Below are 72089 nucleotides of genomic sequence, written 5' to 3' on the forward strand. Positions count from 1 at the left end.
CTTCCTTGAACCTCATTAAGCCTAATTAAACAGCTTACAAAAGTATTTAGGAAAACAAATTTTAAAGTGGCAAAGGCACGCCAACACGGAAGAGATTTCTAATTCTGTCATGTCTTTTTGTGGATTTGGATTCGGTTCAGAAAGTGCACACTTGGAAGGTAATTGCTGACAGCATGCAGAATCCATCAAGCTGTAATTAACACTACTATTATTCTAATTGCCTCACTCAAGCTTCTGTGTTTTTTAATTGTAGAGCAATTTGCCAATAGAGAATTTAATTGCAATACATATTTTATACATTTTTGGGACAAAGTACCATTATTTCTACTTCAGTAGAATGCTCCTCAGTTTTTAATAGCTTTCCTTATTCTTCTCTACGACTTTTTTATTTATTAATTTTTTCCCCCTGATAAAGGAATTTGATTGCAACCTCTTGTGAAATTAGTAAGGATATAATATACAGGAGTGCCCGGAGGCTTCACTTTGGATCATGACTCTATTAAGCGAGGAACTGTACATACATGCAGCAAGACACAGCCCTAAGGAGCTTGAAATCCAAACAGAGAAGACAAACTGAGGTGAGAACAGAAGCACCATCCCTGTGGCACAGATGGGGAATGCAGCCACGGATCACTCACCTCGGGTGACCCTGTGCTGGTAATTAGGAACTTACATTCTCTTCCCCACATCCCACACATCACAGCAATTATTCAGTGCAGCCACATTGATACAGAGCTAACATAGGTCCTCAGCACCAGCTGATCCTATGGCTGATGGCTATGCCATGTCACCAGCTCCAAACAGCGTCCCAGAGCTGCACGGGTTACAACAGACCTGGAGGGATGAGGTGATGGCTGCTCACCACGCAGAGCTGCTCTCTCTCTGTGGTCCCAGTCCTGCTGCTCAGGGCTGATCTGGTTGGAGAACACAGCAGATATGTTTGTGACACACGAGCACCCAGCAACAACGGCTGATTTGTGACATCGCACCTCACTGCTTCTATGGGCAATGCTGGCTCAGCCTAGCAGAAGGCAGTACACGACAGGGAGAAGTAAAGGAAGAGATCATGAAGTTTAAGGTCAGTAAAGTTTAGAAGAAGTTTAGGAGTTTAAGGTCAGTAAAGTTGGGTTTGGGCTCAGGGTCCTAAGGGTTTACCTTTGGTGCCACAAGCTTTTTATCAAAAGCAGAGACTTGTGCTTGAACTTTAGTCCTCCAGGAACAGAATATCTTTGATCAAGACCAGATTGTCCTCCATTAACTTTAAAGTTCACCCAGGTATCTACCATAGTCTAACACAGGTAGCGAGTTGAATTGCTTCCCCAGCCTGGGACTGACACAGGCATTCAGCAGAAGACAGTGCAAAGGGTGAGATCCAATTAATCCTGCCCCTGTTCTATGCCACATCTGACTCTTCCCTCCTCCCCTCCTAAAGGGCTTGTTTGAACACATCTGCATAAAGAGAGCTTCTCACCTTTTTAAGATCAGCCTCAGAAAGGCACAGCAGCAATTTGCCGTTGAGACAGAAGGGGGAGAGAAAGGAGGCTGTGAGCAGCAGAACAGTGCCTGCCATTTGGATGGGTGAAAAGAATGAAGCAGAATGCAGCTGGTAGCTCACTTAGACTGTGCCTTCTAGCACAGCATCGTTGTTCTCTCATGCTCAAGATCCACATCCAGAAATTTCCTGAAGCCCAGAGATGAATTAGGTCCCATACTGGCAGTATCAGGGCTCACTCCTCAGCTCTGAGAAGCAGATCTGTGCCCAGTCTGACAGCAAGAGCAGGACTGGAGACACAGCACTTCCCAACAGCAACAGGTGCTGATGGTGTTTGTGCTATGAAGAGCTCTATTAGTTAGTATAATAACTATAATTACAAGGTGCAACTTCTCGTTGCTTTCACCTGCAGGCTGAGGTGGAAGCAGGAGGTTCTTGCAGCCCCAGAGGAATACATGAGATTAAATCATGAAAGTGGAGCAAAAGAGCTGGGATCCAGCTAACACTGGAGGCACCTGCCCCTGCCCAGAGAATAACAAAGAATTAGGGGTATCAGAAGGACCAGGGCTCAGCAGGTTGTTATTGATTAAAAGAAATGCCAGATGGAATAAATGCAGGATGCCCCTTCAGAAGCAAACAACATTATTTAATAGCCACACGATCCAGATGAAGGACACCATCAGCGCAGGTGGTCTCTGCCTGGCAATGTTTCCAAGGCAAGTTCAGCTGTAAGTTGCACGAAGTGCCTATTTGCAAAGGCTGAAATCCTGCTCAACAGCTGAAGGAAGGTGATGGCAGAATGACCACCACAGCCAGGCTGGGAAGGGCCCAGAGAGCAGCATTGCCTTGCAGGTCAAAGCTCATTTTCTTTCAGCTGTTGAGCTTTGCCTGCAGTAGAAGTGTGGCAAGATACCTTATGACAACTTCCACTGGTACTCAGATGCTGCCCCTGTGATTACCACAAGCTGTTACTACCAAACTACCTCTTGTTGCTTTATGGCTGGAAGATATTAGTGTTTGTCCATCACACTTTGATCCCTTGTTTAGAAAAGAATTCTGTTTCCTTGCTCTTGAGTGCCTCATTCTTGGCTAGGGACTGAACTGCAGGCTGATATTTCTGCTTGGCCCTTGAAGCCAACTGTTAACCACACTTCTTGTCCTGCTGGTACCACCCAAGAGCTCAGCAGTACTGCCATACAAATGGCACAGCATCATTATACGAAGAACAAAATATGTGGCAGGGCCCTGCTGTGGCTTAGAGGCTCTGAGAAGAATCTGTCAAAATATCTTAGACATCTGCCATGTGTAAAAATCTCATGATTGTTCTTCAAATTCTTCCACAGATACATCAGCTTCTTCCCCCATCTCCCTCTGCTCGTTACCAGCTGTGTGTGACACAAGAGCTCTTTTCCTTCCATTTATTCAATACCTGAGGTCATTATGCTCTGTTTTGAGACATCCTAAATCACTTCCATAGCACACAGTTGGGATGACATGAAGGATTATGACTTCATGTGGGAATAAGGAGGAGCAGATGAAGACTTAATAGACACAAACCCTGCTTTATGCCAGTGCCATAACTAATTAGAAACAGGGGGGAACAAGTAGATGGTAACTGTCTCAAACTTCTAACAGAAGAGTCCATAGTGCTCTCATGCCAGCATCGCAGCAGTTGGACAGCTTTGTCCTTGCATGCAGTGGTAGGTATTTGGGTATTGGCACATGGCGTAGCCCACAAGCATGAATGGCCATGGAAAGCTGCAGGGATGCACAATGACTGTGTCTGTTCTGTCCCAGGAGGATTATATTCCTTCTGCCTTTGAGATGCATTTTCCATCAGCTTTGCAGTGAGGCACACTGTAATGCAAGAGCTCATGCAGAAGTAACAAGGTTAAAGCAGTTACCAGGTTGTGATCTGGAGGCAACGCTGCGTGAAGAGGCAGAAGAGCTTCCAGTCCCTTCCCACACTTCACTAAGCTTTCAACAAAACGAGAACATATCTCAATATGCTACAGCTTGTCTTCTGAATTCAAGAAAACTGCTGAGAGCTTTCAGCCTCACAGCTGTGCTGCTCCAGAGAAGCACAACTCAATCACAATTCCTTGTTGCTCTTTGGCTTCTATGCTGTTCTGAGGGGTCTCATCTCAGTCACTCTCCTCCTGACCTGCATGGAAGGACTCTGTTCTGGTTACTGTGGGCAATAAACACATCATCCCCCACAACTTGGCAGACCTGTAACCAGCACCCAAAGATAAGAGCTTGCCAACCTCCTCATCCAGCTGGGGCAACATGTGCCAGAGCATTAACAGATTCTTTGTGAGGATAGCCTAGAAGAGATGCAGCATCCAAAGGAAACATTGAAGGAGGAGGCAGAGAAAGAAAGGAAAAACACCACCTTGCCTTGTACTTACTCTGCTGTCCATCAGACCCATTTGATGAAGCACAAAATCATTACCAAACTGCCTCTCTAAACAAAAGTTACTTAAGCATCTTCCTCTTCCAGCACTTATAGGGTTTATGGGATGCTGGCATGCCTCACACAGGGCCTTTCCCAATGGGCTACACCTGTGGGGAGAAAACTCAGCTGCAAGCTATCAATTACTGTGTGCTGGGCACTGTGCATACTGCTCCAAGATGTTATTCTTAACAGGATCTTTGAGGGAAGCTCTGCAGGTAACAAGTGTTTTTTTCGTGATGTTTTTTTGCTGTTCTTTTGCTAAATGAAATGTTAAGGCTGTGGATCAAAGGGTTTTCTGTTCCCTAGAGAAGGGAATAGCTTTGGGGCTGTGCTGGAGGTATGAGGGAACCTGGTGGCACTTGGCCTATTTGTGGTGATCCCAAGCTACATCTTGAGGAGTGGGTCAGTGAGAGCTGCCAGCCCCTCCTGGGTAGCAGGGATATGGCTTCTATTTTTGTTTGTTGCCTTGTTCACTTCTTTTAGTATTGATAACAGCTGGGTGACCTTATCTGAGCTACAACATTGCATGTCCTTGTGTTATTTTGCAAGATGTTCCTTGGGACTTCAGGTACACTTCTGTCTGGTCTTGGACATATTAAGGAGGGGTTGTGGTGTGTTTTTGAGAGGTTTGCATATGGACCAATGGTTTTCCTTATTGTTCTGGTATCATTGTTTTTCTAAACATCTCCCTCTGACTGCTGGGTAGAAGGTAATGTAAACAGGAGGTCCACATGTATAGGTAACATAAAGCTTAGGCTGGCTTGTTTCTGAGATAGCCAGGCTGTGCCAGTTTCAACAGCTTCTTTACATATGTGAGCCTGTAGGTGACCAGCATCCACTAACAGATCATCTATAATTTAATAAAAGTTAGCTCTCTCTATTAGTGTAAGGCAACACGTTGGAAAAAGCCATTAATCATAGCGAGTCTTGATGGCTGCTGAGTCTGCACCTGCGAAGCTGGAGCCTTGGGAAATAGTATTTTGAGCAATCTGCATGGCTTTGACAGAATGCCTGTAACTTTTTCCCATTACATCATTACTGGGGCCAACACAAAGGCTATCTGGGTTGCTCAAGGAAGTGTATTGTGGAAAACAATCCTACTTTGATGACTGATCCAGGCATTTATTTAGGCAAAGCAGAAGCAGTTGCACTGGCACATTTGATCTGTGCTGTTAATGGGAGACAGCTCAGTGCATGCTTTTGTTACACTTGCTCTTGCTTGCATAAGTTCTTGAGATTATTTTTTTTTGATGAACAAATCTGTCTGCTCCTTCTCATGGCAATCCTGCAGTGTCACAATCCTACTTATCACTCATACTTTCCAGATGGGATGTTTTCCAAAATCTGGCTCAGAAGAATTTGCCCAGGTTGATAAAAAAAAGCCACTCAGTATAACACTAAACAGATAAATGCGTGTATGTATGCACCAAGGAGGAGAAAAAAGCCACACAAGTGGGATGCAGTGTGTAGGAGTGGAGTAAAATAAAGTAGTGACTTGATTTCTTGTTGTGCTGATGTCTAATTGGCCAAAGAGATGTCAGTGTCCCTTTGTACTGTTTTGTAGCAAGCATGCAGAAGTCACTGCTTCCCTCAAAGGGAAGAAAATCTATTACAGGACTTGCATTGATGTGCTCTGGCTGTTGCTGGAGCACCTTGCAAACCATTTGTTTTTTCAGTGTTTGTTCTCTGTTAGCATTTCTCATGTGTTGTTGACTGTTATTAAAGACTTGCTAAATGCTTTGAAGGAAAGACTTGCAGAAATGGCCAACTCGCTTCTGTGCCTTTGGACTTCCAAAGTTTGAGTGCTCCTTATTTGGATGTTGTTTAAATAAGGATAAACAAACCTTCTGAAGGAATGAGTAGAGATTTCAACATTGTAATATCTGAAAGTGAAAGGGGAAACTTAGTTAGAAAGTGGCATATGGCAGCTGTGCCCTTCTCAGGTGTATGCTGTGTGGTAGAACAGTGTCAGTGCAGAAGGTTTCTGCACTGTAGCAATGTTTTTTCTGGTTTAGGTTGTTTCTAAGACTCTCAGAGAGGAGAGGATTCAGTTTTCAGCTGAGAAATGCACTGCTCATTGCTTCAGCCACCACTGATCAGAACTGCAAGAACTTATCTGTGAGGGGCAATCTGTTAAGGTAAAGCCATGAGCAATACATCTGTCCTCCTAAGTTGGTCTTTAGAAGACTCAGCCAGACCTGGCCATGGTCATTCCTTGCACCAAAAAGCAGCAAATGGGGTGTGCCGCTCCCCAGGCTTGTGGGCACACATTCAGCCTGCTGGATGCTGGCTCCATACTCTCCCACAGCTGCTGGGTCATTCAGCCTTAGGTTTAGCCAGCAGTAGCTTCTTGCCACCACTTCCTTGTTCTTGGATTTAATTCTCGACCATTTCAGGGTGTGCCTATTTATTTATTAATTTCTCACAAAAGAGGTCTTGCAATTCATTTGAAAGTGACCAAAAATCCTTGTTGAGAATGTAAGGCCAGAACCACACATGTGTGCCTGTGCACTGCCCTGCAGCTACCGATTCCTCCTTCCCCGGGCAGCTCCATGCAAGCAGCCCAGAGAATGACAAAAGCACTTGGCCGTCATCCTGCTTCCTCCCCCCTTCCACCTGAGCTCTGCCTTCCAGGTGTTACGTGCGTTTTGAAGTCAAAGTGCTTGCCAGCTCCAATTAAACTTGTGGTTTGCAGACAAATTGGGAGCCGGCCGGAGAGGAAGCGGGCGGGAGAGTTGTGTGGAGCCTGCAGCAACCTGCAAGCTGCTTGCTTGGTTGCTTGCCCTGTGGCTACTGCAGCATTTGGGTTTTTCCTCCCATTCTTTGCAGTGTCTTGGGCAGAAGTGTTAGGTGGGCACAGTGATGGCATTGCTCTTTGTCACTGTGTTAATCCAAAACGCTCTCCTTGCTCAGCTTGGCTGCTCTTTCAGGAGAAATTAGGCTTTTGTAGGGAGTTTCTGCTGGTTAACAGTAACCAAATTCAGCACTGCGGTGGATGTCTCCGTGCCAGCTCAAATTCCACAGGTTCCATGCAAGTAGCAGTAAATATTCCACTGTGAATATGTTAGAGGCATTTGAACAACACAATTCCCAGGCTGCACAGTGACCAAGTTAGAGTCACTGAATAGTTTGGGTTGGAATCCTGGAAATAAAGATCACTGTGTTCATGGCTAGAAACAGAATATCTCAAGTTGGAAGAGACCCATAAGGATCATTGAGTCCAATCCTCCCTGACATGAAGGGTCCAAAACCCAACTTCAAACACTGGGCTTTGTTTGGGAGTGGCAGTAGTGATTTTGATTGTTTTTCTACTTGCAACCTTGGACACAGATACATTTTCACTGGCACAGCTGCCCAGAGCTGTGGGTTCCCCATCCCTGGGGGTACACGTGGCCATGGATGGGGTCCTGGTCAGGTTGAACTGGTGGGGGGCAGCCAGCCCAAGGCAGACGGTTGGAACTAAATGATCTTTAAGGTCCCTCCCAACCCAAGCCATTCTATGATTTTTAACAGCTACAGGAGAAAGGACCTTCCATTTGGGGACTTGCCAGAAATGGGACTCCTCAACCGCATGAAAAGAATGGACCCAAATGGCTCCAAAATGAAACATTTCCTGCAAAAAGTTTGTTTTGACAAATTTCTTTCTTTCTCTAGGAAGTGCCGTACAGTGAGGAAATTGCTCACCACTTCTAGTGTTTGAAGCTATGGGAGACGTCTTTCTGAGCTTAAAAAGAAAACATATTGCTCTTTTTTTTTTTTTCCTGTTTGCATTCATACTGCTTGCCAAAAGGGGCTCTGAGAGCAAAGTCAGATGCAAAAGCATCAGGAATCAGTTTATTAGCTGGGAAGTGACTTTCAGCACATCTTGCTTTTGTTTCAGTGATCTTTCAAACCTGGCTGTTGGCACTGCAGACACATCTACAGTTAATGTGTTCCTGGGAATGTTTTTCTCCAGTATCAGGGGTGTTGCAATGATGTTTCTCCCCAGCATCCTGATGTTTGCTCCCAGGGGACTTCCAGCCCTCTGGTTGCTCTTACTTTCTGTTCTGTGCCTGAAGTTACTCCCCCCCCCCCCCCCCAACACCCCAAGATATCTGTGTGCCCTTGCCATGGTCTTCTGCCGTACCCTTTTAGGTTTCACTTGCTGCATCCTCTCTGGCATGCATTGTTTTCATTTACTTCCCCTTCTACACCCATAAAAGCTCCTTGTTGATGTCTCTGAAAGCCCCAAAATAAGCTGCATTAAAGCAGAAGAGGAGTACTTGATTGTGGACGTGAGGATAAAGAGGATTAGGGACGAGTGCCAAATCTACTGTTTAAAATCCTGCACTTGCTGCAGAAAGTATCTGGTCTGTCCTTTGCCAGAAGCGTCTTTGGCCCTGGAAATGAGCCCCATGTCTGTCGTTGTCCCAGCAGCAAGTCCTTTGCAGGAAGAGCAGTCCCTGAGCTGTTCACCGTAGGAAGGACTCATGGGTCTCCATGCAGCCCTCTTCTCCTACAGCCATCTCCCTGAGAGCGTTTCTGCTTTTCCTCTCGCCCGTTCCTCTGTCCTCCACCCCCCTCCGCCTCCATCTGGTTTCTATCTGGGCTGAACAGATGTTTTTCCACTTCTTAAATGTCCTGTGCTCTCACCTTGACGACGTCTAACAGCGGTTGTTCATTCTTCTTTCCCCAGGTGTAAAACTTGAAAAACTGGAGGGGCTGGAGGAGCACCAGCTTCTCACAGCCCCTTTGTGCACGTTGCTGCTTGGTGGAGGGATAGGAAAACCTCTGTGCTGGTTCACCTTGCAGCCTAGAACCCCATTTCTCTTTCCATCTCCCCTTTCCATTGTACACAGAGGATCAGACCTGTGATTTATGCTGGGGCAGTGTATATAATATTCTCACTTTCATGTTATAAATGTTTAACAAATCCGTAAGGTATCAAAAGAGCTCTCAGGGGAGATTTGCTAAGAAGGGTTGGTGGATAAACCTTGAGGGCTTGGCTGGAAAGCAGACATACACAGTTTATTGCTTCCCCCTGCTGTGGGGTGACAATAGGTTAATTGTAGATTTTTTTTTCCTTAAAATAAAAGTTCCTCACTTGGCAACTCAATCAAGTGGTATCTGTCACGTGGAGGTCTCCTGAAGGATTTATTCCCATTTTAAGTAATGTTTTGGAGGTGTGTGCTCCATCTGGAATACATTAGATAGAGAGCAGCAAGGTCTGCTGGCATGTGCCTGGGCTGGGGAAGGTGTGTGAGGTGGGGACTGGCTGCAGCATGGTACCTTCCTGGTACTGTCCTTCTCTCCTGTTCCCACTTTGTGGCTCTGAAGTACTGCAAAAGGGATTCCCTGAATCCTCCATCAAGGGACTGTGAGCATCACAGCAAGGGAGAGGGATGATCTGAACAGTTCTGGTCCCAGAGATGGTGGCAGCCACTGCTGTGCCCACTTCTGGCTGTGGCAGTGCCCAGCTCCAGGGCACTGAGGATGAGTCAGAAGTTACCAGCTGCTCCCTCCTCCAGTGAAACCACCTCCCTTCTCTGTGTTCTCTGTTCTCTCTCTCTTCTTCTTGGTACTGTACAATCAAGTGAAATCATGCCACTTGGAAGCTTCCCTCTGCTTAGCTTTGCACTTCTTTACTTTTTAGCTGGCTGGACCCTTTCTCCTATAAAAGAGCAGCAAATGATACAATAAGAGAGCGTAGCACTTTAGAGGTGAGCAACTGCTGGGTGCAAACCCAATGTCAGAGCCACCAGCTGCTGCCCTGTGGGAGGTGGGCGCTGAGCGGCCCCACCTGCTCTGGGTTTTGGAAACTGTCCTCCTTGGAGACCATATCTGTGAGCACTGGCATTTTCCATGCTGCCTGCCAAGGGGGCTGTGCAGCACGGAGCAGACAGCCTGCGTGTGTTTTTTGCTCGCTGGAGCACAGCCACCTTCCTGATGGAATGGGGCTTTCATCACGCACTGTCCCTGGCCACTGAGCACCCATGTCTGTGCCCTGCAGGTGCCTGAAAACCCATTTGAGGGGCAATGTTGGGACAATGAAATGAGATGGGTGAGCTGGCATGTCGTCTCTAAATCTGGGGAGAATGGGGTCTCCTCCAGCATCACAGCCCTATGAGGCCTTTTTGAAGATAGGACCTCTCTGTGGGTGAGGTCAGTACTGTGAGACGCTGCTGCCATTGAGAACAAAAAGAAGTTTGGTTTTCAAGAAACATATTTCCCTGAGCTTCCTGCCCTTGGAGATCTTGGCCAGAACTCTGGTATTTCGTGCTCCCCAACCCTCTGAAAGATGAAACTGGGCTCGGGGTGCAGCAGGAGCGTTACTAATGGGATGTGGAAGTGCCATATGGCCCCAAACGATCACTGTCAGCGAGACGGCTCCAGGAACCCCTCTTGCTGTATGGGCAATTAATCACCTTCACCTCCTGATGTGGGTGGAGCTCCCATCCCAAGGGGTGCTCTGGTTGGAGGGATGGAAGAGGTTTTCTTTCTCTTTTAATGCTGGAGGGGTCTGCACGGCAAGGAGGAATCCTTCCCTGTGTGTGAGCGAGCACTTGGCTGCATTGCCTTCACAGGCCTGAGTGCCTGCAGGATCATTGCAAAGCTTAACCAACACTTCCCTGAAGCCACCAGCTGTCATTTCACTGCTGGAAAATCAGCAGCGTTTTGTTCTTTTATCTCTTAGCTCCGTCTGGATTAAGTTGAAAGTGGTATTCAGGGCAAATTTGTTGATTCAGGCTTTTCTTACTGCAACAGACTTCCCTTTGTCCCCAGCACCTCTATTTCCCACATTTCCCTCTGTGGTGCAGTCTGCACTATCAGCTTCTGGCCACAGCCAGGCTCATGCCACATTTTAGCCTCTTATCACTGCAAACCTGGGGGTGTGCTGGAAAAAAATCTGAGCAAATTGTATTTCAGCTCATCCCTTCTTTTACTGCTCATGGATAAAGCATTTCTTCCCAATCTTGTGGCAGTTCATAAATATTGCTGCCTGGTTAGGGAGCGATAGTAGAAGTGGTACTGGGAGAGTTTGCTGTGAGGATGCATCCTTTGGAAGCCTCTGCTGAGGCTGTGTTGATGCAGCTCTGTGCTGCTGCAGTGGCTGTGGCAATGGTGTATTTGTGGGGAAAACCCATCTTTTTGATGAGAACAGTTGTCCTTGGTCACAGGGAGGGCCTAAGAGCAGCCTGACTGGGAGCACACAAGGCTTGGGATGGGTTGGAGTGGCAGTAGTTGTGTATCCGGTAATCCCTGGCAGTTCACCATATCCTAAAACACTGTTTCATTAGAGCTGCTTTCTGAAGCAGCTCTTGCCTCCCAGCGTGGGGAGGTAGGCCACTGAACCAGCTGTGGTTTTCTGTTAGTTTGCTATACTGGAGTTTGAAACTGTGCCGCTGGGTTTGCCAGTGCTGTTCTTTCTGATGCTACCCAGTTGTTTCGCACAGCCTTGAAGTGGTTTCCCAGCTATTTGAACTCCCTAAATGACAATGCTTCATTATTGTCTGATGGAGAAGTGGAATCTTCTGTTTATATGTAAAGGTTCCCCTCCTTCCCCCCCTACCTCCCTCAACATATGCAAAGGCACTGCAGAAACTGGAAACAGATAAAAAGAAGAAAACGGGCTTTTAAATCGAGTTCTGAAGTGTAAAGATGTGAAGGCCACTTAGAAATCATTGCCTTGCGCTTTCTCCCACACTGTGATTCATTTGGTCCAATCCATCATTGATTCAACATGCTCATCCGCCAGAGCCTTCAAAGACAACTGTGCATCTGCTTTCGCCATTCATCAAGGAGGAGCACAAAGGAGAAGGGCAAAGGAAAATGTATTGCCAGCTCCCTTTGGTGCTGTTTAATGGGTGTGAAAAAAGGACAGTGGAGAAGCTGGGTTAATGAAAGCCAGCACTGCTGGGGAAGTGCCCTCGGGACATATATTTCTCAGCCCAGGTATGGACCTTGCTAAATTTGATTCTGCAAAGGAACTTCAAAAGCAGAGCAGGAGAGCCAAGATGAGGTCAGTGTGCAGAAGGGTAATCCAGTGCAGGTGGGGGCTCCTCCCCAGATGTGGCCTCTCAGACATTGAGGGGAGAGGGCTGTAGACCCCTCATGTCTCCCATCTCCCAAATATGCACTGAAGTATTTTCAGGAAGATGATGCTTTGCTATCCGGAGAGTTTTGTAGGGAGCACCATGTAAAGAAATGGTTTTGTTTTGTTTTGCTTTTTAATGCCAACTCCTATGGAGAAACTCTACCTTTTCTGTCCATTGGATCCTAAGTGCTCTAATAAATACAGAAGATGTTATATGCCGGGGCACTGATTTGCCGATAGGAGTTGACAAGATATATCTTTTTTTCCTCCTTCAAGCCAGTTCTGCATGTGGAATTGTTAGGATGAATTGGATGAGCATTGACTGGGGCAGAAAATCTTGTGGCCATATGAAGGGTATGCGTGAGAGAGGAGACGATGCTTTTAACTCCCAGTTATGCCATAGGAGACCCTCCAGATGGGTCCTTCCATGGGCTTTCTCTGAAGCTTTCGGGCATTTAACACTCCTGCTTTTCCAGAAGTGAGGAAAAATATTTTGGGTACAGATACAAAATGAATAAAAATGTATTTCTGGGCTTCCTCAAAACCCACCTAAATTCCTGGGCCAACCCCGAGATTATTTGTCCTTCTTTAGCATGGGTTTATCTTGGTGAAGAAAGCTTGTTCTGAGATGTACAGCAGAAGGGTGCTTTGTGCAAAGCATGGGGAGGACTCTTGGGCAACTTAGTGGCTGCTATAGAGCAACAAGTGAAATGATACGCCTTGCAGTTAATTATCTCACTTTTGGATGAGGCCTAGACCTCCTCCAGGGTTCTCACGTGCAATTATTTATCACTAATACTATGTTCATTTCAATCAAAGATGCTTAGCTTGAAGTTTTGCAAAGACAGGCTTCCAAGTAGTTGAGCAACAATTTGTTCTCGGAATAAACCAATTTGCAGCTGGGGCCTGAAATGCTTTGAAGAAGATGAGTTTATACTTGCAGGCATTCTGCTTTGTGCTTATCTTGATTTGGCCTTGCAGATCTTAGTCCAGATTTTAGCTGAGTGCAGTCTTTTCTTCAACTTTGGGATGGGGAGGGGAAGCAACCCAACAACTTGTGGATGAGTGAGCTCATGTCCCAGATCCTTCCCCTGAGAACCAAATAGAGCTTCTGGACTTGTGTAATGTGCTGGCCAGTACATGCTGGCTCATTGGGGTCCTTTCCTTGTTGGAAAGAAGATATAGATGAAAGCTCATATGAATTATTTATCTTTGTGCTTTAACTCTATACATAGAGAGAGCTGGAGGATGGGCCTCCTTGGGAAAGGCTGGGAGATGTGGACAAGAAGTCTATAGAAGCTCTGGGAGTTATTAGCACACCCACCACAGAAGCCCTGCTAGTTCTGTGTTTGTGTGGTTCATCTTTCAGACTAACTGGACAGACTTTCCTTCTTTTGATTTGTGTGCTGCAGGTTGGGTTTTGCTTTTCCTGGCTTTCTTATTAGTACCCACGCTGCAGCTTTTTGCTCTCGAGTTCCCTTGATTTCACTCGGTTCTGCAGCTTTAAGGGGAATGGGAGAAGCTTGCTCGTGTGCCTACAGCTCAAATTAAGCGCAGCAACCCCCTCTTGGCAAATTCATAATTGTTATGGAAATATTATAAATCATTCCTGTGAGGTCCCAGTTCACTAACGAAGGAAGCAGGACAATGTATGCTGCTAAATGAGAGTCCTGATGCTAAAAGGCTCCTGATGGACATCTGGGACAGTGAAGTCACATAGCCTTAGTCTGGGTGTGGTCAAAATTGCAAACAGACATTGGTTTTAGATAAAACAGCATTATTGCACTTTTATAGAAAGTTAGTAGCGTGGCTGCTGACCTTATGTTTGGCAAAAGTAGCCAACCCAAAGCATGCATGCAAGGCAGATGGGGAATGCGATTTAATTAAAAAAGAAAATGTTATTATATTCTGAGAACAAAGTGGTAAAATCTTCTGACTGCGTAGGAATTTCTATTGAGAAATGGAAGGCACTGACAGGCTGGACTGGGAGGGGACGTGGGTCTGGGCCATCTTCCCCTGGTTAGGAGGAAGAAGGACAGTCTCAGGGTATCAGCCAAAAGCATGGCTGGTTGTTGCCTCTGGAGCAGCAATGACTGGAAAGTGGCCAAGCACTTTTCTTCCATCTGGAGCTGTGTGATAGCAGCGATGGCTCCCTGCCTGCTGGAGCTGCTACTGGCACCCCCAACCCCACCTGTGCCTGCCCTGGGGCCCCCAGCACTGCATACAGCAGCCAGACCTGCAGGGAGTGGCAGCTGAGCATGGGTGCTCACTGCCCACAGGAGATGCCTCTGGGGATCTGAGCAGATTGCTGACAGGGTGGGGGTTCTGGAAATGGGGTGATTTAATGGGTTTCTAGGGGGGGTTCAGGTTGAATATTAGGAAAACTGGTGAGTTACAGGGATGCATCAGCAGGAGCAGGAGCAGCTTCTCCATGAGGCTGCTTGCAGGAGGCCATCAGCATTAGCCATCAGATGTAAGGGTGACATCTGCCATGGGCTCTGCTCTTCAGGGCAGGACCCCCTGACCTTCGGAGACCTGGAGACCATCACCCACCCCTTGAATGGCCCCAGAGAGGGCAACGCAGCCCGTGACCCTGATCCACCAATCCATCATCCAGTCCTGTCCCCATGCAAAGCCTGCAAGTCTTCTGGGCCTGGCTTGGGGGGTTCTTCAGAGACCGGGGTGAGCAGTTCTGGCTGCAGGCACCAGGTCTTCATTTGTAAATAAGCACCTAGCTGCTATGGTAATGCTTATTTAATTTGGGCTAAGTATTTCTACAGCTGCTCTGGGGGAATCATGCTGGTTTATGCTGAATGTTAATTCTCAGCTGCTCACAGCTGCAGAAGCATATCGGTCAGACTCAGCCCTAAAAGCAGATTGTGTTGTGTGGTGAGGTGTGGCCACATTGACTTTCCCTGCCTTTGGGGTTCACTGAAAAGAGCAGTGACTTTCCAGGACTGCTTGCACTCACCTAACGCAATCCAGGGACCAATACCCATCTGTGCTAGCAAAGCAGGTCTATAGTTTGCCTAAGGCATTTTTTAAAGAAAAGAAATGCCACTCCACATCTCAGCTCCATCTGTCTTTACCTGCCTTCTCACCATGCCACAAGCCATGCTGTTTTGCCTTGCTTTGATTATGCAGGGCTAAATCTGGCTTTGCTTTGAACAAGCAGGGTGGGCCAAGGTATAGGATACAAGGGGCCATCCACAGATCGCGTGTCATGGTGTCCATGAACCCAGGGACTTTAAGCTGAGGGTGGAGTCAATGATCTGAAGATGGATGGTCCTTCCTCCAGGGTCCTCCAGGGGCCACCTGACCTTCTGCAAAGACCCCACAGATCCCCTCTCTGCACTGCACCTGAGTTATATTAGTGCTGAGAGCTCTCCCAGCAGTGGGATCGATGGGCTCTGGGGCTGAAATGCTGCCAAGCCATCCTGCTGCAGCAGGTGGGCCCCGCTCTTGGCCCTGGCTCCTCCAGCACTGTGAGCAGCTGGGGAGCTGCTATCCTCAGCCAAGTACAGATAAAAGCCTCCCTCCATCTTCCCCTGGGCTCAGGCAGGTTAGAAAGCCTGGTTTAGCTTGTACTACACAGGATGCTCTTTGCAAAAAGTGGATTTTGGAGTGTGCTGTTCTGCAGCAAACTCAAGAGCTGCTCTTTGTTCAGGGTGGTGTTTTGGAGCAGGTTTTGGGGAGCAGCATGTTGCATTGCAGCATCCCCAGAATCCTTTAGGCCCAGCATCATCTGCAAGCTTTGCACCACCTGAGATGATGCTGTGTCCATGATGTGCTAAGAGGAGCTCTGACAGGGCCCTTTGCGAGCTATCGTGCAATCTGTTTATAGCTTGGGATTGTCTTTGACTTTTAAACACTGCAGTGAGGAGTAAACGCAGCGATCCCAATGTGGGCTTTGTTATGACATTCTGTTGCAGGCAGGAGGCAAGCTCCGGCTCTAATAACAAACACCCAGTGTTATGACACTTTTACCTTCCCAACTATTTATGCAAGAGCAAATATTTTATTTTAAGGTTTGAAATGGGCGGATAACATAAAGCAGTCCCATTCCTTTAAATAAGGCCTGGTTTTTGCTTCAGGAGATGTTGTTTAATGGAAAGATTAATTGTGTTATATAGGGCTGTATTGCCTACCTACCAGTTTCTGTCTTGGAAGGAGCAAAGATGTGGCTCTTTGTGCTGGTACCAAGCTACCAGCCACGAAGACATGCAGTTCCAAGGAAGAAAACAAAATGTTCTACAAAAAGTTCATAGAAATCAAGGGTTTGGGTAGTGCAGTTCTTTTTTTGGGGCTGAAAATTGATTTTAGCTGCAATGGTTTGCAACAAGTTCACCCTATGCTAACACCCTATGCCAAGCAGTGTAAAACGAGAAGGGAGTTTCGAAGAACTTGAGCTGTTTTCTGCCTCGCAGTAAACATTCAGCATCTCCCTATCACTGCTACGCCGCGTTAGAGAAATCCTGCGTGCATTTTCATCTCCTGAGATTGAATTAATTAACTTGAATTTTCTTCTTAACGACACATAATGACTGGGGAGAGCAGGAGGAACTGAAAATTTAATCTTGACTTGTCAGCAAATTCCTGCTCCAGCAGCCGAAGGAGAAGCAGCCATGCACTTGCATAATGCCCTGGTGTGGCCGCCTGCCTGTTTTGATTAAATGGATTCTGGGGGTTTAGGAAAACTACAAAGTTTATAGCTATGGTGATCTTCAGAAAAGTGATGTCAAACACCATAAAGCTGCCAAACCGCCACTGTGGTGCTGGGATTTCATGCTGGCCTCCTCTGTAGCAGGGATTTTCAGTCCTGGAAAGTGCTGTTAAAATAGTGTGGATGGAGGAGGGGTAGCCTCGCGCCATGGAGACCTTCCTTCCCCCTCTCTGAACACTGCTCATTTTCCATCAGTGCTGCTTGGAAGCCGTGTCTGAAGCCAGCTTGCTGCTGGGAGCCAGGAGTTCCTCTGCAGTGGTATCACTCACTCCCCTTGCTGGGATGCCAGTGGGGCTGTGACACGGTGCCCTGCAATATTAGAAGCCCCTAGCACACAGCCAGGGCGATGTCTGACTGTGAGCTTTACTCAGCTCCTTCCATTACAAAAATGAGCAGGTTTTGGGCTGGAGCTGTTGGGAACGTCTGCCTCTAACAGCTTAAGGCATGCTCCCTCTTTTGGCAAATTTTGATATCTGTTCCTATTGACTATAGAGGCAAAATGCAGCCTAGGAATTCTGAATTCCTGAATCTAAACTGCACTGAGATTGCAGCCACCTCTTCTTGCAGTAGGTGCTGTAGGGCTGTGCTGTACAGCCAGGGGATTTACATGGCCATGAGCATTTCAACATCTTAGGCCCTAAGGAAGAACAGGGAGGGAAACTGCACCTAATCCCTGCTGAAAGGTAGCAGCAGGGATGGAAGTATTCAGAAAGCTATGCCTGATGAGATAAGGGCTGAAGGATGAAGATTGATGGCTTTTTTCCATCCTTCTGGTTGGAAAGGTCTGGCATAGATTACCCATGCAATTGGGGACCTTGTGTAAGCACATCATTGAGCCCAGCAGGCTGTTTGGGTGCACAAACCTCTTCAGGCACCCAGCTCCTGCACAAGGATACATGAGAGAGTCTGCAATGAGATAAGGCTCAGCTGAAGGACTTATGTGGAACTTGGAGCTCTGGGCTTGAGATGTGACTCACTGATGGGAAAGTACTTTCAATAAGGTTCTTCCTGGTGCCAGCGGAAAACACAAAGAATCAAAATACCTCCAACATATTAATGGAGGTTTTCTCAAACTGAAGGTTTAATTGATATTTTTCTTCAAATAGCAGACTAAAGTTGAGTAATTTAAGCCATTTTACAGCAAAGGCAATTGAATAATTGCTAATGGCTTTCAGCTGAATGTATTTAAAGTCAGGTCAGGAACCCGAGCTGATTTAAAGACCAAAGGGCATTCCTTTCTCTTGCAGAAGAATTAGATTACAATGATAATTACAAGGTGGGATTCAAAGTAGAACTGAGATTTGAGCATTGCCTTGGCAGATCAACAGCAAAAGAACCGATCTGGTGAAGAAAAACGTGAAGAAGTGGAAAAACTAGGCCTGAAAGTTGGTGTCATGTGAATGAGTGGGAGAACAGAGCAGGAAGGAGATGGAGGTCCTTCTGGCTGAGATCTGGTCCAGGCAGTGGCACAGCTTTGGGTGATGGTCACTTAGGATTGGGTGATGCACATATGGGAGGTGTTCATCTTGCAGATGATGCCCATCAAATGGCCAAGAAGTGTTCTGGGAGAAGCGTTGTGCCCAACTGATACATCAGGGGGGTGTTTTGAGATTTGTCCTGAAACGTGTGGCTTTTATGCATCTGATTCTTGAAACCATTTGTAAAACAAGGGAGGTTTGGGAAGGTGAGTCCCTATCCTGTGGAATGGTCAAGGGGAGTAAAGCAAGAAGAGAGACCTTCATGTTAGAAATCTGAATTTTAACATTTGTTTAAGGATAAAAATAGAAGTGTTTTAATGAAAAACCCTCCTGGCAGAATTTTCAGTGGCTCTGCTTCCTTTGGAAGAAAGTCCTTGTAACATAACACTGACAAGAAGGTGATGGAGCTGTGGCCTGCTGATTTATGTGTCCTGGCATCATGAGGCAAAGCTTAGGATGGCACAAAATTCCCTCAGCCATGGCTGCACCCTGCATCCATTCACAGGCTGGGCACTGGTCTGGGATGGTGGGCATCTTGGCTGGAGAGCCCATGGGGATATTATAGCCTGTAGAGCAGGATAAGTCACAGCCGCAGGCCATGCACTGAGAGCCAAGTCCTAAAAACCACCAAAGCCAAGGGGAAGCAGATGCTCGGAATATTTGCGTGGGTTCTTCTCAGACCAGAAAAACCTCATACAGTTCCAAAGCACAATGTATTGATACATCAGACAAGCTAAGACTCCTGCCCCCAGCTGCTGTTGGGGCAAGTCCTTGTTTTGTTTGTTTGTTTTCCTGTTGCTGGCTGAGGAATTTGCTGGCTGAGGGAGCTGGCAGGTGCCAGTCTTCCTGCACAGCTGCGGGACACTGGGGCACAGTTACACCATGCTGTGTTTGCTGGGCCTGCAGTGCTGGTGGCCTTTCTTTGTCCCTACAGTGGTGTCTCATCCTGCTATGGGGTGGTCAGGGGCTGGAGGGGTGAGAAGGGAATCTGGCAGCTTTTCTCTAGCACATTAGTCAATATCTAAAGGAGATGTAGTTTAGGTGCAGGTAATGGCTTCCACATCTCAGTGACAGGATTGCAAGAGATTGCTCTTTGCTATCCGCTGGAATGACCCTGCTTCGGTACTTCTTCAGTCATGGGAGAAGGAAAAGACAAACTCTTGATCGCTTTTCTTCAAATAATAGAAAACCCTTCATTTCCTCCTTTTTGTTTCCTTTTAAGGTCATTGGATCTTTGACTTGCCTCAATGTTTACTTGGTTTCCCTATCTCCTACTGTGCCCTCCAGTAGGGTGGTATGGTCCTGCTCATCTACGTGTTGCTCTCCATGATGGAGATCTATGAAAGGTCACCATGCCTATACATTCAGCTAAGGTTATCTAATGGCTTCCTTTCAGCCCCCTGCAATGATAGAAGCACTTTCCATCTTTTGACTGCTTGTGCAAGGCAAAGCTGTTTGGGAAATTTTCTGCATCACAGATTGCCTTTTGCTGTAATTCAGGTTATTTCCATTGCTAGCCACCACATGTGGATGTATGGTCTATTAACACTACACTGCACTGAACTTCATCAGAACTACCCAGAATACACTGTGGGTGGCTTTGCTATGGCATACATGCCTTTGATTACCTTTTGGCAGCCCAGTAGTATGAATGAATTGTACTTGCAGCCTTCCATGGCAGTTTCTGTGGGCTTTCTTCAGATTTCATCACTTCTGGCAGTTCCTCACTGGATCTTGTCTGTTCAGTGTCCTCAGCTGAGGAGTCCTCTATTAAGGTCTTGTTTCTTGCAGACTCCCTGTCCTCCAGTCTTTGTCCTGATGCCACCAGAGCGCTTCATAGTCTTTCTTTCCCTTCTCTTGCCTTTGTAACTTGCTCCTCAAGATCCTCACAATGAGATTTAGGGAGAAACCAAAGAGCCACCAGTGCATTTTTAACATCCCATTGCCTTGGGAAAAGCTGTAATCGTGCAATTCTCTTTTCTTTGCTATCACCCAGCTTTCCACCACACTCCAACATGGGAACAGTTAAAGAGCATAAATAGCAAACAGGTTCATGTGCCTAAGCACTTCCAGATGCCTGAGCAGGTAATGCTTTGAAATGTCTTTTAAATGAGCACTGAGTTTTGACCTGCAGGATAAATGCTGACTGGCATGACACAAATAATACTGATCTAGAAAATTATGCCAAATTATCCCCACCAGCCGTAATGGTGGTAACGGCTCAGAAACTCACACCTCAATGGAGCTATTTCCTGCCAGGACACTGCAGAGCCTTGCAGTTACTGTCACCAGCTTGTTCCGTGAATTACCACGTCTTTGCTAATTGTCTGTGATTCCCCATCTAGGTTTAAACACAAAACTTCTGCTGTTAATTTATTATCTGTGTGCTCACCCATGCTCCAGCCTGTCTGATCATCCGCTTACACCAGACCTAAGGAACTGAGTGTTGTATGCTCTGCATTGCTCACAAAAAGCTTCTTCCTATGGTGCAGTTTCCTCATGTGGGGATTTTGCACCTGGTCTCTGCAGCACAGAGGTTTTCATTTTCCCCTCTCTCCCTCCAATTGCAATACTTTTTTTCTGAGCAGGGTGGTCAGAAATATATTTAGCCAAGGAGCTGAGCTGTACGTTGTATTATTGCACAGCATGGTCAGATTGTATTCCTAGTGACTGTTAACAAACGTTTGCTTGGAAAATGTCTTCTATACTTGGGCAAGGAATTAAACTGCTGGTTTAAAATACATTTCTCTGTGTGAGAGGGATCACTTTACCTTGTGCTGAGTGATAGCAAACATCGAACGTAATTTCAGAGTCCTTCCTTCCTCTGATTGTTCAAATTTCAAGTTTAACAGTAAAATAAAATCTTAAAGGAATAATTCTCCCTTTACTGCCTTCAGTCTGCTCCCACTTTCTCCCTCAATAGCTGTAGGAGACCTTTCTTAATCTTTCCAATTAACTCAGTATTTCCTGTAAGGCTAACACAAGTGGGTAAGAAAGGAGTGTAAAGCGAGGAAAGACATCTGTCAACTATTGGAAATACTTTCCATGTTAGAAATTGAAGTGAGCCCACACTGAAGCCAGATGATCCAGAGAGAAGAACAATTGCAGCGTTGGCTTGAAAAGAATGCGGGTGATTTGTTATAGCTGTCCTCACAGTAGGCACCCAGTTGTCATGTTCATATGAGAATACCTTGGAGATATGCTAAACACATATCCCGTTCCCATCAGGAGTGCTGAAGAGCCAGAGCAGGCAAGGTTTGACTTGCATTTTCTGGAAGACATAAATTATCATTTGTTCCTAAATCTCCATCTTTTCAAATCTTTCTCATTCCTCCCTGCCGTCCCACGACTAATTTAAAGCAAGCTGTGAAGGGCTCGTGTGTAGGCAGTTGAAAGTGTGCATTTTACAAACTATTGAAACTCCCAGCAGATTGAGGCTGCACGCAGAATTCTGTAACGATCTGCTTCTGACTGTGAGCCTTATGTAATAGGTCAGTGGAGACCCATTTTGGTAATGGCACAGTAAGAATATGAAACACTTTTGGGGAGGAGAGACCCAGCATTTCAGCTGATCTGACACGGAAGCTCTTGTATTGTTGTTTATTTGTTTTACTTTTTAGTTTATTCTGAAGTTTTAAAGTCTCTCTGGCGCAGCCTGAAAACACACAGCCTTGTGAGCCAGGGCGTGTTTTAACAGGAGAAAGGGTCCACAGACTTCCAGGGCTGTCCCACTTCTCCACCCCTCCTTGCCCTGGCTAAGTTAATTCTAGTTGCAGAGAGAAGAACCAGATTCATCCTCCTAAAGGGTGGAAAATGTGATTTCAATCCAATAAGTTTCTGCACCACTTGGCATCCTTTTCTCATTCCTGACCAAAGACCAGCTTTTCAGTAGTCACTTGCCATCCCCACTTGCAAAAAGAATCCTATGAATCAGTCAAGTCACGGCATTGCCCTACCAGTTTGACATTACACTCTTGTATTCTCTTGCACTTGAGATCCCTTATTGTGCCAGGCTCCAGGAAATCATAAAAAACTGTGAATGACTGGATTACTCTAAAGGGCAGAGGGTATCACAAGATCAACAACTGGAACTTTACATTTCATGAATCACAGGATTTACCCAGCCTCCTGGGCAATGAGCCCAGCAACTCTTATTCCAAAATGGCCTACCAGTGAAGATGTCAAGAGATGAAGACTGCACTAACAACTCCTTTGTTACCTTCACGGTTAATCATGATGCTTGAATTTGTTTATATTCATTTCTAGCATGAATTCATACATGAATTCTTCCTCATGGAATACTACTGTGGGGTGAGGAAAGGAGGCTGCAAAGGTCATTGCTGCATGCTGAGGTTCCTCAGAGCAGCCTGAGCTCTGGATCTCATGGAAAAAAAGCAAGCTGGCCTAGGGAACCCATCAGCACTTTGCTGGCAGCCAGCCTGGGTTTGAACAGAGATAGGATTATCCCTGAGTGCACCACATCTTGCTCGCTTTGTCCTCCTCTGCTGTCTCTAACACAGAAGGAGCTATTTTAAAGTAAAACCTTTCATGAAAACTATTCAAGATGTTCTATTCCAAAGGGCCAAACCCATGTCTCATTGCTGGGTTTCTCTCCTTTGAGCTATCTCTCCTGCCATTTAATAGAGACGAGCAAACAGATCTCATGGAGAGAGGAGCTGCTGTAAGGCTTATGTCATTGCACTGCATGTTTCTTTGCTCCTGTCCTGGTCTGGAAGACTCTCCACATCCATCAGGAGCAACAGATCTGTCCTTCAGCTGTCTTACAAGTTTTATCTCTTCCTCTAGCCATTGCCTTCTTGCTGACCCCTCTTGCAAATACCAACTCAGTGAGACATCTCTGGCCTCCAGCTCCTGCCTCCATCCTTGAGACCTCATCTTCTTCCTCCACTGCACATCCCCTAAGCCCAGCCTTACAACATATGTGCGATTTGCAGAGAGTGTTTGTCACAACCAGGTGGTTGAAAGTAAAAATGCCACCAGATCTGCCTTTTGTAACCATGCAAGCAGCTTGTTAAAATTAGTCACGCACTAAGCTGCAGTACATCTGTGCTGTCAGCCGGCCAGAGCCATCAACACTGCGTCTTCTCCAGCGTGAGCACAGATGGGAGCTGCTCTGCCAGCACCGGGCCCCAAATCTGGGCAGGCACAGATTCAATTCACTCCCTATTCCTGATTTTCCCTGCTTTAATTTGTGAAGCTTTGCTCAAATTTAGCCTCTCACCTCATCCTCGGCTTCTAAGCATTTGCATGTCCTGAGTATCCCACAGACAGAGGATCCCAAAACAAAACCTTGATGCTGGAGCGAGTTTCAGCCAAATTTGTACTTGGCTGTTCTGAAAACTTGCTTTTTAAACTTAATTGAGAAAGGGCTGTGATTTCCAAGGCCTTTTGGGGAGTGAGGTACCGAGCTGTCACTGGAAGTTTATTAAATTTGGGCCCAATTCCCAAAATTGGCTTGAAAAACTGCAAAGCAAAATTCCTGTCTGGCTCTGTGCTGTGGTCCAGCTGTTGATCTGAAGGCACCAAACCTTCTGGCAATTAACAGCTGCTGTCAGCATTGAGCAGGAGGCATCTTTTGGAGTTTTCCTTGTGGTGCCCTGTTTTTGGGATGGGGATGGTGGAGAAGACAGGTGCTGCTGCCAGCAGTGCGGGGCCGCACTGTGCCTCCAGCCCCACTTCCCTATTGAGAGCTGCCTTTGATGCACATCCAAAAATAAGGCTTTGGATCTTAACTGCTTAACTGCTCTATCAACATGCCCCACTGTACAAACACATAAACATCTTACATGCCTGTTCCCAAGCCAAGGATCTCATGTTTCCCCGTGTCCTACCTCTGATGACTTCTGACTTGACATAGCTGACATCTGTGCTCACCCAGCCCTGCACCCCCAACCTCATCTTCTTGCCCTGCTGAACACCATTGCTCCTCCTGCAGCCCAGAAACACAAGCTTTCTCTTTTCCCACCCCTAAAACAAGGATTATCATGACTTCCACCAGAATTTCTCAACCACCAACAGCAACAGGTCCAGCAGCCCAAGCTGAGGCAGAGAAGGGGAGAACACTGTGCTGTCTTTGCCTCTTTCAGAGCACGTTTGGTGCTGACTTCCAGACATTTTGCACATAATTCCCTGCCTGTGAAAGCCTGACATTGTGCCGGGAGGACACGAACACAGAACCTTTGTGCTGAGGGTATTATGCTTTCCCCGCGCACTTGCTCTCTGCTCGCACATGCTGTCTGGACAGCCCTTGGAGCTCGGTCTCTTGCATACCATGCTTTCTGATGGAATTTGGATTCAAATGTGAAAATTCTCCACCACACAATAAAAGTGGCATTTCCATGCCCTTTAGCACATCAGTCTTTTCTTGTGAATAGAGCCCTGAGTTCTTTGGCTTTTGCCGTATGGAACAATCGATCCCTTCAGTTAACTTGCCAACAGTAATCGGTTTCTCCTAGCCATAAATTTTAGCTATTCTTTTTTTCTCCCTTTTTTGGGGGTGAATCGGTGGGGAATAAAGTAATAAAAAGAGACAGCCATAAAGTAGGCAGCTGTTACTAGTCAGATCTTGCTCTGGGAAAGAAGCAATGTGAATATCAGCCTGGCTATTACCTATTGCTCTGTAATGAAGTTTAGCTATCAGGGCAGGTTGCTTTATGAAGGGTCTCAGTGTAAATGTTCTCACTTCCAGCTTCCACTTTCTCTGTACTTAGGTCAGCTGTATTCAAACTAAAAGACAAAACAATCTTAAGCACCCTGTGGGCTTTTAATGCTTGCTGGACAAGGTGAGGTAGTGTCATCTAAGAGTGCAAAGTGGTAGTGAGACAGTAGTTTTGCTTAGATGTAACTTTCTGGATATACCACTTTTCTCTGTTTTGTGACATCATTTGTTTGCTCGTTCTTTGCCTTGCATTGCCAGTCTGCTCTCTCATTTCACCAAGGTTTTTGCTGCATGTGTCTGTTTCTGAAGGAAGACCTTGATACTCCTTGCTCTGATGGAGCTGCAGCTTTGGCACTGGTGACATTGGAGGGGTTCTCCAGAGCACAGCAGCATCCCAACACCAACCCCATCAAACTGTCCCTCTCGTCTTCCCACTGCTGTTCCTGACTTCATTCATCAGGGATGGGAAATGCTCAGGAAAAGAATTTCCCTCTGTCCAATGTTGAGCCCTGCTGAGCTAACCATACAGGTCCTGCTTTTCTCTAAACCTGGAGTGTGTCCTGAGGATGGGCTTATTTGAGATAAATATTACCTGTATGGACACTTGCCATTCATGTAGCTTGGTACAGCATGGTTGGTTTTTTTTACACTTGTGTGGTTTGCAGCAAGCCATGAGCACTTGCCTTTTCAGGGCTTGGGAAGGGAGAGCAGCTTTGAAATTACACATAAAATTGTGCAAATGAACTTGATCTTGCTCAGTTTCCTTCCCTGTGTGCTCCACACCGCTGGTGTCTGGGAAGGAGAGTGGGAACCCCTGGCATGAGGCTTATAAGAGGCAACATGGCACATTTAGGGTCTGATCCCTCTGCATGACAAAATAAAGGCTCTGTCAACCCTTAGGAAGGAGGATTCCCTTACCTGGGTTGCTTGTAGAACAACCAGAAAACCCTCCTGCAGAGATTTCCTCCTTCCCTGCCGTTGCTGGTCTGCAAACTTTTGCCTTTTCTCCAGCAGCGTCGCGGTTCCTACAAAGCCCTTCCAAAGCTGATGTCATTTGGGCAGAGATCTGCCAGATTTCCTGACCTTTTTGACACATTCCCAATATCCACAGCCCCTGGGGACCCTGTGAGGTGACGTGGCCAAAGGCCTGGCCAGCATCCCCCACTAGAACTTAATTTTCCTAATGACACTCTTCAGCTCCAGTTGGCTTTTGGAGAGCACTTTGGTTTCTTACCACTGTTCTCACTGAGGACTGGAATGAAATATAGATATTTTAACCCCCCTCAGTCTGGCAGGTGCTCCCCTTGCATCAGTTGACGCTGTTTCCTGGGGTTGTGTGGGTGCTGTGGATGTCATCAGCCCATTTGATTTTGTTTTGATACCAACACCCAACACCACCTTCATGCACAAAAGTGGAGATGGAGGCCCACTTGTTCCAGATGTTGACAGGTTGGAGCCACCTGGGTAAAGCAATGGCTTCCTACCCCCAGATGCACAAAACTTTGGGCACGTTTTTGAAGCAAGAATTGCTTTTTTTTGTCCCTACCTTAAGTCTACCCATATGTGAGACTGCCAGGGCAGGGCCTGCCTTCTGATGGTGTTTGCCTTGAGTCTGGCTTGAAAAAGGACCTCCTCCAAAATGCTGCTGCCACCCAGAGAAGATTAACAAACTCAAGGGACGGCCAGAAATAATATATACAGCCCTTACTCACATTCTTATCACGATCGGTTAAAAAAAATAAATACACATAGCTGTCAGTTTACCACAGCTGAACACAGTTGTATTATCTGCTCCGCTTTCTGATTTATTTGTTAAAGTACAGCAGAGCACTTATGCTCTGTGCAGCTTATAGTTGTTCTTTCACCAGCAGCAGAAAAGCTTACGCATTCCAGTAGTTAAATGATGCAATATCCAGGTGGGTATTCAATGGCCCGTGACAAATCTGGAATGACACAGCAGACACCATAAATATCTTCACTTGAACAGATAGACAAAAAACCTTTTTTATAAATGTGGTCCCCCCCACCTCCACCCTCCCCCCCCCTTTTTTTTTTCCCCATAGGATGGCCTTAATTTTTAAAATACTATTTAAAAATAGTCCAGGGAATCATCTCTGTCCTCAATCTGGCCTGTTCCCTTCTGAGCTTTCAGGACGTGGAGCCTGTTGTGATGCAAGCAATGGATCTCTTTCCTATTGAACAGATTCTTCTTGATGTTTCTTTAACAATCAGAGGTTCAGCTGTGGGAATATTCCCAAACTGTTCAGATAAACCCCTCAAGCGTGTGCACATTCATGTCTTTTTTACATCATTTTGGGAGTTATTGAAACATGGTCATCTGTTAGGTGACTGCGCTCTGAACCAAGGCAATGTGCCAGGTGCCAGGGGTGACCTTCAGCAAGGATGTGTTGTCCTACAGACACAGGGTAGACCCTGCCCACGCTGGTGCCTCAGCATCTTCTCTGAGTTCTGTTATCATCACGCTACATATAATGCACTGCAAAGGGGTAGCTGAGGGATGGAAGGGAAGCACACCTTTATTACCAAATTAGGATTTTAGGAGGTCTCTGAAGTGAGGCTGAACTTGCTGGATTTCTAACTTTTCAATTAAACCTTTTAAAAGAAGTTTTTCAAAGGTTAGGGAGGAGAGGTGGGTGTTTTTTTTTCCTGAAACATTCCTTTTGCTTCAAGGTGAAAAGGTATGTTTACATTATTTTATTTAATTACTGACTGACGTAAAAACTATGGTTTTCTTGGCTCTGTTATTGAAGGAAACAATGGTGTGGGATCCTCAGTGTGGTGTTTAGCTTACAGAAGCATTGCTTCCAAGAGTATTGCACCCACACTGGGTACCTCAACACACAGCAATTGTGCTATTCTTAGGGACAGTCCTGATCATGGAAAGGCAGAGCTGTGGTGGGTGGATGTGTGAAAGGCAAAGTGGGGTTCGGGGTTTGCAAACACTGCTGGCCACAGGCACCAGGACAGTGCTGTAATGCACCTAGGGACACTGCAAAAGGGACTGAAATTTGTCATCTTGAGTAGTGTGGTCCCAAGGAACAAATGTGAGTTTTGGCATTGCTTTGCCAAACAAAAGTGGATTTGGATTCAATCTCCTCTGCAGTGTATGACAGACCTTGTGTACAATTGCTCCCAAACAGGCTATCAGCATTCAGAAGAATGTATCTGATGTTGTTTATAGGACTTTTAAAAATACTTCGTTATTTAAAGCTGTGGGATTTCATTACTGATACATGTGTGCCTCAGAGGCAGATACCGAGTCTAGCAAAAACATTGTTCTCTCTTAGTGCTTTGGGCAATGACTATTTAACAACACATGCTGCAATGGGGCATCTCAGAATCATTTTTCAAGATAGGCAGCTCTGAAATGCAGCACGTGCAGCTTAATGGACTACACATGGGTATGCTCCTTCCCACACCTCCCCTCTTCGAAAACATTCTTTATTCATTTAAATACATCCTTTAAGAATAAACAGCAAAGAACTTGTCAATTTGTCTTGTTCTCCATATCCCTTTCTCCTCCTCGCAGTTAAATCCATGTTATAGGCTAACATAGCTGATCTTTATCTGTTCCCAACCACTTACCCCTTCTGGTATTTTGCAGTCACTTTCACTGATACTTGTGTGTTTATTTCTGTTTAATCTCTAGCGTCAAAGCACTAGAAAACTGTCTTGGTCTTGAGTTATGGGATACTTGTTCCTACCACCAATTAATGAGTGACGTAATCACAGCTGCATCTCAAATGAGCCTGCCTGAAAATACCTCCATAGCGCTTTCCAGGCACAACCGCATTGTATTCGTATGCAAAAAAACTTCTGCTCAGGTCAGGCATCAATTGCTCTGTCTAGCAAGGGTTTGGGGCATGAGGTCCCCATGGGGTGTGGGGTTTGCCCTGAGGCAGCTCTGTCCCGTGGTAGACCTCTGCTTGGAGCTGTGTGCATATCCCCTTGGCAGCTGCTTGGCTCCCCGGCAGTGATGCCTTTCTTCTTGAGGGTTTGAACTTGCAGACTCCCCTATCCTTTGGCAGAGTTTAGGTTTTCAGTCTATTGTACAGAAATGTTAGTGTTTCTCTGTGAAACAGCAAGGATTCTTTCTTTCTTTCTTTCTTTCTTTCTTTCTTTCTTTCTTTCTTTCTTTCTTTCTTTCTTTCTTTCTTTCTTTCTTTCTTTCTTTCTCTCTTCTCTCTTGTCTCTCTTTCTCCTTTTCCCCTTTTTCCCTCTGTCCTTTCTTTCCTCTCTCTTCTCTGTTTCTCTACTTTCTCTCTTTTCTCTTTCTCTCTTCTGTTTCTCTCTTTTCTCTTTTCTCTCTTTCTCTCCTCTTTCTCTCTTCCTTCCTTCCTTCCTTTCCTCCCTTCCTCCCTTCCTCCCTTCCTTCCTTTCAATTCCTTCCTTCCTTCCGTCCTTCCTTCCTTCCTTCCTTCCTTCCTTCCTTCCTTCCTTCCTTTCCTGCCTTCCTTTCTTCCCTCCTTCCTTCCTTCCTTCACTTCCTTCCTTCCTCCTTCTTCCTTCCTTCCTTCCTTCCCTTCCCTTCCTTCCTTCCTTCTTCCTTCCTTCCTTCCTCTCCTTCATTCCTTCCTTCCTTCCTTCCTTCCTTCCTTCCTTCGCTTCCTTCCTTCCCTTCCTTCCTTACCTCCTTCCTTCCTTCCTTCCTTCCTTCCTTGCCTTCCTGTACCTTCCTTTTTCCTCTCCTTCTTCCTTCCTTCTTCTAATTCCTTCTTCCTTCCTTCCTTCCTTCCTTCCTTCCTTTCTCTCTCTCTGTTTTTCTTTCTCTCTTTCCTCTCTTTCTTTCTCTCTCTCTCTCTCTTTCTTTCTCTCTCTCTCTTTCTTTCTTTCTCTCTCTCTCTCTCTCTCTCTCTCTCTTTCTCTCTTTCCTTCTTTCCTTCTTTCCTTCTTTCCTTCTTCTTTCCTCCTTTCCCTCTTTCCTTGTCTCCTTTATTTAATGTAGACAAAACAGCCCTGTTTTCCATGAGGTCATTCCGTGAAACACCCGGTGTTTTTCAAATGATGTTCCCCCCCCCCAAAAAAAAAAAAATGTAGACAGCAGCAGAAGATAGCTTGGAAAACTTCAGTCCCACTGGCTGTTTGGCAACAGCAACTGAAAATCCAGTGTCTTGTGATGGAAAGTGTCTGACAACTGCAACCATCGACAAGAGCTCCATAAATTAACCCTGGGAAAATCACTTAGCTTGCAGAAGAGATTGTGCATATGCATGAACAGGGAGAAGCTACTTGCTTCTCTCCTTCTCTAAAATCATAATTTCCTAGAAAACCTCCCTGGCCCAGCACCAAGGCACTAAGGAGAATGGCCAGGCATGACTGAATGGACTTTGTTTTGTTCCCTTGTTTTGCTGATGTCTTCCTCTGCTTGTCCTGCTTTCTCCTCTCCTCATCTGAGGCATCGTGGCCCATCTCTGCAACATGTTTGCTAGGAACACTTGAGTTTCCATTAGTAATGCCCATCATGTGTTTGTCAGGTTCTGTGCACAGTCCTCCCTTAGTATTCCCAAAGTGTTAAACTGCATTTATTATACAGGACACCGAGAGAAAATTGGCCAAGCAGTTGAAGGATAATTGTGTTTCTTATATTTTCCCCATTTTCCTCCTGTAGAAGATATTTGTTTGGTGAAAAGACAACTGTATTTTTATCCAGCTTTCCTCCTGCTGTTACAGAGCTATGCTGTCATTACTCATTCAATTTTTATCTTTTATGGCAATGAATTTAGGGGTTTTTTGGCTGTGAACTCTAGTTTGCTCTGTCTTTGCCCTGATTAGCTCACATTTGCTTTTTCTTTACTTCCTGCAATAACATCTTTTCCTATAAAAGCTTTATGTGTTTATCTTTTAGGCATTTATTTGTAAACCACCACCAGGCCCTTGTAGTTAATCCAAAGGCAAAAGCCCCAGAATCTCCAGGAGATGATCACAATCTAACCACCAAACGGAGTCCTGGACATGGAAGGTGTCTACCCGTATGTTAGGGCCATTCCTCTGGGTCAGATCGAATTTAGCCTTGCCTTGTGTTTAGGGATGTGTTGTAGATGCCAAGAAGAAAAGGACAAGGAGAGAGTGTCCTCATTCCACCTCGGCAGCATTTTGATTCTTGGCAATCAACAACTTCAAGAGTTCCCATGCTAGAGGTTGCGTTCCTTCTTGGTAGTTAATGTCCGTGTCTCTAATCCACATTTAAACACTGTGCTTAGTAACATTTGTCTGTGTAGTGGCTAACAAAGCCTTCTGTAAGTGGCTTTTTTATTTTTGTTAGCAAAATATTTTTGGGTTCCATAAAGCGTTTTCCTTAAAAAAACAAACGGAATAAATCTTGGTAATCTATCAAATTTAGCACTGTGAAAATCACAACAATTCCCCAGCCAACCCCATTGTCTCAGGCTCAGCTCAGACTCTTTGACAGCTCCCTCGGTCAGTGGGAATTTCCTGGGCACTGTGATCATCTCTGGGGAATTGGGCTTGTCTCAAGGCGAGTCCTTGAGAGCAAAAGTTCTACAGTTGGAGTCCTTTCAGCAGCACTTTGCTGGATTTTTACCAAGAAAACTGGTCACCTTCTGTCTTTGACCTTCCCCTGCATCATTTTTCTCCACTGTAAGCAATGCTATTTCCAAGGTGGGTTTTTGGATCCATTAGTAACACTGAATCAACCCAACCTTCACCCCAGCCAGAATCTCTGCTCTACTTTTTCTCACTTGGCACCAGGTTTCCCATAGCTGGAGGTCTGAGGTCTCCACCTGAGTGACCAGTTGAGTTTGTCCCATAGCTGGAAGCCCAGCTCACATCTCCTCACCCACAGAGGAAACCAGTAGACATCTTGCCCATGCTGCTGATAGTCCTGGCTTAGGCTGAGATGGAAATGCAGAGGAAGGATGGTTGAATCTCTTATGGGAAGGGTGCAAGCTCATTCCCACTGGCAAGGAATGCAGCATGAAGCCAGAAAATCTCTGCTCAGAGCATTGGGCAAGAGCCTGTTTTACAAAGCTGCCTGGCTGCTCTGGCAGTGGCTGTTGTTTTCCAACCCGAAGCAAACCATCAGGGCAACAGATGATGTTTACTTCATGTGACATAATACTCAAGTCAAATATTATTTAATAGTGCTTTCTTTCATGTCCTGACAACTCCAAAAGTGCCTCTGTATGACAAAAAGCTGTCGAACAACTTTTTGCAGCTTTGTCTTGTTTTGTGTGCTGAGCGAATATTTGTCTTTTCTTTGGCCAAGTCAGACTGATCCCAGAAGAGCTACATCAGGTCAGACTGAAGCCATTTGTGTTCAGTTTTGCAAACACAAGTTTATCACGTCCCACAGAGGAGACTGCAAAAGGGTTCTGGTGGCTTTTGGACTGAATTTACAGTCAGTTAGTATGCCTCATGAAACAGAGGGATTAGGAAGAATGATGACATGACATGAAAAAAGGCTCAGATTGTGACCCAAAAAAGTATCAGTAACTTCCAGGTACCTTCAGGTGATTGGCTCAGGATCATGCTCCTACCAGCATCCTCTTATTGTGCCATGTGTTTGAGACCCACCTTGCACATCCAGCAAGGCGTGGATTGAGGTGGTGCTGTCCAGAGTCACCCTTACTTTTCCAACAGCATCTGGTTTATTAACCTCCTAGAAGTCATTTTCATGAGGAAATGACACATTTTAGGGATTTGAAGCAGTGTCTTGGTGTAACACAGGAGAACTGCCCTGAAAATGTGGTAGCCATGGCTTACACCATTTTCATGGTGTGCTTAAACTGGTTGTATTGTTGCTTTCATTAGAGAAAGTAAGCACGGATGGAGAAGTGTCTTTGGAAATTGTATTTCAGGTGCCTGAAGCTGAGAGAGGAAAATGTGGCTGTTCTTCACCTGCTACAGGTTTTCTCTTTCATCAGAGCCAACAAAGCTCCTATCAGTAAAGTAGAAATACCCAAGAATTAAAAAACAAAATAAAACCAAAAAAACCAAGATAAAATATTTTTAGAGGTATGGATTTTAGGAACACCCAGAATGGCTGAATGCCACAAAACATCATAAATGTTGACTGGGATTGTTACATGAATTTGCCCAGGCAATGACCATGCCCTTTGTATCCACTTTCCCTAATACTCAGTCTTTCAGGTTCCACTGGCATCAACATAAAAGCTTTGAGGCCACAGTGTCACAGGCATGAGTATTTGCAGGAGCTGAACTTCACATTCCTATGTAAAAATTATTGGAAAAGAAGTGCAGAAAGAAAAGAGAAAAAAAAAAGGGGGGGGTGGGAGGCGGGGTGGAATATTCAGGGCCATGTTTATTAACAACTGGAAGGAAAACTGTGCTTTTGGAGCTGGCTTTGATAAGGGTTTGAGGAGTTTTGAGGTGCTACCAAATGGTCCATAACCTCCAAGACCAAGTAATATTTAGCTGACTTTTTCCAAAGCAGAGTTGCTGTGCTGCTTTGGGTGGTTTGTCTCTGTGTTTTAATTACTCAAATAAAACTTTCTTCTGGATATCCTCAGCACGACCGTCTGAGCATCGTCTCTGAATTAAAACCATCCAGGAGCCTTCTGTACGTGCTAACACTAAATCAGTTTTAAAGGACAAAGGATTGTCTGTGTGTTCTCTGAGTTCCATCAGGTCCTCTCAGTGTCCTTCAGCAGTGGCTGTGTGTGGCAGCCCAGGAAAATAAACTCCAGCCCATTAAAGTAGATGTTGCTAAGAGTATTGGGCTGACAGAGACTACTTTATCACAGTAAAGCTGCACTTATGGCTGATACAGATCTAAGCCACTTATGTTGATGTGTTTGGAAGCAAGATGTTTGGTCTGTTTTATGGGTTTTATTGTTTTCAAGATGATTGATGTTGCAAAAGGCTTTATCATCCTGTCAGCAATAAACGGAGAAAGGACTCAAGCCATCCAGAGCCATAGAACTGGTAGCTCCTTCGAGGTCTCCTGACTCACAGCTGTGAGCCTCATCCTCTCAGCCGCCCTTCCCCAGAGCACTGGGCCGTCATCATATGCTCCTCTGAGTCCCAGCTCAGCTGTGAGCCCACAGCAAGGAGAAAGGTGTCCATCAGCAGCTCTGCTGGGCACTGCTTGGAGAGCTACAGACCTTGTGGGGGTTTCAAACCCAGGCAGTATCCCGAGCCCCACTTGGGCCTTCTGCAGACACACTGTAGCTGATCTGACTTAACATTTAGATTGGAGACAGGCGGCAGAATTTAATCCAGAAAAGATGGAGACAGAAGCTTTTAAAAAAAGACTGTTTATTAAAGCTCCTTCTCAACTTTAATGCCAGGAGGGGTGCTTTCAGAAGACAGAGGGTTGGGTACCACTCACTGCTCTTGCTTTCCCCATTCCTTGTAGGGTGCCAGGTGCTCTGCCAGCCCTGCACCCAGCACTACCTGCTGCCATTCCAGCAGAGCCATCCTGCTCCTCTGGCACATAGACTCAATGTCCAGCAGCCAGTGGCATCTCTTGCTTTGCTTGCTCCCTGCCTGCTTTATAGGGCAGCATTTTTCTGCCACTTCTGGCTGGGAGGCAAGCTTTGTCTGAACAAGCAGGAGGGAGGCCTTTTTGGCAGCTCCCCATCTCCTCTCTCATTTCCCCTGGTGTTTTGGCTCTTTCTCCCCTCTCTGTTTATTCCCTTAGGAGCCCAGACACTAGCAGAATTGTTGAGACTCTGGAGAGGGTGCAGCAGTCGAAGTCATGCATTCACATTTCATTTTGTAGAGAGAGAAAAAGAGCAGATGTTGGTTGCAGGGGAATTGCCTTGGGCTGGGAATGGGGTTATTGGTGCAGATGCAGAGCCAGACCCATGCTGGCCTATGCTGCTTAACTGTGGAGAAGGCCGTGTCAAGCACTCAGGGCACCATCCAGGATAGTCCAGGTCACTAGGATGAAGCTCACAGTAGTCCTGAGGACTACTCCTGAGGACCCTGCTCATGTCCATTTTTCACTGCCTCCTGCAGGGATGTGCTGGGAGAAAGAAGGGAGAATTCTGCCTTCAGAAACCTTCCTCTCCTACCAGCCTGGAATGAAGTGCAACAGCTAAAACTCTTCCTTTTGCATAAAGGATCTTTTGAAAGAGGTTTTCTGAGCACTGTAGTGGCAACTGGAGAACAGATGCTATGTCCTTAAATCCAAAGGCTGCAATTTGAGGTTGAATTTAACCTAGGCACCCTGGTGCCCAGTCTTAAGAAGAAGCTCAAACCAGGTAACAGCACTGGTCTTTTCTCACCTATGAGGGAATAGGACTGATGTGGATAAACCCAAAGCTGGATGAAGTGAAACTTTTTCATCCCTAACAGCTCAGCCAAGCTTTGAATCACAGGGACAGCTTTGAACCTCAGATTTAGAATCATAGAATCCTTTGAGTTGGAAGAGATCCTTAAAGGTTACCTGGTCCAACAACCCTGCAATGCACAGGAACACTCACAGCTCCATCAGGTGCTCAGAGCCCAATCCAGCCTGACCTTGGATGTCTCCAAGGGTCAGGCACCCACCACCTCCCTGGGCTTTGCTGAAGACACCGCCTTTCACACCAGGCACATCTGAGGAGGGAACTGCAGGACTTGGACTCCAGACCCCACATCTGGCAGGCAGGACATCCAGCTTGCCTTCCCCAAGAGAGGCATGCAGTGTACAGAGCGGCTTTCAGCGTGCTCCAGTTCCTTGCAGGCCGGCAGTGGGGAGGTTTGTCTTCTCAGCAAGCCACCTCGGAGGGCTTCCTGCACTTGGCGTGGGTCTGGGTTGAGCCAGCATGCTTAGGACCACACAGAGAGCCCAGCCCTTGGCCCTGGGCTGCTCACTGCCTGTGTCTGGCTCCTGCTGGGCAGCTGTCACCCGCTGAGCCTGCACTCCTGCAAGGTGGGCTGCCAGCATCCAACCCATGGGACGCAGCAAGGGCACGCAGGCTGTAGTGCTGTAAATTGCCCTATAAATAGACAAGGGATTACCTTTCAGGAAGATGCGCTTAGTGAAACAGCAAGTGAGAGGGGTTGGTTTGTTTGTTGATACAAATGGTCTCCATGCAGTGCGCGGGCCCAGAGAGGTTGGAAACCCTATCAATATTTTGGTGACACAGAGTTACTAAGATGCTGTCAAACCCCGCTGAGAAAGGGAGCAGATTCTCTCCCTGCACACAGCTTGCTCACTTCACTCACACTCTCTGTTTCGAGTGAGATTTTATGTTTTATGGCACTGCTGTGCAGCGTTGCTCCATTCCCTCTTTATGATGCTGAATGCAGCACTCTCCTCTTCCTCCTGGGGAAGCTGAGCTCTCTGCGTGGATCTGGGAGCAGCATCCCAATGGGGTGGGGGGTGCAGCAGGCAGAGGCTCAGCAGAGGTCTGCTCTGTTTGCTCTGCTTTCTGTGCTCCAGCTCAGAGCCTTGGCAACCCCTGTGAAAATGCCTCAGGGTTAGAAAAGTCTGAAATGTGTTTGTTTCAAATACTTGGCAGGGCTTTTTTTAGGCAGAGTTCCCAGCACAGGTGTGAACTTTTTTTGGGTGCTGTTTGTAATGCAAACATAGAGAAGGAAGCGCTCCCATATTCTGCCTGGATTTCATAATGCTTCTGCACTGAGGTGTTTTTTTTTTTACCTTGTGGCCCATGGCAGTGTTGGTTTTACTCCCTATTCATTCATTTATTACTTAAAACCTGCCCTCCCTGCAGGTCCTGAGCCACGTTTCAGTGCTGGTGGGCAGCTGGAGGTGGCCCTGTCCACACTCAGGAGTACCATCCATGCACTCTCACCCTGTTGTGCTCTCACCCTGGAGCTGTTTGCTGTCCTTGTGTAAATGAAAGGAAACATCAGGTTTCATCAGCCTGGGATCCAGGGCACACCAGGCTGTTTTTCCTGGTTTCAAGCTCAAACCACATTCACGCTTGAAAGCCTGGGGGAATCTGCCTGAGCTCCACATTGTGCCCAGAGCCCTCTCTGGGTCTTCTCAATGCAGCCAGGAGGAACAGCTGTAAAACTCTGCTCAGATAAACTAAGCCATGAGCTCCTCACACTGGCCCTTTGTCTGGAGCAATGCATGTGGGGTGTGTTTTGGGACAAAAGTCTATGTTTGCTTTACATATATATAGTTTTTCAAGTTTGGTGGAGCAATCAAAGACCTTGTTGAAGTAGGACTGTGAATGTCAGGTGTGCATTTCCTTGACATGCAAGGGATCTGTAGTGATCTTGTCAAAACATGGCTCAAATGTAGGGACATATTGGGCAATATTGGTGGTAGGCAGACGGTTGGACTTGATGATCTTCAGGGTCTTTTCCAACCTTTAAGGTTCTATGATCTGTGAATATGGTAGACCTAAAAGGAGCCATTCTGCTGAGGCATTGTGGACGAGAAGGGGGTGCAAGGGTTTCAAGGAGCCTATGGCCATTTTGAGAATATGCTTCTGTGACACAGGGGTGGAGATGTGAGGACATCTGAGGTGTTCACGAGCTCTTTCTTGTTGAATCTCATTTATTTTATATATTATATATGCACTTCCATAGTCAAACAGGCAGCAGGTTTTCATACCAACCATTAACTCTGCAGTCCTTTTTGTTCTGTTTCTATGGGATTTTGGTGGAAAAAGCACATGGACAATCTGTATGCAAACCTCACCCTTTAGAAGAACTATATGAAAAGCCTTATTTTTCCATGAATTTTGACCCTCATTTTGTCTGGATTCATTGGAACACCTGAAAAACAAAACTCAAGCCCTCGATGCTTGCAAAACATCCATTAAGCCCCACAGCTCTGTCTGCTTCACTTCCAGAAGAGGCCTGGTTTGCCAAGGTGGATGTCCAAAGATACTGATTGGTATTTTTATTTGAGAAGAAAAAACCCCTAATATTTTAATAAAATAAGTGAGGGTCTGGGGGTACCACTGTGCTCAGGGTATTGAGATGTGGGTCAAAGGGAAAAGAGGATTACGTTAGTACCAGCCCTCCTCCTCCTGCCCTCCCGCTCCGAAGTCCCTCCTAAGTGGGGGATGGTGGGTGACGGACCTGCTAATTGCTGAAAAGAAGACTTCCCAGAAAATCCCTAATGCAATCACTGTGCCTATACAATGCAAGGTGGGGGTCGGACAGAGCACCAACGCCCTTTGTTGGGGTGGGGGCAGCTGCAGAGTCCTCCTTTGGCCTCACCCAGGCATGAAGAACAGGTATGCAGCTGAAGTTATGCTCAACACATTGCAGGATGACTTTCAGTCCTCAAAGGATCATGCTTTGCTGCTTTCTGTGGTGGCTGGTGCCCACCCGGTGCCTCCAGTGTCCTTACTTTGATCCAGCCTTAATGCATCTGAGAGAATGGGGAAAGACAGCTCCCAAAGTGCGCACTTTCAGCTCTCTGTCTTCTGTCACTCTTTGGAGATAAGCTATAGGAATCTTTCCTTCTAAAAGTATTATAAGGTCTTATACAGGAATCCTTTGAAAGAGAACCAGTTGTAGCTCTTAGCATCATTTCCTTGCTCAGGCACGACCTAGAATTTGTAAGTACTCACATTTGTTATCTGTACTTCGCTTCAATGTTAATAGTAGTTCCTGCTTTTAATTTGATGCTGATTGATCGTGAAACTGTGTGTAAGCCACATGGCACGGTGTTTACAGTTTTACACCATTCCCATTCTCCAGCAGCCACATCGAACTATTTACATAGCTCCAGACATGCTGAAAGGACAGCCAAGGAAGAGCATTTGTTTTGATTACTTCATTAACGCTTTATGAAATCAAGAGAAATCACAGCAGAGCAACCACGAGTGCCCAGCGCACACAAAGTACAGTGGAGGGTGAGGGTTAGGAGCAGGGAGGAGGTGTATGTGGTAGCGTTGTATACACCTGCTCTTCAAAAATAACCCCAAATGTTATCTTTGTCACATATGCAAGATTAACTCTTACTGAGGGCAAGAGTGTTATCTTGCTGTGTTTTGCCCCATTGTGGGTGAGTTGGAGCATAGCGGACACAGCTGGTGGGCAGGAAGGGCTGTGCAAGCTGTCCCCCACTGCAATGGGATGCTTCCCAGGGATGGGGTGTGGGCAACTGTCCCCCAGCTTTAATCACAACGTGTGGTTTTGCAGTGTTTTATTGTTTTGTCCAAGCCAGGCTCTTGTCTTGAAGCTGGGAGGGTGCATTCCGGCTGCACTCAAAATCAGGAATTCCAAATTTCTGCAGAATCTGACAGAGGAGAGAGTCATTTCCCACTGAACAGATGGGAACGACTGCTCCCATGGCTCTGGTATGCATGCACATGTGCAAGGGGCACTTCTAAAACAGCTCTTGCCCTTTTTTTCTCCTGGTGTGCCTGTGCGTGTATGAGCCACAGGTGCTTAATATGCACAGCCTGCATTATTCAAGCTTAAAACATAAAATAAAACAGCAAAGAGGCAGACAAATCATGACAAATATCAATATTCATTGTAATCTCATTCCTGGCAGTGTCTGGAGCCTTTTATGATAGCCAGGCTTCTAAGGAAACCAATTCATATATAAAAGATTAATTTCTTGAAGGTAAGCTGCACATACAAAATGAAAACCAGGTTAAGGGGAAAAATGTTCTGGGTGCTTTTCCCTGGCTGGGATGGAGGCATCTGGGTATGGCTTCAGTATGTGGTTTGCAGAGATGTTTTAGGGCTGCAGCACTCAGCTCCATTCATTTTGGAGGCTGTTGGTCACTCACATCCCACTGGTGGCATTTTCCTTTTTGGATAAATGCTGCTCGAGGTTGGGAGTGGTGCAAAGATTGTTTTCTTTCACAAAGAGCTCCAGGTAGATAAAAAGGAGAATGTATTGCACTCTGATTACTGGAATGTCAATAGTTTGCTTCATTTAGTATTCATTTAAAATAGATACTAAACTTTAAAGAATAAAAACCCTGTTTGCTTCATATCCTTCCCATATCACTATGCCAAGGAAATTGATCAATTCCATAGTGGGTTTGCTTTTGGTAGCGTAAAGTGAGAGCAAACAGTTACATGAGATTACCAACACTGAACGCACACCAATCTGCTGCAAATATAGGTTAGCTTGTCTTATGCCATGCTGGGAAATGAGTAATTAGCAATTGTTTTTTCAGAAGACTGACTTTCTCTCTGACACTGAAAGCCTACGTGATAGCAAACATAAAATAGAATATGCAGACTTTGCTGAAGGTTGCTCTCTGCTCTCGTAAGACAAAACAAAAGCAAAAGAGAATGCAGGGAATGTTTTTAATTCCAGCTGAGGAAATCTCGGGGGTTTCTACAACCCCTGCTGTGTGCAGCATTTTGCCCCTACTTGGCCCCATTGCTGGCTGTGATGTGCCAGTAGCAGCTGAGGAGCAGCTGGGTACCCTCTGCATGGGGCAAACGGCTGAGCCAAAGCAAGTGAAGAGGGCTTTGGGCAGCAATATGGCCACGCCGTTGATCTTGCACTAAGTCAAGGCTTCAGTGAGCTTGGTTTGCATGTGCAGTTATAAGTTTTCTAGTTGTCACCACACCTTTGTCCTCTGAGTAGCATGAAATGGGCATGGAGAAATACAGAGCACATCAGCTAAACAAGCGCAGGGGTAATTCAGAAATTCTGACACCATCCTTTCAATTTCTTCATGGAAAAATAAATCCCAATTGAAAACAAAAGAAAAAGGAATCCCAATCTGGAACAGAATTCAGTATTTCTATATGAAATTAGGATTGATTCTAGTGGTATCAAAATTGACATAGGTCGTCCCAGGCAGTCACCATCCCTGGAGGTGTTTGAGGACTGTGGAGATGTGGCTCTGGAGGATGTGGTCAGTGGGCATAGTGGGGGTGGGCTGGGGTCAAACTAAATGTCCTTTGTGGGTTTTTTTCAACCTAAGCTATTCCATGAAGTTCCCACATATACAAAGGCTGTGGATTCTTATCATAGTGTAAATCCGCAACAATTTGTTAACCCTCACAAAAAGGAAAAGCAAAATTGAGCTCCTATCTAGAAGGTTTTGCCATGCCAGAGAAGTACAGAAATTATTTTAATTTCAAGGGAGAAATGGTTAATATCAGAACTGGTTGAAATATTTGCTTTCTGATGGCAGCAAGGAGTCCTTTGAGGTCTTTTAGGCAAGCTTCAAAGACACCTACAAGTTGCATGATCGAAGCTTTGTTTTCAATTATTCATTTGCTTTCAATATCTGAAGGTCATCCGACAGGCTCGGATGGGGAATGCAGCTGTCATTAAAAATTTACTTTCTTTTTGTACTCCAATTAAACTTACAGATAATAGCAGATAAAAACAGCCACGCAATTGCTTTCCTGATGAAGGCACTGATTTATTGATACTGAACTTGGCTTCAGTATAGTTACACTCGGGATGAATTTACAAAGGTTTGCTTCCATTTTAGGAAGAAAAAAATTGTCAGCTGTAAAAACAGCAGAATGTGATACTGTCCTTGATGAGGATTTTTCTTGGCAGAATGGTATACACATCTTGCAGGCCCATGACGTGCCACGCTCCCTCTTAAGACACGATCAACCTGAGCTCTCACATTAAATTAGGGACCCAGTCCTCTCCACTCCCTCTGCAGTAAAGGGCTGGAGGGTTGGATCCACAGAGGGGGGATGGTAGGACCAAGCACGGGCCTTCTGCAATTTTCAGGATCTGTGAGTTTTGTAATGTTAAAAGTGAAATCTTACTTGAGGAATCACCCCTGCTAGACCTGCAGGTTGGTGTTCTGACAGCATCAGCACATCAGTAGGAACAAAGTTATCCAAATGGTGAAGTGCTTTTGGAAATGCAGCCATGTAACTTTGGCTTTTAAACAGCATTTTCTTCTGCAAAAGGCAGGGAAGAAGCTGCAGTGAATCGATTCCTCCCGCACGTATCTTGGACATGTTGACAAATTGATGGAGCCAAGTAGAACTGCAGAAGCAATTGGAATATGCAACAGTAAAGTGGCCTTTTGCTATATACAATTTAAGAAAGAAATGGGATATCCAATTCAGGTCTAGATTTACGATGTAAATACTCAGCTACAGCCACCTTGCACTCATTGACAGAGAAAACTGGGTAGCTCCACCAAAGCAAACTCTCTGCAATGACTCATCCCTAAATCACTGGTGATTAGTCCTGAATTACACTCCATATATTTGCAGAGGACTGCAGATGTACTAAAATTGTTTTTAGTGTACACAGGTAGAAAAAAGCACTAAGCACTGAAGATCACAACTGGAAGCCACTGTTAAAAGAAGTCATGGTGTATGGAGACAGCTCCATTGGAATGAGCTGAGTGTAGAAATGGAAGAAGGAACCAATCCTTCTCTTGCTATTTCAAGGGGGCCAGGAATTCCCAGGAAAAAATCCAGTAATTTTAAACTAAGTGGATTAGACTTGAGGATATTGAACTTCTCTTCCTAAGGCTCTCTTCCACTATGCAGTTCTCCAACTCTTGTTGCAGTATTGTTTGTTTTGTCCCTCTCAAAACTAAATTTATCACTGCAGTGATATTAGGAATTATCTTGAAGATTGGATCAAAGGGATTGTTTTTACTGTGGCATTCATTGCTGGTGAGCTTAGACTTCACAGCAGTTACCCACCCAACAACAGCCTCTACTCATCAGTTGGGTGGGGTGCCATCAGAAGCAGTTGATAATTTGGTAATTGAGTCACTACAAAGCGTGCGTCTGTTTTGGTTAGGAATGTAAGGAGTCACGAAAAAGCTGCTTATGCGTTGCCATAGGACATGCATCTTTTTTTTATTTGCTATGAACAAAACTGTCTCTTGAATATCTCACAGACTTTGCTAAGAATTTTAGAAATGTTGTCAGTATTTTTTTCTACATACATCTGGAATTTCTCCATAAGGTAGATAAAGAATATGCCATTACATGTTTAGTTCTTAACATCCTATTTGCTGTCTCTCTACAGGCAAACTATTCAATTCTACATCTTCCTCCTGGAGGCCTGGAGACTGGAGCAGTACGGTAGGAGCCAATGGGATGAAAATGTCCCACAAGTTTAGCAGGTAGTGTCACTCTCACTGAACTGAACTTTCATCCCCTTTTTTAGTGCTACTCAAATGCGCTCTTTAGGAGTGTTGAGTTTCAGAGAACATCACAGAAGTTAACTTCATGCTGCTTTCAGAAAGACTGATGGTAGAGGCTTGCTTGTCATCACATTGTCATCTTGTCCAAAGAGACTGGATCGCAATAAGTTAAAGCTCTGGTGTGACACAGTAAAGACTTAAGTGTATGCTTCTAAGAACAACCTCTTGCTATAATCCTATAAGATGACTAAGATGGATGAGGAAGGCTTAGGTTTGAGTCAATCTTTGGGTCCTTTTCATGCCTTTAATTCTGTCTGACTGATAAGACTATATGCAACGTGCAAGAGCGTTGTGCCTGAGCTATGAAAACAGCTGCAACAGAGGACAGATCTTAAATCTTCCCTGGATGGCGACATGTATGTTTGTATCTATCAATCAGCCCTGTCTTCCTGCTTTGAGATCCACCTGGTCATTGTTCCAGGCAAAGTTTAGGGAACTATTTCAGCAAATTCAAGTGGAATTTGACAAATAGTTTCAGGCCAGTTATTGTATGAGGTGAATTTTCTAAACCACCAGCTAAGAAGTTTTTAGGCAATACATTTCACTTTGTTGTTAGTTATTTTTCATCACTGTCTGAAGCAGAAAGAGGAATAATGGGTTGTTTTAATTGCTCCTTTCAAGTATTCCATGTTTGGTCACACCCAAACAAAATGTGCTCATCCCAAATTGTCATTTAAAGAATGACACAAACATGAATGAAAGAGAGCATTCAAACTGCAGCAGAGTTGGGGTCCAGGAGGACCTCCAGTTTTGGGACTGCACCTCACCATGTCCACTGGATTTTCTCATTGAGCTGAGTGACAATCTGGGGAAGGATGCTGGAACTGCCATTTGTTTTCTAGGGGTGATTTTCTATATCCAGACTTGTCTCTGTGTGCCACTGCCTCAAGTGCTTATAAGGTTCATGCAGCCCTGCACAGCAGGCTCTTTTATCAGACCATAGCAGCTAAGAATCACGCAGCATCCTCAAATGCAGTGCACGGCTTCCCCAGGTGCTAAACTTGGTTATTAATTCATACCTGACCAAGAGGTTGAAGCATTTGCCTTGTGCAGTTGTTTTTCCTTTTCCTTTCTCTCTCTCTCTCTCTCTCTCTCTTTTTTTCTTTTTTCTTTTTTCTTTTTTTCTGATAAACAGGGAATATTTCATTATGCACAGAATACCCAATTTCCCATATGGATAGAATGTTAAGAACGGGATTCTTTCTTCTTGGATATTCACGTAAGCAGCCTGAGATCCATGTGCTTTTCAGTTTAGATGAAAAGAAGAGCAGTTCTGATTTTCCTCCACTTTAGATTTTAGTGAAGGAAAAAATTAAAACACTCAGCTTTTAAGGTGAGGACAATTACAAAGTAGGGTAGCTTAGAAGTACAATTGTTAGAAGTTAATTGAGTTGACACAATTACATGGACAAAACCTCTTTATCTTATTGCAATATTAACACTAGCATGATTTTTCTCCCTTTCTGAGAGGCAATGTCACACTAAGCTGATACCACTGTGATTAGATAAATGTTACTTTTACATGTATACCGCCACAGTGGACTGTGTGTGTACATTCATAATGCTTGGGTTCTCCTTCCCATTAAAAATATCCTTTCACCTTTTAGTTATCATACAGCAAAACATATATATATATATATCCTATTCCTGGGAAACGAACTTCAAAGTATTCAGAAAGTTGGAGTTTATCAGAATGAACAGATCAAAATGGGCTGTGTGGACGGTGTGAGGGAAAACTCTCCCACGCGAAGATGGAAAAAATTCAGACGTATTTTGGTTTCAGTTTGTGATCAGTAAATTCCCTGCAGTTCTGGGTGGTATCAAATTTAAATATTTTTGGCCTCAGTCTTTCTAACACGAATGGCTCTGGTCACAGAAGAAACTTCCTTGAGCTCTTCCATAAGGGGACCTTTCCCAGGGGCTTTGGTGAGAGGACTGTGGCACTGAGGGACATGGTTAGTGGGCATGGTGGTGATGGGGTAATGGTTGTACTTGGCAATCTTAGTGTTTTTTTCCAACCTTAATGATTCTATTTTAATTCCAAAGAACTAGACACCTCTTGTACCTGCATGCAGGACAGTGCTAACAAGTGGCCATTACTGAGCCAAGTGACAACATTTCTTCTTCCTGTCTTGCCTCGTATATTCCTTGCCCATGCATCCAAAATGATGCTGTTCTCAGTGAAAGACAACGAAGCTGATACCAAGTTTCAAAGTCTCTTTATTTTCTTTTTTTTTTTTTATTTCTTCCTTTTTTTTCTTTTCTTTTTCTTTCAGCTATTGTGGCCCTGTAGTTACTGTTTCAACAGGAAAGTGTTTAATCAGCGCAAGGCAAAAGGCAGAGAAACAAACTGGTGGTTTCCAAAAAGAGAAAATATTGGCCCTGATTAGAGAGTTTCTTTCTCAAGGCAGAGCAGACAATACAAAACGTGTGATAACATGCTCAAGATATGCCTAAAATCCCCAGCAGCAGCACTGTGAATGAATGGCACATTTCCTATCGCAGCTCTCACAGTTCAAGGCTGATAAGAAATGTCCTGTGCAGCAGAACGCACTTCAGAAAACCTTGATCTTCTCTAGGGCATAAAATGAAACCAAAAATCCCAAACCTCCACATAAGGGCAATTAGAGGAAGCATTCCCCTCTGATTTTTAGCTTGTAAATTTACTGTTTTATTTTTCATGTTGGGTGATTATATTCTCCAGCTCCTGTAAAGGTAGGAAGACAGGAAGAAAGAGGATATTTCCTGTAAGTTTTGATTCGCAGAAGTGAAATGTTTGCTCTCTGAGTGGGTACAATGTCTTTTTGTGCATTAAAATCTGATTGACACTGGCAAAAGGGACGTATTATGCACATAGCACGCGAAGCCCTTCATATCCTGCTTGATGTGCAAGCCGAAGTCGTTAATCTCATCCATTTCCTATGCTCAGCAGTGTGTGCCAAGATGTTCAGAAATAGCTAGGGATTTGGATGCCTTAGCTATTGAGTGTCCAGCTAAAGAAACTTCTAAAGGTCTTGGTTTTCAGAAAGCTTTGAACAGCCGTCCTCTGAAAATTAGGCTTGTAAAACATCTGTTGGAAAGTGATTGGTCCTTGGAGGCCTTTGTGGTGCAGACATTTGCACACCAGCAGGTTGGAGTTTATTGAGCATCTTAGGATGGACTTCTGTAGTCATACTACCATGAAGGCAGAAGGGTCAAGCTATAGCTATGATCTGCTGGGTCGTGCTGCTGTTGTTTTCATAGGACTTGGGAATGACTGGCATGAGCAAAGGGCAGGTGTTCTCCATGGGATAAAACCTGTGATTTTTAAATGTAAAGTGAGGGAAAAATTGAGTACTTTCAAGTAAAAAAGAAATATCAAATTTGTCCAACTAGAAAATAAAAACACTAGTTCTGTTCCGTTCCTATCCTATCCTATCCTATCCTATCCTATCCTATCCTATCCTATCCTATCCTATCCTATCCTATCCTATCCTATCCTATCCTATCCTATCCNATCCTATCCTATCCTATCCTATCCTATCCTATCCTATCCTATCCTATCCTATCCTATCCTATCCTATCCTATCCTATCCTATCCTATCCCATCCCATCCCATCCCATCCCATCCCATCCCACCCCATCCCACCCCATTCTACCCTGTCCCTGCTCTCCTCTATTCATCACCACAGCAGCTTCTAGGAGCATGGGTTGAATATGTTTCATAGATGAACTCTAAGGTCAAAATACCAGAGAATAAACAATATGAGGAACAGAATCAGCATGTACCAGCTTGTTTTATTGGCACAAAACTGAATAATACCTGAGTAAACATGGCAAAAGCAGCTATTGACAAATTGGCCACTCAAGAGCCTGGTGACCTCTGAAGTGAAGAGCCCTGCTGAAGTCCAACAATGGCAAAGAATATGAGGTACTGCATGTTTGAGTGTGAAGATGTGGGAAGAGATATAAAATTACATCCTGGATGTTGCAATATCCCATAGTTGACACCTCTATTATCTACACTGTGTGTACGTAGAATAGAATTACACACAATCTGGGAAATTAAAAGAGAAAACTTGTTTTCATCCTTTTGCTTCCAAAGCCCTTTTTTGTTCTTTTAAAAGTAGTATAACACAAAATGATAGTAATACAGTCTGCCTTTCAGGACATTTGCAGCGAGTTTGGCAGGCTCAGAAGATAATCTTCACACCTCTGGCTTTAAATAAATCACATTTGTATAGTGATATATAGTTTTTAAAGCAGCCTAGACTGTTTTTCTTCCTTTGAGGAACCCAATGCAATGCCTCTCAGCCATGTCCATGCTGTGGTCACCATGCAAACACATTTCTCAGGTTGGGAGGCGTCTGACCTATTCAGTCTCACTGATCACAGAAAGAGGGTTTACCCATTCTGCATGATTTGAAGTAGCCAGTCTATTAATCCTTTAGAAACCCTATGCAGGGGCAGAGAAAGATTGCTCGTTGCTGCAAATAAGCACTGGTTTTGCTTACAGTGGTATGCACTCTGTAGCAATGATCTCATGTAACACGGAGGCCTTGCATTTTTCCTTTCCATATTCTGTTTCCAGACTTTCCATTGCCCTCCTCCCCTGCAAGCTGTCTCACAGGTAGGGTTACCCACACAGGCTGGAGATTCCCATTGCCTCCTGCCCTTGCAGGGCTCACAGGACACTCAGAGCAATTGCTGCTGCGAGCATTGCACTCCTGCAGTGTCCTCGGTAGGGAGAAGATTAAAGCAGGAGGAGAGGCTCTGCCTTGGCCCGACTGAGCTTTCTGAATGATGATTTCATGACCTCCCAGTGCCAAGAGTGGCCTTGAGATGATCTCCAGAGGTCCCTTCCAGCCCCTGGGTGATTCAATGAGAACAAGTCATGCTCATGCTTTATGCACAACACATGCCACTGATTTTTTTTTCAAGAACACAGCTGAAATCTTTCACTAGTTGGACAGAGGTGTGTGGATAATGCATATTAGCAATACCAATATCTCATCTTTAGGGTAAAAGGCAGATCTCCTTTAAAGCGACTGCTCTAAAGATTTATGAAACACCTGCTGTTACTTCATGCTTGATGTTTGACTACAGCCTGCTCTGAACAGCAATCAATTCTGCTTTTGAACACAATATCTGGTATTTTAAAACACCTTAGTCCGCACAAAATGAAAAAAACCTTTTCCTCTTAAAAGCTGGGATATTTGTTCTCCTGCTGGTCTGAACATGTGGATGTTTCTTTCCATTCTCTCACTCTGGCCAGCTGTGATTCCCCTCTTTGTCTTCAGACATGTCCAGGCCCCACTTGAGCATGAGCAAAACTGGATGGTGATGCCAGCTCTTCTCACACAGCTGCTCTGAGCTGCCACCACACATTTCTGCTGCCTTCCTGTACCATGCATCCCACACCCCCTTTCATGGCTTTGCCGGGGCTGCTAATCTCATTTCTCGCCCTTCTGGGGGGTTAAACCATTTGACCTGTGACCCCCAGCTGGTCCAAAGCCCCCATCAATCCATCTGAACACTTTTGCTGCAATCGGGGCTTTCAAATCACTCTTTACATCGTTCCTAAAAGGAAGAAAAGGAAAAAAAAATAACAAAAAAACACCAAAAAAATTCCCCCAGCCGTGTGCTGTTTTCTGTTGTTCTAGCAGGAACCAAACATCACTCATAAAAACGCAGGCAAGAAAAATAGAGCACGCTGGTTGCCAGAAAAACAAACCGTAACAGAACACAGAGGGGCCTCTCAGAGGGAGGAGGCAAGGAAGAAACACCTGTGATTTCCATCGAAACTCCACTGAGAGCCCCATTCCCCCCGTTCTGCTCCAGTGAAAGCTCTACCCCTGACCCTGGGGCAGGGTCTCCATTGAAGGGTCCCTCCTGGTTGGGCTCCGAGTGTGGGACCGCTGAATCACAGCGCGCAGCTGATGAGCACAGAGCGTGCCTGCCAATGTCCTCATGTCATTGCTATGGTTATCTGAAAGTGCGCTGCAGATGTTTGCCTGCTTGGAGGAAAAAAAATAAAAGAGAGAGAATCAAGAGAGGGAGATGAAAACAAAGCTTTACATTTTTCCCCACGACTGTTCTGCCACAGCTATTATAAAGCTCAGATGGAGGCAGAGTTGTTGTTGGGTTTTGGACCGTGGTGGTCTGCTGTGAATGTAGTTACTGTAGAGTTCTTTGGGCCCCAAAATCTGTAAGGAGTGGGTGACTGAAGTGGTTGGCACACTGTGGACACCAGTTCTTAGGGGTCTCTCAGCACTGAGCCTTCAGGGCTGGGAAGCACAACTGCAGTAGACTGACTCCTTCCGGGTCCTCTTTGGGACCCTTTTGGGCCACTGTGCAGTGCAGATGCGCCCACTGGGTGCTCACAGCTCTAAGCTTTAGGAGACAGCTCATTTACCATAAGGAAAGGAATCCAGACAGATCGGGATATTCTATGTTTGTATGCTGTTGCAAATATGGTCTCTTAGTTGCCTGGTAATGTAATCCCAGCGACTGGGACAACAGTAACGTAGCACGTTTCTGATCACCCTTCTCCAAGTGCTCCTAGATTACAACACACAGACTTGGAGGAGAGATCTGAGACTTAACATGAACCCAAGCATGGAGCTTAAACATTTGTCTGTTTTATGGCTTTACCAGACCTGGTGTTTATAAGAGACGAGAGGATAAATTATGAGAGAGGTACACACTGAGGATGTAACATGGAAGGTGTATCAAACAGGCCCTCAAGGAACTGCTTTGTGTTGCAGTCACTGCAGCACTTCTCCCAGCAAGATAAATGCAACTGAGTGCAACCAAATGCTCTGCAGGCATGCGAGAGGAGTGTCCAGCTCAAGCCCACTGGAACCAAAAGATTTGTCCTTCCATTCACATAAGCGCTATGTTAGAAATGAGGGTACATGACATGCCTTCTGCCCAGTAGCAGCCCAGCAGGCTCAGGGGTCTCATGGCAGGAGGTGATCCCATGGACAGTGGTGAGGAAGCTGTCCCTAACACTGTACAGAAAGAGAAACATCCCAGGGAGAAAGCTCCTTTGTTATTACACGGGCACACAGTGTGCTCAAGAACATTTGGTGAGGCTGGGCTGGCTATATGTCATTTTGAAATACAGATTTTTCTTTGCAAAAGGGGATGAAAAATCATGTTTAGAAAAGCAGAGCCCAATTTGTTTGAATAGAAAATGGTCTCTGGAACACCAGCCCATGCACATAAATGGCTTAAATCAGCAGCACATGCTTTGGTGACCTGTCAGCAGAGCTGCCTGACTTACCTCGTGCATGGCAAAAGAGGGAGCTCCTGCTACAACTACAGGAGAAATGATGCATGAGATAAGACTCTACTGAGTAGAGGCGGACCCAAGGTCTCTGGCACCTGAAGTTTTCCTTGGTGTGCTGAGAGCTCCCTGAGCATGTCCACAAATGAGGAGTTTCCACTGATACAAGTTTATTTCAGTGTTGGAAAACTGTGTAAACAAGTTGCCAATTTATTGAGAAGTTCTTGATTTGGGCTAAGTCTGTCGTAGTTATCAATGTATTGAGGATGCTCACTAGAACTGCTATTACTTCCCTGCCTTCTCCTATCCTTCCCCTCCTTTCCCGTCCATGAAAAACATCAACAAACACCAGCCCAGCTGACAGAGAAAAAGGGCTTCAGGCAAGAGGAGAAATCAGGAAACGTTTTAGAAAGTATTTCAGTAAACATTGGCTAAAACACCGAGGAAGTGGGTTTCTTTGCTTCTTGGAGTAGAGAATGCCTCTTTCATACACTCTGGTAAATTATTTCCCATTTTTTGGTACATTTTCCCCCTTTCAGTAGGAGCTTTGCTTTGCAAATGGGTGCCATGTGTCCGTTGAGGCTCTTTTCCCCTGACAGCTGAAGTGCACACATACACAGTGCCCAGTCCCATTCCAAGCCAGGCACCACTCAGCCTGCAGCCAGGCACTCATCCCATCGCTGGATGAGGTTTGAGCAGATTGAAAATGACCCCAAGGAAATTTATAAATAAGGAAAAATTCTTGAATCGACACCAAAATTTCACACTCCTGCAATATTCTGGATAAATGCTGTTTATAAAAGGGAAAGCTGTGCTGCCTGTGCAGTACTTTTGGACTGTCTGAAGCCTGCAGAGATCTGGTGAGGCCAGAGCTTGTGCTTCTGCTTCTGAGCTAATGTTACCACCAGCTCGTTGTTTCAGCTTGGTTCTCCATCTGAGGAGATCACTGTCCAGAGAGGGATAAAGGGTTCCTTTCTTCTGGGTAACATCTGAAATCACAGCCTGGGCTTTGGTAATGGGATACGGGTGGCTTCAGTTCTTGCAATAAGGGGAATGCTTCTTTTCCTTGTTGTTGTTAATCTTGGGAGTGGAGATCAGTTGCAGTGCAGGTGTCTGATTTTCATTAAAATTGCAAATTGGACTGGATGCTTGATCAGATAACAAAGACATCATTGAAACCATGTGTCTTCCTTCAGCAGCAGAACAGGGGACAAGACAAAGAGTTTCCCAGTGTATGTCCACTTGTGCATATTTACTGCAGAGAGCGAGTCTTAATACTTTGGTCATGGGTGAATAAATAGCTTCTAAGAAATGCCAGCCCTATCAAGCTTGCTGCAGCTTTGGAACAGCTTTTGAGCTGAATACAAGAACTACAGTATTAGCCATTTGGGGAGAGTATAGGATGTTCTCAAAGGAAATCAATTAACTGTAGCATCTCTCTGGTCCCACTTTGGTGGATCTTCTCTTTTTATCAAAGCACTTAAGTGTTTTCTCAGTTTTAAGCATGGGCTTAAGTGCTTTGATGAAAAGGATGAACTTTCACACATGCTGCTGACCACTCCAGAAGTAAGACCATGTGCTTTCTACTATGGGAAAGAGAACAAGTTAGAGAGGTCCAACCATTCCAACCATCTAGAAATCATATGAAAAAGCTCATCTGGGGTAGGAAAGAGTGAGAGCTGACAGCAGTGGCCTGTTTGCGTGGTGTCTGCAAAACTCTGAAAGAAGGTGTGTTGACAACAGAGTACTTTTAATGACTACATCATATTAGAGTGAGCTGGAATGACCTTATCTTGGTCATAGGTGGATTTAGGTGCACCCAAAACATAATGCTTGCCCATTTAGGGGTGAAATAAACTGTTTCTGTTGCAGAGCAGCAGGGATTGCCCATGTTAAAAATGCCTTTTTTGGAGCCTTTTTACCAAATTTGCTCTGTTTTCCAGTAAATGTTGCAGGATGTATTTCTCAGGGAGCTTAAACAGGTCCTAGCTTGGGAGGGAAAACAATGCTGAACTTTTACATAGAGGCAGAAATGAGAAGTTCATTGTGGTATGCATGTACCATGAGGAACTCAGCTGCTAAAGTATAATTTGCTGTCCTGGTGTCCTTGAGAAAAACTCATCCACAGCTGTCTGCACTTACCATCTTATCTGCTGGGCAGCCTGGCTTGCTCTGCAGGAAGAATGTGATCTGGGCCATGCTTGGCCCTGGGAAGAAACTTGGGCAAGGATAGAGCTCTATTACATAGTGCCCAGCACCCAGTGGGCTGCCTGCTGCTAGAGCAGGGCTACGGTCAGCTCTGTGAAATAGCTGAACTTCCTACCCCCAAAATGCTGTGAAAATACTACAAATGAATATGAAACGTTTTGTTTTCCAAGAAATGAGCATCAGTGGAATATCACAGAAATATTTCTTTGGGACTAAGACAATATAGACATACAAACTGATTGCTCTGACAGCTTTCCATGCAACAAGCACCCGTGGTTAATGCTCACTCCCATCCCCCTGTAAGTAGGAGGTAAGAAGATGTTTTCATTCCTCTCTGAGCATCACTTGGGATATCTGTAGAAACACTGAACATCACAGTTCTGAGAAATCTGCCAGGGTTGTTCTCTGAAGTTTGCTTTGGATAAAGAAGGACTCAAAAGGTCACAGATTATCCCAGAACATATCAAAACACGCATTACAAATTTCCATGTTCTTGAACTTGCAGTGAGAGTCAGCCCCATTTGTTCAGTTTTGCTCAAGTTTGAAACTCAAGGGAACTTCTCTCTGCTTGACAGCGTGTCAGCTTTTGCTTTAACTTAGTAGGATTTCCAGCCTCTTCAACATGCAGAAACGGTGTTGGCTTCCTCACTGCCAATCCCCTTACCAGCTCTTAACTTTTTCCATGAGTAAGGTGAAGGCAGCACAACAGTGCTCCTGCTGCCCATGGAATATCAATGGATGGCGGTGCAGAAACAAACCTTGTAGATGACCATTAATTGAGCTGTGCCCACCCCTTGGGGTCAGAAGTGTTGTCAGAAGATCATTTCTAACCACAGAAGAACGGCTGCAAGAGGAGGATGAAGTCATCGTTGGGCTACAGCTGTAAGATCAGTGTAAGCCCTGTGGCCAAAACTATCTAATAAAGGGAAGTGGGCCAGAACTCCAGCACCAGTGACCCAGAGACTGTTTTGGTTGGGTTTTTTTGCTTTTGTTTTTTTTTTTTTTGTATCAGCTTAAACAACCTTGTCTGGCAACTTCGCTCTAAACAAAAGCAGGGATTTGTGGCCATCCTCAATGCTTTCGCCTGTGCTACAGTGGCAGGCCATGTTTCAGAAGGTCAGTAATGGAGAACAGATGTTTAAACGTCTACAGCAAAAAAGCAAATACTGCGAGCATGAAGCCTGTCATGACAAGGAGGGTATCTCTGGATTATAGCAATAAAAAACACACATTATGAAACACAGGGCAAGATAAACTGCTATTTTCTAATTGTTGTGCACAGCTGCTCTCATGGCTATAAAATCACAGCCCTTGTAATAAGCCTGAACCAGAACCTTATTTTAGTATCCTGCACTCCTGGTTCATGCAGGGATAAACTACTGCACAAGAACTGTTGCAGGAGAGAGCTCTGCTGCCAGAAAGACAATACAAGATGAATTATTTGCCCAGCACACTGCTGCCAGGCTCTGAAGAATGATGCTATGTATTCTTTTAATTAAGAAGAGATACTTCCACTGAGTAATAGAGAGACCTACTTTGAAATCTGAGAATTTCCAATATTTCAGAATTAGTTTCCATTCCAAACTGGATTTCTAAAATGTGTCTATTCAGAAAGGTTTTTTTTTGGTAGTGTCAAAACAGAATTCAAGTCAAAATACGGATTTGCTGCAAGACGCCACAGATGGACATTTAGAAATCATTGTCATGAAAAAGAATCCATGTGAATATTTCTTCTCCTTTAAGCATCCATACGCACTCCTGGAGTGCATTACTTGAGGCATGCTTAATTTCTGTACAGAAAACAGCTTCTATTTATTTCCATGTGCCAACAGTAGCAGTGTCTTTGTGTGTTTCTTTTTCTTTCTTCTCGTCAAAGGAATGTGATGTGAAAAATGGTAGTAAGTGATTTCCTAAAGCTGCTTTCATGGGATGCATATAAACGTACAGAACTACAGTGATACGGTGAAAAGAAAGATTGAAATCCTTCTATTTGAAATGATAAAGATCATCTTGTTCTCTTCCAGATTGTTTCCCTGCTATTCTTGGATGAGGAATAAACAGTCTCCGAGTAAATGTTGCATTGAAATCCATCGAGAAAAAAAATTAAACTTTTATATTACTTACTGGGAAAAATGATGATTCTACAAGCTGACATTAAGGGACAGATTTTCAACATTATTCACCCATTGAAAATAGCTCCTATTGTTCCCAAGTTCAAAAGCCTCTCTGCTCATTGCAACTTTGTCTTAAATGAGCAGTTGGGCTCAGACTCTTCAAATGCAGCTGCAAAGCTGTGCGACTTGGCTGTACAGTTACAGCGGTGCTATGCAGGGATTGTGCCCACCACTTGTTAACAAGGAGCTGCCACCCTCACTCCTGGACCTCCATAAATGCACTCAGGATGAAAATCTGATTTGCTGTGAGATCAGGGGAGCATAATCTCATTAGTCACTTGTACCACACCAGCCCAACCTGCCACCTACTTTGCACCCTCACCATTCTGGGGATGCACAGCGAGTTGGGGCTTTGATTAAAGGCTTATTGCACAGACAGCGATCCTGCCAGCTCTGCTGGCATTGTGTGGAGCTGTGCAGGTGTGCTCTGGTTTGTCCCCATATGTGGTGGTCTCTGAAGGACTGCTCACTGATTAACCCCCATCTTGGATCATGGTTATCATAGAATCAGACAATTGTTTGAATTGGAAGGGACCACTAAAGGCCATCTGGTCCAAACCACTGCAATGCACAGGGACACCCACAGCTCCATCAGGTGCTCAGAGCCCATCCAGCCTGACCTTGGATGTCTCCAGGGACGGGACACCCATCACCTCCCTGGGCAACCTGTGCCAGTATTTCACTGCTCTAACTGTAAAAAGCTTTTTCCTTATATCCAGTCTAAATCTCCTCTCTTTGGGTTTGGAATCATTTCCCCTTGTTCTGTCACATCAGACCCTGCTAAAATGCCTGTCTCCTTCTTTCTTATAGCCTCTCTTAGATACTGAAAGGCCACTCTCAGGTCTCCCTGGAGCATTCCCTTCTCCAAGGTCAACCTTTCTCCGTACAGACACATCTCCACCAAATCTCTCCATCTCACTCATCTCAAAGGGCTCTTCCTACCAGTAATGCTATCTAGCATGCCTGCATCTCTGTGCAGAACACTTCCCAAAATATCCCATAGTTTTCACCTGTTTTCCTTCCTGATAGAAGGCAAATCACTCTGATTTGCATTTTCAAAATTAATATTAACGTGTTAGTGATCATACTAATAGTGCATGTACTGATTCTTACTGGAAAAACCTGGGAAAGATCAGGATCCAAATTATGTGACAGGTGTTACAGATAACAGGACCACAGAACTGCAGGACTGTAGGGGTTGGGAGGGACCTCTGGAGATCTCAGTCCAACCTCTCTGCTAATGCAGGTTTCCTACAGTAGGCTGCAGCTCTCTTGGTAACAGCAACAAAAAAGGAGTCAATTCTCCAGGTTTTCCAGGAGTTCATTTACTCACATTCCATTCTGGCATGCGGGACGGAAATGTTTCTTTAATTAAAATTGCTCCTAAGACCCCATTGCAGCAGCACTGAGCTGGGCCACACTGGGCACTGTGTGCACTGTGACCGTACATTGCAGGGTGCATCCTCCCATTTCCATCAGCCTCATGCAGCCCCTTCAGGACAGGTTGTGGATCTCCTTACATAGGTAAGCGAAGAAGAAAACAGGACAGTTTCCAGCATGAATGCACCACCCTGGAGCTGCCAAGGGTGCCTGCAAACAGCCACGGCGCCACGTCTGCACCCCGGCATTCTGCTTTATTTCTTCTCGGCAAAGAGGCTCAAACACTTCCCTGAAATGCAAAATATTTTGGAAGCTAAAGATAGTTCAGGCTGAAAGGCAGACATCTGACTGACCCTGAGCAAAAAAAAAATATGAGTTATGAAGAATTCTTAGTGAAAATAAATCCCCATAGGAATGGAGCTCGTTACTGAAGCAGGCCTGCAGCCACTGCAGCCTCCACCCGTAAACATCCGTCCATTCACTGGAACCCTTCTGGGGATGGGGAGTGCCCACAGTTTCTGCTAATGGCATCAAAACATGCTGCAGATGAAGGAAATTCACAATACTGCCATACGTTGCAATGGACCTGTTTTGTCCTCTAGATTCGGTGATTGCAAACACAACTAATAGAGATTGATGTCTTTCCTTTGAGCTTTGTTGCTGTTGCTTGAGGGGGTAATAGAATCAGGTGGAACTCTAGGAAGATGTAAGACCCATAGCAGAAAATATCCTTCTTTTAAGCACATAAGGTTTTGGGTGTGTGCCATTACCATGTGGGTGCAGCACTGATGGTTGGACAAGATGGTCTCAGTGATGTTTTCCAACCCTTGGTATTCTATGATTACCTTCTTCACCTGCTTCTAATGAAGACTGTGTTGGATTGCAGCTGCTATTAATCACTTACTGATGGTGGTAGGATATTGATGCGTAGCAGAAGTTAACACTGTACTTTCTATGCTGTCCTGATGCTTCACACACACACAAAAAAAAAAAAAAAAAAAGAAGAATTATAGTTGGTTATATAAGTACAGTATCAAATAAATAGATCAGAAGAGGATTGAGAAAAGACACTGGAGATCCAGGAATGTGTTTGTAGAGTGCAAATCCTTTTGTCTACATTTCAGTGGCAAGCTAGATTGGTCTCATGGGTTGAAGCCTCATTCTCCCATGAGATTGCTTCTGGTTTCCCTGCTGTGAGGCTGTCTCCCTTGGACTGAGGGGATCAAAAGCAATGCCCAGTGCTTACAAGCATGCACCCATGGTACTGATGGGGCTATCACAGGCAGACACATCCTTAGTCCTTGGGAACAAAGAACTGATGAAATGATGGAAAAGACTGGCACAGTCAGATCAGAAAATCTTCTCCTACTTGACAGTGCATGATAGCTGCTGTAGTTTTTATTTCCTGGGGCTGAACCAGGACTATTTTGCACCAAGTGGGAGGAAACCCCATTTTGAAATATCACAGTGAGTATTAGCTGTTAGACATGCCATGATAGAAACACCAGATACAGCCACAGCAACCAAGAGGAATATGCCAGAGATTATTTCACTGCCTCAGAAGCTGATGAGCTTATTGGAGGAAGGCACTATTATTAGCTCCAGCAGACACTTGCAGTTTGCATTGCTCAATACACTGTTCATGGGAGATATTTTCCAGTGTGGTTTATCACAGAGCATGAGCTTGATGTGGTTTCCATCCCATGAAGCCACCCTGCATGAGATATACCACAGGCTCCATGGACAACTCCATGCACCTACTCCAACTACTCTGGCTCCATATTTCTGCGCAGAACACAGGAATTTGGGTGAGAGGATTACATTATGCTGCTCTTGTTGGAAGGTGTAGAGAGGAACCTACTATGGAGTTTAATTCCATGGGATGCTGCTTAGGAAGGATGTTGCTCCAGCCTTCACCGACCTGGTAGCTTCCTCATTTTATATAGTGGTGATAAGCAATGAGCCCTACAGCCATACTGCAATCCTGTTTGTGACCTGCATCTCAGAGCAGCCCTGTACAAGGACAAGGCCAGCTGGCAGATACCACAGCAGTGTCCATTGACAAGCTTTGACCGCATTTGATGTCAGAGAGAGATGGATGTAATGGCTCAGCTCAGCTTGAAAGCTAGTGGATGTGAGACCTTTCGCTTTCTCGTTTAGCCAAGGCAGATTCATTTTACTTAATGTGACCAGTGCTGCTGGGTAGGGCAGGGAGGGAAACAAGATCAAAGTTTGCCCGATGCCTTCAAAGCCAACCTACATATCTTCTGATTTGGCTCTTAACTAAAAGCCGTACAGCTACCCTTTGAAAATGCAAAGACCTGAGTGTAAATGTTCCATTATGCATGGGAAAAACCGACAGCCAGCGCTTTTATCAGCAAGAGCGATCGGGGCTGGCCATTAGCCTAACGCAGCACTGAGAGGACAAAAAGTGGTCCCGTTGGCATGATTCAGAAGTGTACAATGAGTTTTCCTCCTCGAGGGGAAGAACTTGGGCAGCTACTGAGCTGCAAATGGTGAATTCAGGCAGTGTAGCAAAGCCTAAGCAGTTTGCATGGCAGTTTGGTATACAAGGGATCTCCACTGACTCTCAATCTCTAGATGTGATATCTTTGGTGAAGAAGTGATTTTAAACCACCAAGGTTTTGGCTCTGAATGTCTTTTCGTCGTGGCTTTCTCTTGGTAGATGGAAAATGCTTCCTTGTCTCCAAGGGGCTTTGAGCAACGCAGCAGTTCTCACCACTGAGGTGCTTGCAGACTGAGGTGATGAGAAACCTATAAAAACAAATCCCACTTGCTCAGAGCTGAAGGAAATGAAATGGGAAACAAATGTTTGCCCCAGATCAGAATGAGTGCAGAGGAATTGCTTGTTCAGTCAGAAAAAAAAAAAAAAAAAAAAAAAAAAAAAAAGAAAAGAAAAAAAAAGAAGCAATTCTGCACATTTCGGTCTCCATTTGGTGTCAAACTGCACAGCTGTGAGTACTCTGGGGTGGAACGACAACCAATCCCTGAGGTTGCTGTTACGAATCCCGCGCCTTCAGAAATACGACAGTTTTAAACAATTTGTTCCTAATTGAAAGAGGTCACATGAGACTGACTTTACGAAGTTTACATAACAAAGAGTAATTCTGTTAAGCAAAATGATTAATTCCTGTCATTGCACATCAAACGACGCAGTTACAAAACAGTATTGTCTATATTCGCGTTGCACTGAAAGCCATTTTTTTTCTCTAGTTTCCCTTCCCATAACGCAACCTTTTGACAGAGCCTTAACTCTTTGGTGTTATTCAGCAGAGGAATTTGTGAATGGGAAGCAAGTAGGCTGCTGCAGATGTGTGAGATGTGTGACACTGGTGTGGTGGCAGGCAAAAGACAACAGCTCTTTAGAGGGGGCCCAGCTTACCCGGGATCCCAGTACACTGAGAAATGCCTGCCCATACAATGCGTTGGTTGTCGCCTTTCCATGGTACAATAAGGCATTGAGGCAGAGTCACAGCCCCAAAATGGCAGATCGTTTCTTTGAAATGCTTCCACGGTGTGCTGCACAGATGTGCTAAGGACTCAGAAATGCCAACAGCTGAGTAATTTCATGCTTGGGCTGTCTGGGAGAACATGAGTACCTTTATGTCCATTAAGCTGCTGGCTTACAAGTGCATGGGGTGAGATGCTGGCTGTGCAGAGGGACTGATAAACTTGCATAGTCCTTACATAATATGCATAGATCTTACACCAAGAGAACCTTTGGACTTGGAGCAGCTCCGTTACTGCTATAGGGCTAGAAGGGAGGCTGTCTACATGCCCATGAGAGTGCAAGGAGGCTGCTACCCTGCACATCAGGATGGGGGAGCTTGGTTGTCCTAGGGACAAAGCTGCGTCTGTGGGTGCTGGAGGACACGTTCACAACTCACTGGACAATGGGATGGTCTCTTCAGCTTGTACATGCCTCTACTGATGAGCATAGGCAGACTGGGAAAGGCTGAGAAGCACTGGGGTGTGCAGAGAATCTTAATTGCAGTTTAGGTTGGTAATAAAGCCCACTGCTGGATTTTAATGCAAAGCCTCCAACACACCATGAAGCTTTGTGACTCTCCTGTTCCCATCTGCTTGCCCCTCTGTTCCCCTTTTTGTCCCCAAGACAATCCCTTTCTTACTTGGCCAATGACAGAGATAGGAACTACTGAGACAGGTGAGAGTATGAGGGAGAGATGACATAAATCTATATTTAATCAGGCTTTAGTTCTTCAGCTCCTGGAATTCCCTGTTTGTTCAAACAGTTTGGGATATGCTTGTGTCTAATCTCCCTTTGCCTAGTCTGTAGAGTAGAACTGACTCACTTTTAAGAACTTTTTCTCTCTCACTTCTTTGATGGAGAGTGCAAATTTTGTACTTCTTTTTTTCCTTCTTATTACAGTCCCTTTCGTTCCCTTTCTCCAGCCTCCTCTTGTGTCTGTCCTTCCCTGCTTGCCTTTCAATTCAAAGCCCTGTTGGAGTTCTTCATTCTCTTCAAGGGCTGAGTCACTGACTTTTGTCAGTGTCCCACCATGGATAGCAGAGGGGAGGGAGAATAGAAAGAAGAAACAGACAGAAATTGCTTCAACACCAGCCAAAATTTGCATAAAAAGGCCCAAATGTTATGGCATCTGAAACAAAATTAAGCACAAGCAATTCCTGCCAAATCTCCCTTGAAATGCTGGAAATCTGGAAGCATTCAGCACGGCTAAATGGCAGCTTTCTAGCCTGGATGCCAGTGGAGTGGTGAGGGCAAGAATCTTGCTTTGCAGGTGGGATGTCCATGTTCTTGATCCAATCCAGGCAGCAGGGCTCTGCACCTCTTCCCTGTTGGGAGGACATTTGCTTTGCAAAGAGGAGATGCCAAAGCTGCTGTTGCAATTTGGTAGACTGATCTCCAACTCAAGTCAGGGCCTGGGCTGATCTGGTGAGCACACGCTGGAGCAGTGCAGAGGGTTTCTATCTGTTTCAGCCCTGGTTGTGCAAACACCAAGCCAGAGACTCCAGCTCTTCTGAGGTCTTCCCAACCTGTGTGCTCAGGTTTCCAGGTAAGCAGTAAAAATTTGTCCCCCGTGCAAATTATCCAGTACATCTTTTTCCCATTTTTCATAGTAATTGATCTTGTATTCAATTACTTAGAAACCTGCCAAGTCTAATTAACATGTCTTGGATGAGGGCAAGCTTTGCCTTACTGAAATCAGACTCCTTTTTATTCTAGAAGAAAGCCCTGGGCTCTCTGTGGAACTCAAAGTCCCAGAACCTTTCTGAAAGTCTTTCAGTCGGGCCATTGCTTTCCCCATTCAATAGTAAAAGATAGAACAAATTCTTGCTGGCTTGCGGCAGGGGGATCCCCTTCACCCAGGTCTTTTCTTTGGGAAACAAAGATTGAGAGTTGCTCCACAATGACTTTTCAGCTAGATTTTGTCCTTGTTTTTTGTTTACCTCCCAGGAGAGGCATTCTTTTCTCCATTGACTATGGGAGTGCTAACCTCATGTCACACCTCCCATGTCAAACACCAGTCCCCTTGACACCTACCTCCTTACAATCATTTTCGGGGCCCCGTGACAAACCCTACAAGGTTCACAGTCAGCTCTGAACGTAGAGAGTAGGTGAAGGTTCATCTCAATGTATGTGCACTAAAATCCACTTTGGCCATAAAAGGGTATCACTTGCAAGTCCCAGGCATTTTCTACACCTCTTGCTATAAATCTAAGCAGTTTAAACTATATGTACTTATTTATTTGTGCCACCAGCTAATCTATTCAGTTGGGAAAGCAGATTTTGTATTGCTTGCCATTTCAGACTTTTTCCCATCTCTTTCATGTGCTAAATCTCAAGATCTGTAATGTTGCAATCCATTTTTCTCCATAAAAGTGTTTAGTAACGATAGATTAGATTGGCCCTTCTGACAGATTAGATAGGTTTTTCGTTTTTGCCTTTGATGAAATTACAAGGAGAGCACGAGGCAAGTAGTAAAAAATGGCCTCGCAGTGAAAGGTTTGACTTCTTATCTTCATAGATTAGCACCCTGCCTCTGCAAACAGCTTCAAGAAAGCTTAATGAGTCTGTGGGGACTGGCTGTTATCAAGAATAGTTGCTCTCTGGGGACTTGAAGGGCAAGGAGCAGCCACTTTGATTTAATGAGTAAAAATATACTGCACTGCCCACTGCAAGGGCTGTATGACATACAGCCATGGGCTCTCTTACTGAGGCACATTGTCTTCCCTCTCTGGGTCTCATCTACATTTATCTCAGAATATTTTGGAAAAGCCCAATGCAGCCAGTGTGATTGGGGCAAGTAAAAGGGATGGCCAGGCAGAAAAGGGACAGTAAGACCTGGTGTCTTGAACAGGGCACAGTTTGGCAAAACAGTGTGATTTCCTCCTAATGAAGACTAAAGACAACACCAGGTCTACCTACACCTCTCCCATGATATGTATTCATGGCAGACCAACGTGGACCATCTCCACCATTCCCTGTGAGTTGGGTGGGATGTTTGGGGAGCTGTGAGATGAATACACTGAGTACATGTGACGATCCACACTCTGTAGCTGTCACCAGCATTCAGAGGATGTTGGGCACCACAAGGGTACTGGGTGGATGGGCAAAGCATAAACCAAAGCTCTTCTTGTCGTCTTCAGTGGAAAACATGTTGGAAGAGCCTTTGATGAAAACTCCTGGAAGAGAGTCTGTGACACATGAAACATGCTGTCAGAGTGACACAAGTCAGCTGTTTATAGGAAAAGAAGGGGTACGTTGAGCTTGTAGAAGCCATGGAGGGTGCAGCACCTACATTTTGGTCACCCACATTCGAAGTCTGGTAGCTGAAATGGATGTGTAGAAGGGCTGAGTGAGGGCAATGGGGACTTGGGTGGAGAAGAAGCTGGAGCAGCTTGTTTAGTCTGGCAAGGACAAAGGGCAAGAGGGTGGTCTCTATAAATATACATTTGCAAGGCAAGGCCCCATATTTATTTATTTTTTAATTAGCTCGTGTTTAAAAATGGGAAACCCGATTTTGTGTTTTGAAAAATAAATGTAGTAGAGATCCCAGCCATTTCCACACCTCAGAATCCTGAAATGGCTCTATGTGATGGAACTTTCTAAGCAGTCCTTTATCAGTTTTATCTCATTTTCCAGAGGTCCACGTTCTCTGGTAGTGGGAGGCAAAGGGTCCTACAGAGGGGACCCTTTATCTGCAGGCTCTGTGGGAATCTGTTTCCAGGTCAAAAGAGGACGATATCCTCCCGTGTGACATTTCTGATCCCCAAATGTGCCCTGTGCTTCCTCCCACAGCAAGAGCATCGCATGGAATATCTCATGGCAGCTCCACCCCAGACTACTGCTTTTATTTTTAATGAACTCAGAATGTTCTCATTTCAACGGGCCTTTGCATTGTGGCTCAGTGCCTCGAGGACTGTCCTGGTCTCAGAACGGCTGCAGGATCGCATCCCTACAGGGCAGAGTCCCGGTTTTCATCTGGCTGTGTGGTGCGGTGCCCTATGGCAGCAGGACCTTCTTTGGGGCCAAGCTGGGCGCAGAGCCGCCAGCACAGCACAGAGCTGCTGGGATGCTGAGAGGGCTCTCACAAAGCACAGCAGGTGACTGCACTGAGCTCAGGAATGCCAGAGTTGCTTTTTTCCCCCCCTTTCTTTCCCTCTTTTTCTTTTTTTTTTTTTTCTTTTTTTTCCTTTCTTTTTGGCCAAAAGAAAGAAAAGATCAGCATGAAGCATTTGTAGATTTCTGAAGCCATCCTCACCCTGCAGCTCCCACACATGGAAAAAGTCTATGGGGTGTCAAAGCAACATCTCTTCCCTGCAGCAAAGCCCTCCCTAGAAATGGAGATCTGGCTCCCTTTGGGCTCTTCTTGCAGAAAAGAACTTCTCCATTTTATTTATCATTTTGGAGGCAGTGCCCCTAATCCACATTTCAGCTTCTTACTTCCCGCAGGATTTGTACCTTCTAAACAAGGCGATTCCCCTGCAATTTTTCAAATGAGCAGTTTATTTTAGGGATAGCACCTCAGCCTCAGGGAACCGCTACCTGTGCAAGTGGCTTTTATTAAGCGTGGAGAGGGATTCCTTGGTTAGGGGTTGGGGGGGTGGTGAAAAGCTTTCTGGAGATGAGAACACAGCCCTAATTTGTACTTCTTCCTTTATTTTACAAAAGGCATGGAAATTGCACAGCGTCCCAAGGATCAGCTCCATCTCCTCCCCTTACTCTGAGTACTGCTTGAATTCTGGGGAAATCACTTGAAATTTCAGAGCCGCCTCCTTGCACAAAGGTTATGTCATTAACATGTATGTTCTTTGGCAGCAGCTCCACGTGATTTTCGAACCAGGAAGGTATTTTTTATCTTGCTTGCATTTGAAAGGTGGAAAAGCTGTTTTTCCATTAGGGCAGATCATCAAGGGAAATACTTCGGGCTGGAAGAAATCAGTCATGGGAGTGTCAGCTCAGCTGTACAGAGCCCCCTAGGAGAGCTCGGAGGAGTTTGCCTCTGTCTGGACTCGGTCTCACACAGCCTCCACTGAGCCCAATGGCTTTTTGGGAAAGAGAGTTCCCAGGGAGCTTCTGTGAGGATTTCTAGTCACCCATTGCAAGGTGAAAGTGGCACAGCTGGGTTTGGTGCAGAGAAAGAGAGACTACATGAGGACTAGCAACTTATGACACGTTCTGACAGTGTAAATAGTGCAGGATGCTTTTGGCAAAAGAAGGTTCTGTTTTGCCCACAACCTGCATTCTGGGCTGGTTCTGCATTGTGCCATGACTGGAAGCATTATGCCATGCAGTCTGGAGCAATCTGGGTGAATTCCATTTCTTTGGCTCAACGTGTACATGGGCTTTATGCTGCAGCAGGAGGATGAGTGGGAAAGAAGGAACCATTTTCACCTGTACAGCTGGATCCAGGAGGGAAATTCCATGCACAGGATGTGTTTAGGTGCAGGGATGTATCAGCAGGGCCCCCCACAGCTCCTTTAGGTCCCTGGTGCAGAGCTCTGGGCTCTGCCTGCTGTGCACTGCTATACACCCCCTGGATGAGTTCATCTTTTGGCCTGAAAATACACACAGTTGTTTTACTGTTTGCTGTGTTCCTGTAACAAACACTCCTGATAATGCCTTGCTGCTGTTTTTCAAAGCCTTTTCTTTTAGGAGTGCTCTCATACATCATGGATGCTTGGTTACAAGAGCTGTTCTTTTAGGGGGAAACAGGATTGCAGAGACACGGTGGGTCTTCGAAACAGCACAGCAAAGCTGGGGACAGAGGCACAAAGGGACATGGCAGTTCTGCCACCCAGATCTCCTTCCTGGGGCTGCAGTGGGAGAGGGCAAGGCAGACCCATGGTGCAAGGGCTGGCTGTGAGGCCCCAGCACTGCTCTGCGACAGAGCATGAGACCCCCGGGGCACTAAGTAGGTGCTGGCTCTACTGCTAACCCCATTTCCAGCCAACACTGACTAAAATAACTCCTCAGTTGATTCTGTTTCTCTCCCTAGAGAAAGGGCACACACAGAAAGGCAAGGTGACAGAGAGGGTCACTACCGGCTGTCCTCTGCTTGGTGGGTGAACCAAAGATGCGTCCCCCATTCCTCACGATGTGCAGGCACTGCCCTCTAGTGCTTCTGCCTTTGGACATCACTGGAAATATTAAAGAAAGAAAAAATGCTGTCACAATGAAAGCAAAGCTCCCATTTGACCCTGGGATGTTACCCCCATAGAGTCACTGGGAGAACTGGGATGTGTGGATGATTGGTGGTCCTCTCCCAGTGGTGTCTCATGTCCACATTGTAGTGTCCAAGGTCCCTGCAAGACTGTGGCATATCTATGCTGGGATGTGCCCACACAGATCTGTGCTGGGTTATGCCCATAAATTCCTCTGCTGGGATATGCCCACACAACCCACCACGCTTTGCTGACACATAAATGGCACTTTGCAACCAACAGGTGGTTTCCTGGAACATGTAGCTGAATTCCTGCTGAAACAAATGCCATTGCAATAAATGCAGAGAAAATTTGAATATGCTCAGAATTAAGAAAATAGCAATGTTGATTTCTATTAGGAACATATTTTGTATTCACCTTCCTTTTCTTTTTTTCCTTTAAGAAATGCTTTTTCTTATCTTGTAAGTGTTAACTTTTTATTGCTTCATTTCTACTTCTCAATCACAACTTGTTCACTGTTAGCTCCCAGTTTGAACCAGTTCTGCTTTCCTAAACAGAACAACACTTTCATCTGGATGCAGGTACATTTAATGGCAAAAAAGAAGAAGAAGAAGAAGAAAAAAAGAGGTAAAAAAAAAACCTCTGGGTTTAAAATAAATTTTTATTGGTACTCTTGGGAAAAGGCAAAAAGCTTTTCTATTAAAATACAATGAAAGAGGAAATTTGATCCATATGATTCAGCACACGGCCTCTTCCTTCTTGTTTCTGGCAGCATCCTCTGAGGATATCTTTTATTTTCATGTCATCTTGGCTGACATCAGCCCCAACCCATGTACCACTCCCATCACACCTGAGCACATCCTTGCTGTTGAAAGTGCCTCCCTTTCCTCAGCAAGGACGATGCTGGATGGGCTGATGGTAACAAGAGGTGTGTTGCTTGAAAAGTGGTGCTCTGAGAAGTGCCTCAGTTCCTCTGAATGAATTCAGTTTCACTTTGGATCAAACTTGTTTTTTGCCCTCTCTAAGTTCCAACTGACTGAACTGCTTCCACTGAGACATCCTTTCCAAATCCAAGATGACTTTAGTTGACACATAAATATCCTGGGATGCCATAATTGTCTATGGATAGTGCTCTGCACTTTCCTGTTGCAATTGGTACTTTGGTACTTCATCCCCAGTGTAGATAGTGCAACATTAACAAAAGAGATTTAAGAGAACCACATTTCTATGTCATCATCTTCCTTATACGGCCAAAAAGTAACTCTTTCTTTTTGGTGTGTTGAAGCTCTTAGTTAAGACTCACTTCTTCTTCATTGATATTTCACTGCTACAGTAAATGATCAATTTCTGCTCCTTGTAGCCAAGGTCAGGTGTGAGAGAATAATAGTCTCCTACCTTAGCTTTGCACACCACGTAGAAATGATTTATTGCATTTCTAAAAGAGGATGCTTGACATTTTGAAAATGCAATGTAGTGCAACAGTAATTAAGCAAAAAGCAGACTGCTGAACAATTGATTGCCACTGTCAGCAAATCCTGATTAACTCAGATGCTTGAAGAACTGTTTCTGCCACCTATGAATTAAAGATTAGTAATTAAATTTATGGGCCATGGCCACTGTCTCTGGATGGTACTTCACTTATAAAGGTCCCAGTGAGGAACAATCAGATGGAAAAAAAATGCAAGTTGTTAACTCAAAGGCTTTCTACTGGGAGACAGAAGGAAGAGCTCCTGAGGACGGAGTCGTGGAGTGATGGAGCCATGCTCAGACTGAGTTCAGCACCTCAGTGTTGTCAAGGCATCACATTTCAGTTCTTATCTTGTGCAGGCTGAGCATCAAGAAGGGCTCAGGGAAATTTTCCAACCTTTAAAGACCCCAGATTCAAGGCTTGGGTGTTTATGGATCCAGGCCATGCTTTGGGCAGGGGTTGCTTCAGTCAGGACTCACTGACCTCAGGGTAAACAAAGGGTCGGTAGGTTTTAATGGGAACTTTTCAGTGAAATGAGACTTTGGGGTTTGTTGAACACATGATTTTTATCCAGATTCAGGAAATCCTTCATTGTGATCCTTGAGGTCCCTTCCAACACAGGTCATTCTGTGATTCTGTGATCATCTGGATTTATTGCGAGCCTATTGAGGTTAGCTCTTCCTATCTGGAAAAGGTTGCAATAACCATGGTTGGCACTGACTCTTGCCCATCTTTGGGGTCCCTCCATCACCCCTCATCGCAGGAATCTGGGACTCTTCACTGATCCTACCTGCTGAGTATCACTGTAAAACAGATTCTGTAAACAATCTATACTCCCATGTATGTTTCAGTGTGCTTCAGGTGCCGAAATGGAGTCAGTTTTTTGGGTAATGCACACCTCAAAAGCCATATTTTGAGTATTGAGACCTGTGAAAACCAAGAGACCTGGACCTCACAGCTGCTCACACAAAATGTCCATTCTGAAGCATCTCACTGCAAAGTGAACTCCATTCCTTTGTGCTCCATGTGAGCACAGCCTTATTCCCATCCAGGGGAGAGCTGCTTCAGAGTGTGTTGGGAATTACACCTCACACTATGAGGACATCAAAACATCCCCATCAGGCAGACTGGGTTGGGCAGGGCCATGTGGCCAGGGCAACATCATTCACGCACACAGCCTGAATGGGATAAATAGGCAGCAATTCATATTTCCGTGAGTTTGCACACATTCACACAGCTGTACTGAAAGGAGAAGAAAGAGTTATTTATGATGTGTTCTGAACTATAAATTATATCAAAGTCAAAGCTCAGGGTAATTGCTGCTGAAGTGGATCCAAAGGTTGGCACTATGATTAAATAGCGCTGCTGCCTTTTAGGGGAAATCTAGTTACAGACAAACAACATGGAGGTCAGAAGCAAAATATAATTCAATTCTTAGCTATGAATTAATGAATGTGTTTTAGATTAATTTAAATCCACAAAGAGACTTTGTGTTGCAGAAATATTCATTATGAAGTTTACCAGATTATTCTTCTGGCAGGGATTCAGCTTCCTGGGCTCCTGCAGGTGAACCCACGTCGTGTGAAATGAAGCACAAGGAAAGCGCCAGCTTTTCCTGCACAATGTGTCAGCTTGGGTTCTTCTCTGGGAATGCTTTCTCTCCCTTCCAGCTGACCTGTATGATACCTGTGGCTGCCCTGGCTTGGTGAAAGATTGATGGTCAGACTAGATGATTTTAAAGGTCTTTTCTAACCTTAATGATTCTATGATTTTATAAAGGTGAAATAGAACAAAAAAGTCTGGAAGTGCCATACATGAGCGAATGGCATTCTTCTATTTTCTGCTCTGGGACCACAGCCTCCTGCAGGAGAGCTGAGGCTTAAGTCTGTCCTTCAGTGTTTCTGGAATAGTGAAGCTCTTCCCAGCTGGTTTTTATGGGTGTGTGTGCTGGAAATCTTTTACATTTGAGGTTACTTGGAACACTTCCTACAGGATGATAGTCTCTGGCTGCCTTCCTAATTGTGCAAGAAAGGAGCTCATACAGCCAGTGACAATCCAGAGGATGAAACAAGATGCTTGCAGTGGTCAAAGGAGAGGGGACAAGCTGTACCAGCAGGCTCACAGCCCTGCCAAGGGATGCCAAACCCCAGTCCTTCCTCCAGGGATGGTGCCAACATGGGGAGAACCCTTGACCCCACTGTTCTGTCCTCAGAGGGAGAGGAGACCGGGAGGGTCTGGCAAAACATGAAAGTGGCTCCGACACTGCCTTGGTTTCACTGTCCCTCCTCTTCTGTGCACTCTCTGTGCTGCTTCTCAGCACTGCAGGGATCTGTGATGAGCTTCCACTAGGGCAGAAGGTTGCACCTGAAATACCATGAGCACATCTTCCTGTCCCCACCCTGAGCACTGATGCCTTTGGGTTTGCACGAGCTCCTACCACGGTATTTACAGCTCTCCTTAGCTATAATCTGGTGATTTCAGATCAGCTGCTCTTCACAGAAGTGCTTTGCTTTTGCTGCAATTCTTGCTTTGTAAATAGTTAGTGGCTGAGACAATGCATATGTATATTATTTGAACATCCGGATTTTTATGACTTGGCATCTTGCTCCTCAATTAACAGTGATGTAACACGGCCTTGCAGGGACCTCCAGTGAGGGCAACTGCTGTGGTCAGCACCTGCTCTCATTTGTGACATCACCCATTGCCCCAAGGTTCCTGCATGCTAGAGGGAAGCACTGCAGATCCTAAACATGGTTTGGTCAATTTTATTTTATTTCATTTTATTTTTTAAGCAGAACATTTTTCTCCTCTTCCTGTAGTTTTATTTGGTTTCTTTCACAGAAAGCTGTGCTAGCCCTGGGTAGCCCTACCCTTCCCAGCCCACTGCTCCAGATGGTTTTGCTTTCCTTCAACAGCAAGATCTTTGGTTACAGAGGCCAGCAAGTAATAATTCATCAGCTGTTTTTGGCTGCTTTTAGCTCACAGTCAGGAACCAGGGTGGAAATGCATTTATCATGGACAAGCTCTAGCCATTAAACTTGGATTTTGCCTTCCAAGCACTGCAGTCATTTCTCACCCCCAAGTTTCTCTCTTTGCTAACAGTAGGGAATCAGCTGCAGCAGTTTGGGGGTTCTCAGGACATGGCTTCCTTCACCCTTGGGTATGACCATGCCTGCAGGAACAGATGGAGATTCTTCCATAGCAATAAAATGGTGATCTCCAGCAGTCACTGACTCAGCCCTGGGCTTTCTGGAAAGCATTTGCTTGGCTGGATGCAGACTGTTTCCAGACTCTGTTCACTTCAACTTCCTAAACAGGAATTTAAAATTCTGACAGTCCCAAGAATGAGGACATGGTTTAGTGGGAATGGTGGGGATGGGATGATGATCTTAGTGGTCTTTTCCAGCCTTAAAGATTCAATGATTCTGTCTGTCTGCCTATGTACGTATGTACATATATATGTATGTATGTATGTATCTATCTATCTATCTATCTATCCATCTATCTATCTATATCTATCTATCTATCTATCTATCTATCTATCTATCTATCTATCTATCTATCTATCTATCTATCCATCCATCTAATGATCACCTAAATACTTGGAAGAGGGCAATGTGTGGATTCCCCATCCCTAGTGGTTCTCAAGGCCAGATTGGACAGGGCCCTGGGCAGCCTGGTCTAGTGAGTGGCAACCAGAACATGGCAGGGGCATGGAACTGGATCAGCTTTAAAGTCTCTTTCAACCCAAGCCATTCTATGATTCTATGGCATTTGTAACCCTGTTCTATTAAGGGCCCCAAATGGGAAATAAGCAACACGCTGTGATAGATGTGTTAGGCTCATGGAGACTTCTCAAAAACCATACAACTAACTGGATTAGGAATGATACTGGGGTCTCCAAGGAACAGATGAAGCAGAAGAATTTTGGCCCCTGAGCTGTAGCTATAAAACTCCAGCCCAGTTTCTCTAAGCCTCCACAGCCCTTTATGGGGGGCAATCTCCCAGTGTCCCCACGTTCCCTCACACTGTTCCCATTGCACTCCATGGGATGCCGAGGCTCTTGCAAATTAATTAAGTGGGAGGTGAGGAAGGAGTTGAAAGGCTGCAGTGGCAGCCCTTGAGGAAAGGCAGGTCTTCAGGGTTGTCTTCAATTAACAAACTATCTTACTCATATCTGTGATTGCAAGTAAAGCAGAGCCCACAATTGGAATAGGGATCATGGCAACAACCAACCACTGCACAGAGGTTTCAGGGAGACCTAGAAGCAACAGAACTCCATCCCCTCCCTGCAGTCCTTGCTGGGGAAAAGGGAGGAGTGAAGTAAAGAATGCAAAACTGGGCCCATAGTGAAAAAGGACAGCCTTGAAAATGCTGAAGGAAGATCAGCCAAGCCTACAGCTTCAGTATTAAAAAGCAACTGGTGTGTTTTCTTCTCTGTGCCTTCTGCTGCTGTACTAAAAGCATTTTTTCTTTGTGTGAGAATGCCTTTGTTTGCCTGAAACAGGTTTTCCCACCCTAAATAAATACTGCTTTGAAAAATCTCATTGCAAAACCTGCAGCACTGGGCATTAGGAAGAGAGCCAGGATGGCACAGAACATCCATGGCGAGGAGAGCTGGCTTTCATCTGACAGTGCTTAAGGATGATTTGACCTCTCCCTTCCTTTACATGCTGGGAGTTAACTTCTCATGTAAGTGTCCAGCATAAATTCTTCAAATGCAAATTTCCATGTCAAAACTACAAACAGACATTTGATCAAAGGTCAGCTCTCCTTTGTGTTCCCTTTTGATATAGAAATTTCTATTTCATCTTTGACTGTCATGGTCAGTTAAGGGATCTGCAGCCTGATGGGAAATTACTGATGCATTTCATGTCCTCACTCTCCAATGAGGCTCTTCCCCTCCCCTCTTTCACATCTTATGGGTGTTTTAATTTGAATATGTTTTCATTTTTTAATGGAATAGTTAAATTAG

At 45.1% G+C, this 72089-nt stretch overlaps 1 long non-coding RNA gene across 1 annotated transcript; it reads left to right on the top strand.

Annotated features, from left to right (window-relative positions):
- Window positions 1-965: 965 nt before the first annotated feature.
- Window positions 966-43075, top strand: LOC107319885. The gene is made up of 3 exons (XR_001557983.2): window positions 966-1078; window positions 42768-42823; window positions 42909-43075. It is a non-coding gene; the product is annotated as an uncharacterized LOC107319885 (long non-coding RNA).
- Window positions 43076-72089: the final 29014 nt, after the last annotated feature.

This window comes from Coturnix japonica, chromosome 12, assembly GCF_001577835.2.
Source record: "Coturnix japonica isolate 7356 chromosome 12, Coturnix japonica 2.1, whole genome shotgun sequence".
Classification (NCBI taxonomy): domain Eukaryota; kingdom Metazoa; phylum Chordata; class Aves; order Galliformes; family Phasianidae; genus Coturnix; species Coturnix japonica.